This window comes from Chiloscyllium plagiosum, chromosome 10 (genome assembly GCF_004010195.1).
Source record: "Chiloscyllium plagiosum isolate BGI_BamShark_2017 chromosome 10, ASM401019v2, whole genome shotgun sequence".
In the NCBI taxonomy this organism is placed as follows: Eukaryota; Metazoa; Chordata; class Chondrichthyes; order Orectolobiformes; family Hemiscylliidae; genus Chiloscyllium; species Chiloscyllium plagiosum.
The window spans coordinates 88,541,935-88,610,675 of record NC_057719.1 but is presented as its reverse complement, the minus strand read 5'-3'; the positions used below and the strand labels follow the sequence as shown (position 1 = coordinate 88,610,675).

At 43.3% G+C, this 68,741-nt stretch overlaps 2 protein-coding genes across 2 annotated transcripts; one reads left to right on the top strand and one right to left on the bottom strand.

Annotated features, from left to right (window-relative positions):
- The first annotated feature begins 3,203 nt into the window (after positions 1 to 3,203).
- LOC122553881 (endoplasmin-like) lies at positions 3,204 to 5,647 on the top strand. The gene is given in 4 exon segments (XM_043698340.1): positions 3,204 to 3,553; positions 3,555 to 4,613; positions 4,754 to 4,999; positions 5,374 to 5,647. Coding segments are annotated over 4 exon segments (1,794 nt in total). The 5' UTR covers positions 3,204 to 3,205; the 3' UTR covers positions 5,515 to 5,647.
- A 2,362-nt stretch (positions 5,648 to 8,009) lies between these two features.
- On the bottom strand, positions 8,010 to 42,669 carry LOC122553882 (putative transmembrane protein INAFM2). Its single transcript, XM_043698341.1, has 2 exons — positions 41,698 to 42,669; positions 8,010 to 8,868 (listed from the first exon to the last, which is right to left on the bottom strand). Exon 1 carries the CDS (start codon positions 42,329 to 42,331, stop codon positions 41,726 to 41,728), a length of 606 nt encoding a protein of 201 aa, XP_043554276.1. The 5' UTR covers positions 42,332 to 42,669; the 3' UTR covers positions 8,010 to 8,868; positions 41,698 to 41,725.
- Between the last annotated feature and the right edge of the window lie 26,072 nt (positions 42,670 to 68,741).

The following is a 68,741-nucleotide window of genomic DNA, read 5'->3' as shown; positions in this document are numbered from 1 at the left end:
CCTCTGACTATTGGGGGGTCTATAATACAATCCCAGTAAGGTGATCATCCCTTTCATATTTCTCAGTTCCTCCCAAATGACTTCATTGGATGTATTTCCGGGAATATCCTCCCTCAGCACAGCTGTAATGCTATCCCTTATCAAAAATGCCACTCCCCCTCCTCTCTTGCCTCCCTTTCTATCTTTCCTGTAGCATTTGTATCCTGTAACATTAAGCTGCCAATCCTGCCCATCCCTGAGCCAAGTTTCTGTAATTGCGATGATATCCCAGTCCCATGTTCCTAACCATGTCCTGAGTTCATCTGCCTTCCCTGTTAGGCCCCTTGCATTGAAATAAATGCAGTTTAATTTATTAGTCCTATCTTGTCCCTGCCTGCCCTGACTTTGACTCACTTCTGTCCTCAGCTGTACCCGTCTCAGATCGATCTCTTTCCTCACTATCTCCCTGGGTCCCACCCCCCACCCCAGTCCTCAAACATTCCTCATATGTTAAGTTTTTCATTCCTGGGACCATTCTTGGTGTACCTCCTATGAACACGCTCCAGGACCAGTCCATTCGTCCTGAGATATGGGGCCAAAACTGCACACATTACTCCAATGTGGTCTGTTCAGAGACGTATAGAGGCTCAGAAGTACATCCCTGCTTTTATATTCAAGTCCTCTCAAAATAAATGCTATCATTGCATTTGCCTTCCTAACTACTGACTCAACCTGCAAGTTTATTTTGACAGAATCCCAGACTAAAACTCCAAAATCTCTTTGCACTTCAGACTTCTGAATTTTCTCCCCATTCAGAAAATAGTCCGTGCCTCTATTCTATCAAAGCGTATGACCTCATACTTTCCCACGTTATACTCCATGTGCCACTTCCTTGCCCACTCTCCTAACATGTCCAAATTCTTCTGAAGCCTCCCCGCCTCCTCAATACTACCTGTCCCTCAACCTGCCTTTTGTATCATTTGCAAACTTTGCCATAATACCCTCAGTTCCTTCATCTGGATCATTAATGTATTAAGTGAAAAGTTGTGGTCCCAACACTGAGTCTTGCGGAACACCACATCCCCAGCTGCCATCCTGAGAAAGACCCTTTTATCCTCACTCTGCTTTCTTCCAGACAGCCTTGCCTCTAACACCATTGTCCTTGTCTTACTCAGTACCTTCCTGTGCGGCACCTTGTCAAAGGCCTTCTTGAATTCCAGGTAGATAACATCCATTGGCTCTCCTTGGTCTAACTTGCTCATTACTTACTCAAAGAATTCAAACAGATTTGTCAGGCATGACCTCCCATTGATGAAACCATGCTGACATTACCCTATTTTACCATACACTTGCAAATATTCAGAAATCTCATTCTTCACAATGGATTCCAGGATCTTACCCATGCCCAAGGTTAGGCTAAATCGGTCTTTAATTTTCTGTCTTTTACTTTACTCCCTTTTCAAACAGGGGTGTCAGTATAGCGATTTTCTAGTCCTCTGATTCTAGTGATTCCTGAGAGATCACCACTAATACCTCCACTATCTCTTCAGCTATCTCCCTTTGAATTCTGAAGTGTAGTCCATCTGGTTCAGTTTTTCTAGCAAATTTAGCATAGCCTTGGAGAGTGAAAGGAGGGAAGATATTTGATTGGGGAAGAGGAAAGTATGACGCTATCAGACAGGTGTTGGGAAGTACAGACTGGGGATGGAAATGTGTTGCTGGAAAAGCGCAGCAGGTCAGGCAGCATCTAGGGAACAGGAGAATCGACGTTTCGGGCATTAGCCCTTCTTCAGGAATAAGATAATTCCTAAATAATGCCCGAAACGTCGATTCTCCTGTTCCCTAGATGCTGCCTGACCTGCTGCGCTTTTCCAGCAACACATTTCCATCTCTGATCTCCAGCATCTGCAGACCTCACTTTCTCCTCAAAGTACAGACTGGGAACAATTGTTCCACAGAAAGGGCACAGCCGACATGTGGAGACTATTTAAGGAACAGTCGTTGCGAGTGATGCACAAATTTGTTCCTCTGAGACAGGTAAGAAGGGTTAAGATTAAGGGATCTTGGATGACGAGAACAGAGGAACTTCTCATCAAAAGGAACAAGGCAGCTTACATAAGGTGGAGGAAGCAAGCATCTAGCACAGCTTTAAAGGATTACAGGCTTGCTAGAAAGGAGCTCAGAATTGGACTGAGGAGAGCCAGGCGGGGACATGAAAAAGGCTTGGCAATAAGGATTAGGGAGAACCCAAAGGCATTTTACTCATATGTGAGGAATAAGAGAATGATCAGGGAGAAGGTAGGGCTGATCAGGATAGTGTAGGGAACTGGAGTGTGGAGTCTGAGCAGATAGGAGAAGCCCTAAATGAGTTTCTTGCATCAGTTTTCACCAAGGAAAGGGAACTTGGAGGAGCTGGGATACAGTCTTGACCAGATCAAGATTGATGAAGTTGATGTGCTAGAAATTTTGGAAAACATTAAGATTGATAAGTCTCCAGGGCCAGACCAGGTTTATCCTAGCCTGCTCCAGGAAGCAAGAAAGGAGGTCACTAAGCCGCTGGCGAGGATATTTGCCTCCTCACTCTCCACAGGAGTCGTACTGGAGTATTGAAAGGAGGCGAATATTGTTCCTCTTTTCAAGAAGGGTAATAGGGAAATCCCTGGCAATTACAGACCAGTCAGTCTTACGTCTGTGGTCAGCACAGTTGTGGAAAAAATTCTGAGGGATAGGATTTATGACTATTTGGCAAAGCATAGGGTGATTAAAGGCAGTCAGCATGGCTTTGTGAGGGGCAGGTTATGCCTCACAAATCTTATTGAGTTCTTCGAGGCATCAAGACAGGTCGACAATGGTCAAGCCGTGGATGTGGTGTATAGGGATTTCAGCAAGGCATTTGATAGGGTTTCCCATGGTAGGCTCATTCATAAAGTCAAGAAGTATGGGATACAGGGAGATTTGGCTATCTGGATTCAGAATCGGCTGGCTGACAGATGGCAGAGAGCGGTTGTATTAGATTAGATTACTTACAGTGTGGAAACAGGCCCTTCAGCCCAACAAATCCACACTGCCCCGCCGAAGCGCAACCTACCCATACCCCTACATTTACCCCTTACCTAACACTACAGACAATTTAGCATGGCCAATTCACCTGACCTGCAGGTCTTTGGACCGTGGGAGGAAACCGGAGCACCCGGAGGAAACCCACGCAGACACAGGGAGAATGTTTATGTTTCAAGCAGAGGTTAACAGAATGATGAAGCTGATCATTAATTCATTGTATAAAAACAAGGAAATATTTCTCCGTGAACTGATTTCTAATGCTTCTGATGCTCTGGACAAGATCCAGTTGATATCTCTCACAAATGATACTGCACTACATGCCACAGAAGAGATGACCATTAAGATAAAGGCTGACAAAGAGAAGAACATGTTGCATGTCATGGATACAGGCTTTGGAATGACAAAGGATGAGCTGATTAAAAACCTTGGCACAATTGCAAAGTCTGGAACAAGTGAATTCTTAAATAAGCTGACAGAGATGCAAAGTGATGATCAATCTACCTCTGAGTTGATTTGGTCAGTTTGGAGTTGGATTTTACTCCGCTTTCTTGGTGGCAGATAAGGTTATTGTAACATCAAAGCACAACAATGGTACACAGCACATCTGGGAATATGACTCCAATGAGTTCTCTATCATAGAGGATCCACGAGGAAATACCTTAGGACGTGGTACTACTATTTCATTAGTATTAAAGGAAGAGGCATCTGACTACCTTGAACTGGACACCATCAAAAATCTTGTAAAGAAACACTCTCAATTTATCAACTTCCCTATATATATCTGGAGCAGCAAGACAGAAACTGTAGAAGAACCAATGAATGAGGAAGAAACAAAGGAAAAAGAAGAAACTGATGAGGCAGCAGTTGAAGAGGAAGATGAAGAAAAGAAGGCTAAAACTAAGAAAGTTGAGAAAACAGTCTGGGATTGGGAGCTGATGAATGATATCAAACCAATCTGGCAAAGACCAAGTAAAGAAATAGAAGATGAAGAATATACAGCTTTTTACAAGATCTTCTCAAAGGATTCTGATGAACCTATAGCTCATAGCCACTTCACTGCTGAAGGAGAAGTCACATTCAAGTCTATCTTATTTGTGCCTAAAACTGCACCCTGTGGTTTATTTGATGAATACGGATCAAATAAATCAGACTTCATTAAGCTATTTGTTCGCAGAGTGTTCATCACAGATGACTTCCATGACATGATGCCAAAGTATTTGAATTTCATCAAGGGTGTGGTGGATTCTGATGATCTACCTCTGAATGTGTCCCGTGAGACTTTGCAACAGCACAAATTGTTGAAGGTTATTAGAAAGAAGCTTGTACGCAAAACTCTAGATATGATCAAGAAGATTGCAGAGGAGAAGTATGAAGATGAATTCTGGAAGGAATTTGGAACTAATATTAAGCTAGGTGTAATTGAGGATCACTCCAACAGAACACGTTTGGCCAAATTACTACGTTTCCAGTCCTCTAACCATGAAACCAAGCGGACCAGCTTGGAGCAGTACTTGGAAAGGATGAAAGAGAAGCAAGACAAGATATACTTCATGGCTGGATCAAGCCGAAAAGAGGTGCGATTGTTAACATTGAGAAAGTTGTAAATGAACAGGTGTGCTAAAAGTAATACTTGCCATGTGAATAATACTACAGTACTTTGTGCAAAATGGAGTCTTGACTCAAACTGTACAATATAAACAACTTTTTTTAACAGGGTGAATCTTCTCCCTTTGTTGAACGACTACTGAAGAAGGGTTATGAGGTTCTATATCTGACAGAACCGGTTGATGAATACTGCATCCAAGCTTTGCCTGAATTTGATGGAAAGCGATTCCAGAATGTTGCAAAAGAAGGGCTAAAATTTGATGAAAGTGAAAAGGCTAAAGAGAAACATGAAGCAATGGAGAAAGAGTATGAGCCACTCTTAACCTGGCTAAAGGACAAAGCACTAAAAGATAAGGTATGTGACTGAATGACACACTTAAGATAACAAGCTCGTTCACATTTTTACTGGGATGTGAGGATGCTTCAATCTTGTTGCAGCAGCAAAAATAAACTTCAGATATAACACTTAAAGTAATAGGTAAACCTTGTAAATTTCTACTCCATTGTAGAATCTTAGCAAGAAAATGCTATTTCCAAAGAACAGGTTACTTCTAAATGCCAAGTGGTAAATGAAGGCAGAATTTAATTCAAATGGAACCTTATAGTGACAATCAATTAATATATTAAATCACTCAAGTATTTTTTGTATTTTTGGAAGGACACTTATGTCCACTAATATAAAGCTGAAAGGAAATTTTAAACTTTTTTTTTTCTCTTTTTTTTTTAAAGATTGAGAAGGCTGTGCTGTCCCAGCGTCTCACAGATTCTCCTAGTGCACTTGTGGCCAGCCAGTATGGATGGTCAGGTAATATGGAAAGAATAATGAAGGCACAAGCCTACCAGACTGGAAAAGATATTTCAACAAAGTAAGTTTTTTTTTAAATTTTAAACAGTAATGTCCAAAGTTGCTGGTATTGGGTCAGAATATCTAAGAGCCTAAATCTAAATTTAGATTTATGATTTGATGCAGGGCACTTATTAAAATATTTCAATTTGTTGCTTAACAATCCAGTGCACATTATGCACTTTGCTAAATTGCCCGTAGTGTAGGGGTAAATGTCGGGGTATGGGTATGGGTGGGTTGCGCTTCGGCGGGTCGGTGTGGACTTGTTGGGCCGAAGGGCCTGTTTCCACACTGTAATGTAATCTAATCTAATGTGCAAACTCCACACAGTCAGTCGCCTGAGGCAGGAATTGAACCCAGGTCTCTGGCGCTGTGAGGCAGCAGTGCTAACCACTGTGCCACCGTGCCGCCCACTTATATGGGAAGTATTCTGCCTAGAGGTCAGTGTTGAGTGGGGTCCCGCAGGGCTCTGTTTTTGGGCCTCTGCTCTTTGTAGTTTTTATAACTGACTTGGATGACAAGGTTGAGGGGTGGGTTAGTAAATTTGCAGATGACACAAAGGTTGGAGGTGTCGTCGATAGTATAGAGGGTTACTGCATTGCGACAAAGACAGGATGCAGAGCTGGGCTGAGAAATGGCAGATGGAGTTCAACCTGGATAAATGTGAAGTGATGCATTTTGGAAGGTCAAACTCAGATGCTTGGATATAGGATTAAAGACAGGATTCTTGGCAGTGTAGAGGAACAGAGGGATCTGGGTGTGCAAGTAGATAGTTCCCTCAAAGTTGCCACCCAAGTGGATAGGATCGTTAAGAAAACATATGACGTTTTGGCTTTCATTAACAGGGGGATCGAGTTTAAGAGCCACGAGGTTTTGCTGCAGCTCTACAAGTCCCCGGTGAGACCACACTTGGAATAATGTGTCCAGTTCTGGTCGCCCTACTATCGGAAAGATACAGAGGCTTTGGAGAGGGTGCAAAGAAGGTTTACCAGGATGCTGCCTGGACTGGAGAGCTTACCTTATGAAGAAAGGTTGAATAAGCTTGGACTTTTCTCTCTGGGGAGAAGGAAAAAGTGAGGTCTGATCGAGGTGTCCAAAATAATGAGAGGAATAGATAGAATCAATACCCAGAGACTTTTCCCCAGGATTGACTGGTATGAGAAGTCATAGTTTGAAGATATTAGGAGGATGGTATAAAGAAGACGTCAGAGGTAGGTTCTTTACGCAGAGAATTGTGAATGCATGGAATGCGTTGCCAGCTGTGGTGGTGGAAGCAGACTCACTGGGGACATTTAAGTGACTGCTGGACATGCACATGGATAGCAGTGAGTTGAGGGGTGCATAGTTTAGGTTACTATATTTTACATTAGGATTAAATCTCGGCAGAGCATAGTGGGCCAAAGCGCCTGTTCTGTGCTGTACTTTTCTATGTATCTATGTTCTAATATGGGCCAGGAGCAGGCAAGTGGGACTAGTTCAGTATGGACCGGTTGGACCGAAGGGTCTGTTTCAATACTCTATGACTCTGAGAGGTTCAGTGAGTTTAGCATCTACTCACTGAAATTCAGAAGCGACCTTATTGAAACATACAATATTCTGAGGGGACCTGACAGGGTAAATACAGAGAGTTTGTTGCCCCTTGTGGGAGAGTCCAGGAATGGATTGTATTATCTCAGCATAAGGGGCCATCCCAGTTAGGACAGAGATGAGGATTTTCTTCTCCTAAGGTAGAAAATCTGTGGAATGCTTCACTGCAGAGGATTGTAATGTTGTTCAGAAATCAGAATATATCAGAAAGGGAATCAAGGGCTATGGAAAAAGGGCAGGAAAGTTGACTTGATTATCAGATCGGCTAATGATCTAATTGAATGGTCTACCTCAACTCTTTGTGCATTTATGTGCTACTTGGTGCATGGCAGAACACCTAGGAAGATCCCAAGTTCAATCTTTAGGCCGTGGTAAGATGGCTTTCCCTTGGCTGAGAAAAAAAGTTGACTCATATTCCTCCACTGATTACTGTTTCATGTCCTCACCGGAAAAGTTCAAAGTATTGTATATCACGAGAGGGCACAATGAAGCTGACTGACATGAGTCAGTAATGAAGAGAAAATGAGGTCTGCAGATGCTGGAGATCAGAGATGGAAATGTGTTGCTGGAGAAGCATGTGTTGCATGAGTCAGTAATGTCCTTTAAAAAATCCTTAAGGCATGACAAAATAATAGAGTTTTACTTACATTCCTCTCTTGCTTTTACAAATGTATTTTCTCCACATTGGACAGATCAGCCAAGGGGAGGGAGTTTGCACGAAAAAGAAGATGCAAGATCCAACAGAGTCTAAAGTTCTTTACTGCATCAATACACTTATGAAAGCAGGACCTGGAAGAGAAGGTCATCTTATGTTTGAGTGAACCTGATGTTGAGGCTTGCATTATGCAGATAGACAAGAAACCTTGCCATTTGTTTCTGATAATACTCCAGCTGTAGCAGTGACAAAATTAACCTTATTTAGTTAAGTAGACAGTTTACAAGTAAATAAATATTTGTTTTATTTCCACGCACCACATAAGTGTAGCCAACCTCACTGCAGAATGTCACAAAAAGAAAAAGCCCTAAGAAATCAATATCTTTACAAAGGTTCACTTCATTACCTCTATACTTCAGTATAAATATGTATAAATATTTTAATATCCACTGTTTTGGACATATTACGAGGAAATATACTGTAAACTATATTTTATTCCCACGTTGATATAGGATCAGCTATGATGTTTTGATGGGATCAAAGGATCATCCCTGTGTTGATGGTCTAGTTTGGTGGGTAGGGGAGGCTTTGGCTTGCAATCCCTGCAGAATGGCTTTCAGAGAGTTCAAGGACTCTGAATAGCCACATCCTGGAGCTCAAGAGCAGAGGCCTGCTGGTTTTACATGTGTTTACTGAGTAGTTTGACTCGGGAATTGTTCTGAGTTGCTATATGAAGCTGCCATTTCTGAGAACATGGGTGACAAATTCAGATATGTCTGCTATATCCATTCAACTAAATATACACTGCTATACAATATAGTCATGGCACTAGACTGCAGGCTGTGGCATTTTGCAGAGCTGCCTCTAATGTTCCCCAGATACAAGGCTGGAATGTTGGTCAGTGAATCTTAGGTCCATTATGGTAAAGACAGCTGGCATGGTATAGTCCAGAGACAATCCATATGGATGATTGGATGTATTGGTCTTCTTTTCCTCAGCAGCATAGTCGCCTGTGTAGACTTGAATTCTATCACAATTAGAATATTGTCTCTGCTCGTCATCGGAAACCTTTCTAATTGTCCTAAGAAACTGTGATGGCATCATGCAGCAACTCAATCCTGGGATGTCGAGAGTTCATCTGCAGAAAGGCAGAAAGGCAGTTTCATTATCACCTTTCAAATTTACAATAATTGAAGAAGAAAAGTACAACTTTACAATGAACAATGCGATTCTCAACCTATGATATTTTGCTGATAGTTATCAGAACTCATACGAGAAATGTTATAAGCATGGCTGGAATCTTATGGTTCAAGTGACAATCTTTTTTTTTCATAATCTTCCCAGAGTCAGCAGCAGATTCTAGTGTGGTATGTTGTCTCAAGAGTCACAGAGATGTACAGCATAGAAACAGACTCTTCGGTCCAACTCATCCATGACAACCGGATATCCCAACCCAACCTAGTCCCACCTGCCAGCACCTGGCCCATATCCCTCCAAACCCTTCCTAATCATATACCCATCCACATGCCTTTTAAATGTTGCAATTGTACTAGCCTCCAACACCTCCTCTGGCAGTTCATTACACATACCACCCTATGCCCACTAGTTCTGGACTCCCCCACCCCAGGGAAAAGAACTTGCCTATTTATCCTATCCATGCCCCTCATGATTTTATAAACCTCTAGAAGGTCACCCTCAGCCTACAATGCGCCAGGGAAAACAGTCCCAGCCTATTCAACCTCTCCAAATAGTTCAAATTCTCCAACCCTGGCAACATCCTTGTAAATCTTTTCTGAACCCTTTCAAGTTTCACAACATCCTTCCGATAGGAAGGAGACCAGAATTTCTCACAATATTCCAAAAGTAGCCAAACCAATGTCCTGTACAGTTGCAACATGTCCTCCCAATTCCTGTACTCAATACTGTGACCAATAAAGGAAAGCATACCAAACGCCTTCTCACTATCCTATCTACCTGCGACTCTACTTTCAACGAGCTAAGTACCTGCACTCCAAGGTCTCTTTGTTCAGCAACACTCCCTAGGACATTACCATTAAGTGTATAAGTCCTGCCAAGATTTGCTTTCCCAAAATGCAGCACCTTGCATTTATCTAAATTAAACCCCATCTGATCAAGATCCCATTGTAATCCAAGGTAACCTTTTTCGCTGTCCACTACAGCTCCAGTTTTGGTATCATCTGCAAATTTACTAACTAGACCTCTTACGGTTACATCTAAATAATTTATATAAATGATGAAAACTAGTGGACCCAACACCCATCCTTGTGGCACTCCACTAGTCACAGGCCTGGAGTCTGAAAAACAACCCTCCACCACAACCCTCTGTCTTCTACCTTTCAGCCAGCTCTTGGTCCAAATGGCTGTTCTCCCTGTATTCCATGAGCTCAAACCATGCTAACCAGTCTCCCGTGGGGAACCTTGTCAAACGCCTTACTGAAGTCAATATAGATCACGTCTACTGCTCTGCCCTCATCAATCCTCCTTTGTTACTTCTTCAAAAAACTCAATCAAGTTTGTGAGACATGATTTCCCACGCACAAAGCCATGTTGACTATCCCTAATCAGACCTTGCCTTTCCAATTACACGTACATCCTATCCCACAGGATTATTTCTAAACAACTTGCCTACCAATGTCAGGTTCACCAGTCTATAGTTCCCTGTCTTGTCCTTACCACCTTTCTTAAATAGTGGCACCACATTAGCTAAACTCCAGTCCACCTCACCTGTGACTATCGATGATACAAGTATTTCAGCAAGGGGCTATCAATCACTTCTCTAGCTTTCCACAGAGTTCTAGGGTACACCTGATCAGGCCCTGGGGATTTATCCACTTTTATGCATTTCAAGACAATTAAGCAAAGCTCCTTGGGAAAGTGATGTATGTTTATGCAGCTTCTAGCTTTTGAGTGTACTCTTCTGCTCCCATTTTCCCCTAGTGTCTTGAAATTTCACTTAAGTAACCTTATTGTAGTTGTTTTTCACTTTTACAAACATGATCTGTCTTATTTGAATGCATTCTGTAGATAAACTTGCTTAACTTCTTAAGCTATGGAAAATGTTCCCCATCAATTGTTATCATTCTCTGCTACACAAGGTCAAATTGCTGTTTTGATAGAATGATAAACAATTCAAATTTAATGTGTTTAAAAGTGGAGTCAAGTTATAAATTAGACACGGTCGGGTATTATCAGGTTTCCTGCTGGATATCATTTAAGACTTATTTGGTACTGCACTCATTTGGAACAAAAGTTTGTACGGAGGAACCTCATTTATCTGAAGGACAAGTTAATCGAATGCTGGATAACATAGTTTAGCCAAGCATGGGGATCTTGCGATCTTGCCAGATAATCCGAAATTTGGATAATTGAATGCCAGATAATCAATGTTCCTCTGTAGATTCAAATTCAACCCAGACACATGAGCACAAAGCCTAGGGGAACATTTAGAGTGCAGTACTGGGTGTACTGTTGGAGTTATCACGTGTCAATGAGGAGTCAATGAATCAGATCTTTTTTGCACTTTTGTGGCTGTAAACAATCTCACTCAAGGATTTCAAAAAAGAACAAGGGTATTCTCTCTGGTAGTCTGGACAATAGTTCTCCCTCAAACAGATGATTGGTCACTGTCACACTGTTTTGTATGTAAGTTTGCTGTGTGGACTTCCTACATTATGGACATTATGAACATATGAGTTAGGAGCACAAGTAGGCCCACCCAGCATCTCCACCCTACCCCCACCATTTAATAAGACCATGACTGATCTGACTGCAATTTCAAATCCACATTCCCGTCTACACTCAAACTTTCACTTCCTTGCACATGAAGAACTTGTCGCTGTCTTAAAACATTCACAGACTCTGCTTCCTTTTGGGCAAGCTCTTATTTTTAAACAGTGACCCTTTGTTCTAGATTGTTCATCCTTTCCAGATCCATGTCAAGACCCTTTGGGATCTTGTTTTTCAATCAGCTCATCTTTTCTAAACTACAGGCCTAGCCTGTCCAACCACTTCTCATAAGACAACTCATTGCAGGTATTAGTTTGGCAAGTTTTCTCTGAACTGTTCCAACCCATTTATATCCTTGCTCAAATAAGAAGACCAATACTGTACACCGTACTCCAGATTTGATCACAACAATGCTCTGTATTACTGGAGCATAGCCTCCCTACTTTTGTATTCAATTTCCTTTATCGTAAGTGGTAATATACTATTAGACTTTCTACCAACTTGCTGTACCTGAATATCCCCTTTCCTATCCTTTTGCAAATCATGCAGTCGGATGCCAGATCCTTGTACAAATTAGAGCTCTGTGATAACTCTATTTTCATAATATTCTTTATTTCATTTCTCCTGCCAAAACAAACAATTACAAACTTTCCCACATTATAGTCCATTTCCCAAATCTTTACCCATTCACTTAAATGTAACTACAAGTGTTACAGATGGATTATGTCCTCTTCACAACTTACTTTCCTACTTTGGGTTAACATAAAATATAGCAACCCTGCCTTTGGTTCCTTTCAAATGACTTGTAAGAAGTTGAAACCCAGCCCAATCCCTGTGGCACACACATTAAAATCTTTCCAACCAGAAAATTACTGAACAAACTGTTTCCTTCTCCAATTATTTATCTGTGCCACTATATTATGCTCCACACTAAGAGTTTTTTTCACAATAACCTTTGATGTGGTACCTCATCAACTGTCTTCTGGTAATCTAAAAACACTATAGCCAGAGCCCCTTTATCCACAGTACAGTTACTTCTTCAAAGAACACACTTTCCTTTCACAGAACAATATTGACTTTTGTTGAATTTTCTTAAACATTCTTGCCTAACATCTTTGAATAATACCCTCTGATATTTTCCCTATTACAGATGTTAGGCTAATTGGCCTGTTTCCCCCATTTTTATTAAAAGAAGTTACATTCACTATTTTCCAAACCAAAGGAATCCTCCATAATATCTAGAAAGTTTAGCTATTTACTCTTGAGACAAGGGTTTACAGTGCTATGTCAACATATGTTGACCACCCCATTTCTCTTCAGAAGGTAGTGATGATTTGTTTTAGGTAAATTGGTAGGGAGAATGTTGCAGGAATTTGACCCAGTGACAATGAAAGACCAGTGATATATTTGCAAGTCTAGACAGTGAGTTGCTTGGAGGGGAGCTTGCAGATGCTGTTCCGATATATCTGCTGCTATATCCTTTGAGACAGTACTGGTCAATGATTTGGAAGATGCTGTCTAAGGGGCCTTGGTGAGTTGTTACTGTGCATTGTGTAAATGGTACACATTGCTGTTACTGTAATTCATTGGTGGAGATGATGAAAAAACAAGTGGTCCATCTTGTCAATTTAGCAACTGGATAACATTTGACCACACTCCCGGCTCATGCCTCGTAAATGGTAGACAGGCTTTGGGAGTCGGGATGAATTAATCACTGCATAGCGTCTGACTTGCTATTGTGATCACAGTTTATATAGGGATAGTTCAGTTCACTTTATGGTCAATGGTAACCCCTTGGATGTGGGGATTTCAGCAATGGTGATGATAAATTCGAACATGGACTGCTTCAGTATCTGAGAAGTTGTGAATGGTGCTGTACATTGTGCATTCATCAGTGAACATCCCCACTTCTGAACTTATGATGGAGGGAAGTTCATTGATGATGCAGCTTAAGATGGTTGGGCCTATGACACCACTCTATGGAACTCCTGCAGACATGTCCTGGAGCTGAGATGACTGATGTCCAGCAACCACAACCATCTTCCAAGGTGGCAAAAGTGAGTACTGCAGATGCTGGAGATTAGAATCTAGAGTATAGTGATGGAAAAGCACTGCAGATCAGGCGGCATTCGAGGAGCAGGAAAATCGACGTTTCGGGCAAAAGCCCTAGGGCATTTGGATGCTGCCTGACTTGCAGTGCTTTTCCATCTTCCAATGTGCCAGGCATAACTCCAACCAGAAAAGAGTTTGCCTGATCCCCATTCTTATTGGTTTTTTAGGGCTCCTTGACGTCAAGGGCTCTCATCACCACCTTGCCTCTGGCATGCAACTTTTTTTTTGTCCATGTCTGAAAAGAATTGTTGAAATAACATCCAGCAAGCTGGTGGAACCCAAACTGGGTCTCACTGAGGAGATACTGTTTGATAGCACTATTGGTAACACCTTTCAATCACTTTACTGATGATCGAGTGTAGGCTGATGGGCTGTAATTGGCTGGGGTTGGATTTGTCCTGCTTTTAGTATACTGGACATTCCATCACCACCACCTCTTCCTCCAGTGAGTTGATTAATACTCCACCACCGTCCACAACTGGATGTGGCAGTACAGCAGAGCTTAGATCTGATCCGTAGGTTATGGAATTGCTTAGCTCTGTCTATCATTTGTTGTTAATGTTGTCTGGCATATAAATTTAGGGGGATATATAGGCCAAATGCTGGCTACCTATTTGGTTGCTTGACCAGGTCAACACTTCATCTTTAGGTATGTCTGGGGTTAAAGTAGTTAAAGAATAAGATAAGTAATGCAGGCTAGACTTCTATTCCGTTTGAATTTAGAAGATTGGGTTGGGGGGATCTAATTAAGATATTTTGCATGATTGAAGAATCCGATCAAAGAGAAAACTCTTTTGGAACGGGGGGGGGGTGCGGTGCGTATAACTTCAAATTAAGAGCTAGGCCATTCAGGGGTCATGAAGCTTTTCTTCACTCGAGAGAGAAATGTGAGATTCTCTGCCTCATCTCCCAAAAAGCTGCTGAGGCTGTGGGAAATTTGAAAATGCCAAATATGATTGGCTGTGATTTAACTGAATGGCAGAACTAGCTGGAAGAAACAAATGGAATCCTGAACCGAGGTCTCTATTATAGAAATGTTCAAATATGAAGTAGGTGGTTGTGTAACTTCTGCCATGTAATTTTCCTCATGAGTAACTGGATATAATAGCAGTAAAGGTGGCATGGTGGCTAAGTGATTAGGTTGGGGGTTCTATGGTGAAGATGAGGTGTTAGGGGTGGGGAGTCGGAGGTTAATGAGGAGATGGAGCCTTGATGAAAGATTAAGCCTGAAACATCTACTCTTTTGCTCCTCAGATGCTGCCCGACCTGCTGTGCTTTTCCAGCACCACACTCTCGAATCTGATTTCGAACATCTGCAGTCCTCACTTTTACCTAGATGGGCTTTTGTGACAATCAATAATTGCTTCATGGTCATAACTTAACATTTAATTCCAGATTGTATTGAATTCAACTTTATCTGCTATAGTGAGATTTGAACCTGATACCCAGGACATTACCAGCATCTCTGGGTTTAGCAATTTAGTGACAATGCCACGACTCCATTGCCCCTACCTGTCACATGTTCCAGCAGTGACAATGCCTCAAATAGAAAAGGGCTTTATAGCTACAAACTACAAGATAGTGAAGACAGCAGATGCTGGAGAAGCCAGTCAAAGAGCAGTGCTGGAAAAAGCACAGCAGGTCACACAGCATCTGAGGAGAGAGAGTAAACATTTCGGGCTTAACTCTTCATCAGGTCTGGGGGAAAGGTAGAAATGATTGTGATAGGTCAGTGCTATATATCAGCAGCTGAATAGGAGGTATGGTTAGTAAGTTTGCAGAATGCATCAAAATCGGTAGTGTACGTGATAGGATACACGAGTAGGAAGAATTTAGAGGGATATAGGCTAAATGCTGGCAAATGGGACTGGATGAATTTAGAATATCTGGTCGGCATGGACGTGTTGGACCAAAGGGTGTTTCCGTAATGTACCTCGCTATGATCCTAAATCCAAAGATTTAGCAAGATTCTAACCTGCCACTGACGAAACACATGGCAGAAACACTGCCACATTAAAGCTTACAGGCTGCAGACCACATCCTGGATGGAGAAGCAGTCATCAATTTTCCAAAGGGCACCTCTGTAACACTGATAACTGAAGCAGCAAAAGTGGGCAGCACGATGGCACAGTGGTTAGCACTGCTGCCTCACAGCGTCAGAGACCTGCGTTCAATTCCCGCCTTGGGCGTGTCTGTGTGGAGTTTGCACATTCTCCCTGTGTCTGCGTGGGTTTCCTCCGGGTGCTCCGGTTTCCTCCCACAGTCCAAAAATGTGCAAGTTAGGTGAATTGGCCATGCTAAATTGTAGTGTTAGGTGAAGGGGTAAATGTGGGGGAATGGGTCTGGGTGGGTTGCACTTCAGAGAGTCGGTGTGGACTTGTTGGGCCGAAGGCCCTGTTTCCACACTGTAATCTAAAAAAAACACAGCTGGTGCACAAAGCAGGCAAGTGAAAGCAGTAATACTTCACTGCTATAACTTGTGGCAGACACGTGCAGCCTTTTGGAAGACAACGTGCTACCAGTGACTGTCAAACTACCCTGAATTTCCTTCAAGGATCTGCAGGACACGTTTGCAGGCTATGTATTTGTTCCCACTTCATACAGGTAGTTAATCCCATGTTTGCCAGTCTGTCCACTTAACAACCAGTGATGTGATGTGCTGTGCCCAGGCTTGCATTTGTGGCTGACTGCCCATAGTTTGTACTAAATTAATATGAATGTTGTATGCCCTATGGATATGACATGTGTTATTCCAGCATCAGGTACCCTAGAGAGCCCTTCCATCTTCCATGCCCAGGCACAAATTTTGACTGATCTCTGGCATATCATGTTGTTTGCCCCTTCCAAGGGTTATGCATGGTCTTCCCTTGCCAGTGAGGCAAGAAGGGACCTGTTACTGCGTGTAATGGTATGTGTTATACAGACGGATGAACTTTCATCATTGATGGGTACAATGAAAGAGGTGTGAAGTTAGTTTAAGATTAGCGTGGACAGATGGATGTGAACAAGTGTGTGGGCAGCTGCAAGACGAAGTTGGCATTACAGAAATAATATACAGATGGAGGCTTCAAGCAGCTTGAGGGAGGACAGCTTGTATTCACATCTGAATGTAGCTTTTTTTAAAAAATGTCATCATGGGATATTGGAATTACTGGCCTGGCCAGCATTTATTGCCTATCCTAAATTAATCATTGAACTGAGTGGCTTGCTTGGGCCTTTGGGCAGATAAGAATCAACCACACACATTGCTGTGGATCAGAAGTCACACGTACGCCAGCCCAGGAAAGGATGACAGATTTCGAAAGATGTTTTTCGAACCCATATCCCCAAAGCATTAGGATTACTAGTCCAGTGACATCACCAGTACACTTTGAACCTCACCATACTCACCTTTCCTGGCCTGGTTAAGTCACTGAACTACTTTTAGCACTGCGTGCACAAGCCTGATATCAAGCACATCCAGCCATACGTGGGCATGTTTCGTTCCAATCAGCAGAAAAGGATATTTCCCTAGGAGGTATTTTGTAGATCACAACTTAAGTATAGTATGTCATCACAGCCTTGCCACATTGGGACTCTATTAGAACATGTGTTTTGTCTTTTACCTTATTTCAAGAGAAGCCATCAACTATTATCTTTGGGGGGGATTTGTATAATGCAGCTGAAATTGGCTCAAAGCTTTTCCTCAAACCAATCCACCCTAGATCAGAAAAAGCAGATTAATTTATGATATCTGGTCAGCACGGACTGGTTGGACTGAAGGGCCTGCTGTACAACACTACGACACAATGACAGGGAAGAAAGTAAGTCATGAAAGGGTACAGAGTTTGCAAGAGGATTTGGATAGCTTAGTTGAGTAGGCATTAATCTGGCAGATGAAGTATAATGCTGCACGGTATGAACTTATACACTTTGGAAGAAAGAATTAAAAACAAATCAATACATTTAAATCGAGAGCCACCAAAGAATGTTGCAGTGTAGAGTGATCCGGGTACTCATGAATTACAAAAAGGTGACATGTCAGTCTAACAAGTGATCAAGGCAACGGATGAAATGTTGCTGTTCATTGCAAGGGTAGCAGGTTCAAAAGTAGAGAAAAGTTGCTGAACAAGATCTTAATTAGAATGCCTTGAGACTATGGTGCACAATCATCCCCACCCCCATTCATGTATTGCTGTGCTCTTCCAGCACCACTGATCCAGAATCTGGTTTCCAGCATCTGCAGTCATTGTTTTTACCTCTTTTCCAGCACCACTCTGTTCTACAGTTAGGAACAGGTCGACTCAATTCTTGATATCATAAGAGTTCAGAAAACAGTGAGGATGGCAGATGCTGGAGATCAGAGTCAAAATGTGTGATCCTGGAAAAGCACAGCAGGTTAGGCAGCATCCGAGGAGCAGGAGAGTTGACGTTTTGGCCTAAGCCCTTCATCAGGAATAGAATTTAGGTGGTCAGACTTGGACATTAAAATTTTGGAGAATGAGAAGTGATTTTACTGAAACATCGAACTCTAAGGGGTCTTGACAGGATAGATATTGAAAGGATGTTTCCCCTTGAGGGGTCTAGAGCTTAGGACCATAGTTTTAAACTAAGTATTGCACATTTAAGATTGTTATGAGACTTCTTTTTTCTCTCAGTAGTTAGTCTATGGAATTTTCATCTCCAGAGTAGTGAAGACTGGGCCACCGAACATGTTCAAGGCTGAATTGGACTTATTTTTGATTGTAAAAAGGGAGTCGGTTATGGGGACTGACAAGAAAATGGAGCTCAAGTCATGATCTTATCGAGTAGCTGAAGAGGCAAGTGGTCTATTGCTGCTCCCAATTCTGCTGTATTTCTGCTTTGCTTTCCCTCTCTGATGGATATAAAAGGTCCTACCGCATTATTTTGAAGAAAGTCAGCAAATTGTGCCTTCGTATCCTGCTCAATACATATCCCTCAACCAGTATAATTAAAATTGATAATCTAACTGTTATCTAATTGTGTGAATTTGCTGTAAGCAATATAGCTTTCCATATTACAACAGATAACTACAATTCCAAAGTACTTTGTAAATGGACGCATATATTGGAACAGCCTGAGATTGTACAGGTGCTCTACAAATACAAAGTTCATTTTTATTTTAAACACCAGATCTCTGCTACATAGCGGACAAGGAATATCAGTGTCTATGGTTACCATCAGCAGTAACTTTGAACTTTAAATTCCTACACATAACCTGAAGCATCTGCTATACACGCAACTAAAACCTGCATCTTAGTTAAACTATTTAAATTGGATAGATAGCATGTAGGGATGTCAAGTTTGTAAACGATGTTGTTTAGATAGAAGTTGATACTTTTTATATCATTTCAAAATAGTAGGATTTAGTACTGTAATCTGGCAACCTACTTAATATGCTGAATTTGATTAATTTATTTGAACCTATCAGATTGAGGGAAGAAACTGCATCATATAGACAGAAGAGAAAGTGAGGACTGCAGATGCTGGAGATCAGAGCTGAAAATGTGTTGCTGGAAAAGCGCAGCAGGTCAGGCAGCATCCAAGGAACAGGAGAATCGACGTTTCGGACATAAGATCTTCCAGCAACACAGCATCATATAGACAGCTTGGCATGGGAAAATTCGTTGGAGAACAAGAGATATTCCTTGAAAAAAAATCAGGAAATGCTCAGCAGGTTATGCAGAATCTGTGCAGAGTTAATGTTTCAGGTCAGCATCACACATCGGAAGCATTAGCTCTGTTTCTCTCTCCAAAAATACTGCCACATTTTAGTATTTCCAGCATTTTCTGTTTCACTTCAGATTTCTAATATCTGCAGTATCTTGCCTCTGTCCATGAAGTGTAAAGGGAATCATGCAGGGTCACAGCTTCCAGGAGACACTCAGCAAATTTCATTGTTACAAATCATGGTCCACTCTACTGTATGGGTAGATAGTAAAAGGTATTTTCCATTACATTTTGGACCAACTTGCAACTCTGAATCCAACAGACTAATTAGTGCAGACCTGCAAGTTGTAATGACTATATAGCAATCTTTTGATGCGTGGTTACAAAAATGATTAGTCTCTGTGAAATGGTAAGAAGCCAGCAGTTTATATGTGAGAAAGCTTTGGAAGCAGTATTTTGTGACATTTTAATTGGAATATTTAACAACAGACAAATAAAATTCCATCAAGTTACTAGACCAGCCAGCATATATTTTCCAAATTCTGATTCTTCAAAATATCTAAACATTTAAGACTTGATTTTATTTTAAACCATTTATTTTTGTGCTGAGAGATGTAGCAATTGCTGTGACAATAGCTTTGCTCCACAACTGACTGCACAAGAGAGGTAGTTTAATTGGGATTCCCAACATTGAGTTACAGCATTGTCATCAAGCTGTCAAAATAGTCAATTGCAAAGAATTTTAACAAGCCACATCCAGAGAAAGGGACAAATAATCAAATCACTTTCTAAAAAAACTTACATAAGTAAAGATCGAGGTGAAAATAGAAACTGTAACATAAACAAACGATTAATAATTTAACAATCATATAGATTTTAGTATTTTGGGCTTTTTTTTGGTTGTTCAACAGCATTGCCTACTCACATCATCGTTAAAGACCAGTTGTACGTCAAATGAACAAGGCTGAACGATGTGGATTTTTATTTATTATTTTTGTGGATATAACTAGTGAAGATATTATTTGAAGTCCAGGTAAGGACTTGGATATGTAGAATCCTGCTGGCTTTTACTTAAAAGACTGCAATTTTAAACTTTCTAATTAGATTCCACATGTCTTTAATCATAGCACAAGGGAGTGTATGGTGGTAATGTCACTGGACTGGTTAACCAGAGGCCTAAATAAAATATCCTGCTGCTCACTCACTGTGGCAGCTGCTGAAATTTAAATTCAACTAATAGGATTATCATTGATATCTTTTAAAACCCATCTTCCTTAAGGGAAGAAAAATCTGCTTAACCTTATCTGGTATGGCCTGCATGTAACTCCAGACCCATAGCTATGTAGTTGACTCTTAACTGCCCTCTGAAATCACCCAGCAAGCTACTCATTCACAGGCAGTTAGGGATGGGCAACTAATATTGGCCTTTGCCAGTGACACCCACATTCCAAGAACTAATAAAGGAAAACGTATTTGCCACTCTCCAATCCACTGATACATTACAGTAGTATCTAGAGAAGATAGTTAGAATTATGGCAATTCCTTTACACCGTTTCTATCTCAATTTCCTTTCTCTTACCTGGTGGTGCATGCAAAACAACTTATCCAATCTAAGCATCGTCAGTCTTTCTCAAATCTTTACCAACTTTCCTACAATAGTTTGGCAACATCCTTTTCCTTAGGAAATGCCAAAACAAAGTACTTGCCCAGTACATTTAAGCGTATTATCATATTTGTCTCTCATAGGACACATCGTGCCTCTTAATAGCTGCTTATCATTTAGAAGCTGGTAAGGGATTTTTGGCTTTCTTTTCATGTTGTTTACTATCTGTACTTATATTTCCCTCTTTGTCTTATTTTCTTCTTCACTTCCCCACCCCAACTTCTTGTATCAGATCAGTCTGTTAGAATCATAGAATTACAACAGAGCAGAAAGAGGCCATTTGGCCCATCGTGTCTGCATCAACCCTCCAAAGTGCATCCCACCCAGATCCATACCTCCAACCCTATCCCTTTACCTCCACTAACCCACCTAGCCTGCAGATCCCTGGACACTACAGGACAATTTAACATGGCCAATCTACCTTGACTGTTTAAGGAACATTTGTTGCAAGTGATGAATAAATATGTCCCTTTGAGACAGGCAAGAAGTGGTAAGATAAAGGAACCTTGGATGACGAGAGCGGTGGAGCTTCTCGTCAAAAGGAAAAAGGTAGCTTACATAAGGTGGCAGAACGGATTAGGGAGAACACAAAGGCATTTTACACTTATGTGAGGAATAAGAGAATGGTCAAAGAAAGAGTAGGGCTGATCAGGGATAGCATAGGGAATTTGTGTGTGGAGTCTGAGGAGGTAGGGGAAGCACTAAATGAGTTTTTTACTTCTGTCTTTACGAAAGAAATGAACTTTGTAGTGAATGAAACCTTTGAAGAGCAGGTGTGCGCATGCTGAAATGGATAGAGATAGAGGAAGCTGATGTGCTGAAAATTTTGTCAAATAAGATTGACAAGTCGCCAGGCCCGGACCAGATTTGTCCTCGGCTGCTTTGGAAAACGAGAAATGTAATTGCTTCGCCACTTGCGAAGATCTTTTCACCCTCGCTCTCCACTGGAGTCGTACCTGAGGATTGGAGAGAGGCAAATGTAATTCCTCTCTTCAAGAAAGGAAATAGGGAAATCCCCGGCAATTACAGACCAGTTAAGTCTCACGTCTGTCGTCTGCAAGGTGTTAGAAAGGATTCTGAGGGATAGGATTTATGACCATCTGGAAGAGCATGGCTTGATTAAATGCAGTCAACATGGCTTTGTGAGGGGCAGGTCATGCCTCACAAACCTTATCGAGTTCTTTGAGGATGTGACTAGAAAAGTTGATGAGGGTCGAGCTGTGGATGTGGTGTATATGGACTTCAGCAAGGCATTTGATAAGGCTCCCCATGGTAGATTCATTCAGAAGGTCAGGAGGAATGGGATTCAGGGGAACATAGCTGTCTGGATCCAGAATTGGCTGGCCAACAGAAGACAGTGAGTGGTAGTAGAAGGAAATTATTCTGCCTGGAAGTCTGTGGTGAGTGGTGTTCCACAGGGCTCTGTCCTTGGGCCTCTATTGTTTGTAATTTTTATTAATGACTTGGATGAGGGGCTTGAAGGATGGGTCAGCAAGTTTGCAGATGACACAAAGGTTGAAGGTGTCGTTGACAGTATAGAGGGCTGTTGTAGGCTGCAGCGGGACATTGACAGGGTGCAGAGATGGGCTGAGAGGTGGCAGGTGGAGTTCAACCTGGATAAATGCGAGGTGATGCATTTTGGAAGGTCGAATTTGAAAAGCTGAGTTAGGATTAAGGATAGGATTCTTGGCAGTGTGGAGGAACAGAGGGATCTTGGGGTGCAGGTACATAGATCCCTTAAAATGGCCACCCAAGTGAACAGGGTTGTTAAGAAAGCATATGGTGTTTTGGCTTAATAATAGGCATCATTATGCAACAGACTCAACTTTGAGACAGCAGATAGCAAATTCATATTTAGCTTCAAGTAATCAAGGTGTCTCAGTACATTTTATTGAATAAAGCCTGTTAGGTTAACTGTAGTTACGTCAAGCACAAGAAAATGTTTTCATGTATATCATACCATCGCAGAACGTGACTGCAGAGCAACAGGCCATTTCGACTGCCATTGTGTTGCTGGATCTTTGAAAACAGTTCAATTGGCCCTGTGTCGCCTGTTTCTTTTCTTCTGTAACACTAAAGTTCCCAACCTTCAGGTCTGATTCCCTTTCAAATACGGTTTATAGACTCTGCTTCCACCAGCTTTTCATGTACAACATTAGTCTCAATGAAAAAATTCACTCATTCAAAAGCACATGGTGCAGACGCCAAAAGTTACTGTCTGACTCAATTTGTTTCTATATACACACAGACTCACTTATTCACACAAATCTAGGGAATTATTTCCTCACAGTTCTTTTATTCACATACATTCATAGCTAATCTCTCTTGCGAAGTGACTAAGATGTTTCCAAATAAACTAGCCAAGAGGAAAAGGGAAGCGTACATAAGATCTAGGCAGCTAAGAACAGTGGCACAGTGGTTAGCACTGCTGCCTCACAGCGCCAGAGACCTGGGTTCAATTCCCGACTCAGGCGACTGACTGTATGGAGTTTGCACATTCTCCCCGTGTCTGCGTGGGTTTCCTCCAGGTGCTCCGGTTTCCTCCCAGTCACAAAGATGTGCGGGTTAGGTGAATTGGCCATGCTAAATTGCCCGTAGTGTTAGGTTAAAAGGGGTCAATGTAGGGGTTGCGCTTCGGTGGGTCGGTGTGGACTTGTTGGGCCGAAGGGCCTGTTTCCACACTGTAAGTAATCTAAGAAAAAATCTAAAAATCTAGAACGGGCCCTGGAGGAATAGCGGAAGAGTAAGAAAAGTCTTAAACAAGGAATCAAGTGGGCTAAAAGGGGTCATGAAAGAGCTTGAGCAAGCAGAATTAAGGAATATCCCATAGCACTTTATTCTTATGTAAGAAGCAAGCGGGTAACTAGAGAAAGGATTGGTCCACTAAAAAATAATGAAGGAAGGCTGTGTGTCGAACCTGAGAGAATGGGTGAGATTCTGAATGATTATTTTGCATCAGTGTTCACTGAGAGGAACATGATGAGTCTTGAGATTAGGGATACAAGTTTGATTAGTCTTCATCACATTGACATTAGTAGGGAAGATGTGTTGGGTATGCTAGAGGTTAGAGCTGAAAATATGTTGCTGGAAAAGCACAGCAGGCCAGGCCGCATCCAAGGAACAGGAGAATCGATGTTTCTGGTATAAGCCCTTCTTCAGGATTCCTGAAGAAGGGTTTATGCCCGAAACATCGATTCTCCTGTTCCTTGGATGCTGCCTGGCCTGCTGCGCTTTTCCAGCAACACATTTTCAGCTCTGATCTCCAGCATCTGCAGTCCTCACTTCCTCCTATGCTAGAGGTTATTAAGGTGGACAAATCCCTAGGACCAGATGGGACCTATCCCAGGTTGCTGAGGGAGGCAAGAGGGGAAATAGCTGGGGCCCTGACAGATATCTTTGTGGCATCCTTAAATACAGGTGAGGTGCCGGAGGACTGGAGGGTTGCTCATGTTGCCCCCCTGTACAAGAAGGGTAGTAGGGATATTCCAGGTAACTACAGACCAGTGAGCCTGATGTCGGTGGTGGGGAAGTTGCTGAAGAGGGTACTGAGAGATAGGATCCATTTATATTTAGAAAAGAATGAGCTTATCAGTGATAAGCAACATGGTTTTGTGCGGGGGAGATCGTGCCTTACCAACTTAATAAAGTTCTTCAAGGAAGTGACCACGTTGTTAGATGAAGTAAAGGCTGTTGATGTCATATACATGGACTTTAGTAAGGTGTTTGATAAGGTTCCCAATTGTAGACTAATGGAGAAAGTGAAGTCGCATGGTGGGCAGGGTGTTCTAGCTAGGTGAATAAAGAACTGGTTAAGCAACAAGAGACAGAGAGTAGTAGATGAAGGGACTTTCTCGAAATGGAGAAAGGTGACTGGTGGTGTTCCACAGGGGCCAGTGTTGGGGCCGCTGTTGTTTGTGATATACATAAATGATCTAGAAGAGGGCACTGTTGATATGATCAGCAAGTTTGCAGATGGCACAAAGATTGGTGGAGTAGCAGAAAGCATAAGGGGCTGTCAGAGAATACAGGAGGATATAGATAGATTAGAGAGTTGGGTGGAAAAGTGGCAGATGGCTTTCAATCCGGACAAATGTGAGGTGATGCATTTAGGCAAGTCTAATTCTAGAGTGAATTATACAATGAATGGAAGAGCCTTGGGAAAGGTTGATGGGCAGAGAGATCTGGGAATGCAGGTCCATTGTATCCTGAAGGTTGCTGCACAGGTGGATAGAGTGGTCAAGAAGGCATATAGTATGCTTGCCTTCCTTGGAGGGTATTGAGTATAAGAGCTGGCAAGTCATGTTACAATTGTACAAGACATTGGTTCGGGCCGCACTTAGAATACTGTGTACAGTTCTGGTCGCCACATTACCAAAAGGATGTGGACACTTTGGAGAGGGTACAGAGAAGGTTTACGAGGATGTTGCCTGTTATGGAAAGTGCTAGCTATGAAGAGAGATTGAGTAGGTTAGGTTTATTTTCACTAGAAAAAAGGAGATTGAGGGGGGATCTGATTGAGGTTTACAAAATCATGAAGGATATAGACAGGGTGGATAGAGACAAGCTTTTTCCCCAGTGTGAAGGATTCAATAACGAGAGGTCACGCTTTCAAGGTGAGAGATGGAAAGTTTAAGGGAGATGCACGTGGCAAGCACACAGAGGGTGGTGGGCATTTGGAACGCGTTGCCAGCAGTGGTGGTAGAGGCAGGCACGGTAGAGATGCGTCTGGACAGATGTATGAGTAGGTGGGGAGCAGAGGGATACAAATGCTTCAGAATTAACCGATAGGTTTAGACAGTACTTTTGGATCGGCTCAGGATTGAAGAGCCTTCTTTCCTGAAGAAGGGCATGTGCCCGAAACGTCGAATCTTCTGTTCCCTAGATGCTGCCTGACCTGCTGTGCTGTTCCAGCAATAAAGTTTCAGCTTTGATCTCCAGCGTCTGCAGACCTCATTTTCTCCTCAGGATTGAAGAGCCAAAGGGACTTTTCCTGGGCTGTAAATTTTCTTTGTTCTTCCTTGTATCATTTTAAAATGAAAACCTAAAGAACTGCAGGTGGTGAATTAACTTTTTGGGGTCCTTGCTGAGGAAGGGTCACTGGACCCAAACCGTTAACTCTAATTTCTTCCCACAGATGCTGGCAGACCTGCTGAGCTTTTCCAGCAATTTCTGTTTTGCATCATATTTTTTAAAACGTAATATGTTTAAAAAGTGCAACAAATATTTCTCTCCTTCACCAGAAAGACGTTTCAGCAATAGACCTGTCAAAAACTTTCCAGGTCCTTTTACGTCTGTATATTTCTGTTTTTTTGCAAGATGAATGAACATTTGTCTTTAACCTAAATGGGAAGATTGACAGTACAAGTGACTTTATGCTCCATTCTGAGTAATGTACATGTATCACAGAACTATTTATCAGTTTTGTCAACCTGCTCCCTTTCATAAAATGACAATGGTACAATCACCTTCTACTGAAAGACTGTCAGATTTTCAGCATACGCCACAGTTCATTAATTCAATCTGCAGCTGGAGTTGAATTCAGTTGGGAGATTTCTATTTGTGTCAGTATAATCATATTTGTTCCTCAAGTCTGTTTGCAAGGCAAAATACATTGAACAATTGAGGATTCATCATATTCCACTGCTGGATATAAATGGATTACTTTCAGGTTATGACAAGTGATATGCCACAGAGATCACTGGTGTGGCCTCAGTTATTTATAATTTATATCAACGACTTGGTTGAAGGAACTGAATGTACAGTAATCAAATTTGGTGATAATATGAAAGTAGGCAAGGGAGTAAGTTGTGAAGGTCTGCAAAGGGATATAGATAGGGTAATTGAGCAGGTAAACATTTGGCAGATTGAACATAATTGTCAGAAAATATGAACTTGTCCACTTTGGTAGAAAACACCATATTATTTGAATGGAGAAAGATTGAAGAAGTCTGAGTGACAGGGGGTTCTGGGTGTCCTTATATTTGAATCACAAAAAAGCCTTAGTGTGCAATTACAAGAGATGAGGAAGGCAAATACAATGTTGTTGTTTATTTCAAAGGGAGTGGAATATAAAAGTAAGGATGTTTGCTACAGTGGTGTAGAGTGGTGTGAGGCCACATCTGGAACACTGTATACAGTTCTGGGTTTCTTCCTTAAGACAAACATAAATATGTTAGGAGCGATTCAGAGAAGATTAACTTGACTAATACTTGGGATGGAGAGGAGATTATCTGAGAGGGAAAGGTTGAATAGGTTTAGCCTAAACCCATTAGAGTTTAGAAGAATGAAAGGTTGATCTTACTGAAAAATAAAAAAAAGATTCTGATGGGACTTGGCAGGGTGGATGCTAAAAGGAATTTACTCCTTATGGGAGAGAGTAGAACTGGAATAGCTTAAAGGGTACCCTGTTTCAGACCAAGATGTGGAGAATTCTTTTTCAGTCGCAAATCTTTCAAACTTTTAGTAAGGCGTTTGATAAGGTTCCCCATGGTAGACTACTGCAAAAAATATGGAGGTATGGCATTGAGGGTGAGTTGGAGGTTTGGATTAGGAGTTGGCTGGCTGGAAGAAGGCAGAGGGTAGTAGTTGATAGCAAAGGTTCATCTTGGAGTGCCGTCACTAGCGGTGTTCCGCAAGGATCTGTTTTGGGACCATTGCTGTTTGTCATTTTTATAAATGACCTGGAAGAGGGGTTAGAAGGTTAGGTGAGCAAGTTTGCGGATGATACGAAAGTCAGAGGAGTGGTAGACAGTGAGGAAGGATGTGGCAGGTTACAGCAGGATATAGAGAAGCTGCAGAGCTGGGCAGAAAGGTGGCAAATGGAATTCAATGTAGCTAAGTGTGAGGTGATTCACTTTGGGAAGAATAACAAAAAGATGGGGTACTGGGCTAATGGTCGGATACTTGGTAGTGTGGATGAGCAGAGGGATCTTGGTGTCCATGTACACAGATCTCTGAAAGTTGCCACCCAGGTAAATAGTGCGGTGAGGAAGGCATATGGCGTACTGGCTTTTATTGGTAGAGGAATTGAGTTCCGGACTCCTGAGGTCATGATGCAGTTGTATAAGACTCTGGTACGACCGCATCTGGAATATTGTGTGCAGTTTTGGACGCCATACTATAGGAAGGATGTGGAGGCACTGGAACGGGTGCAGAGGAGGTTTACCAGGATGTTGCCTGGTATGGAAGAGATGTTAGGGGTAGGTTCTTTACTCAGTGAGTCGTGAGTTCATGGAATGCCCTGCCAGTAGCAGTGGTGGACTCTCCCTCATTATGGGCATTTAAGCGGGCATTGGATAGGCATATGGAGGATAGTGGGCTAGTGTAGGTTAGGTGGGCTTGGATCGGCGCAACATCGAGGGCCGAAGGGCCTGTACTGCGCTGTATTCTTCTATGTTCTATGTTCTATAAACTCTCTCCCCAATCAGTTGTAGGCAGGAATGAGGAGTTGAGGGTACAATCATAATCTTTTTTGCTTTTATCATTCTCAGCAAGGCAGCATTTATTGCACATACCTAATTGCCCAGAGGGCAGTTAAAATTCAACCACATTGGTGTAGGTCTGGAGTTACATGTAGGCCAGGCAGTTACCTTCCCTAAAAGGTCATTGGTGAGCCAGATAGGTTTGTCTGACAATCGACAATGGATTCAGGGTCATTGTTAGACTGTTAATTCAAATTCCAATTTGAATCCAGGTCCCCAGAACATTAACTGAATCTCTGGATTAACAGTCTAGCGATAATACCATTAGTCCATTGCCTCCCCTGATCTTGCTGAATAGCAGAGTAGGGTAGAGGGTGCTGGCCAGGCTAGCCCTGCTCCTGGTTAGCACATTTTTATGCTGATTACTGCATATTAAAACACGCATTTAGTTTCCCGATAGACGACCATTACAATATCTGAGAGGGTGGCACGAAAAAAAAGGAAATTTTAGAAAGAATTAATCATCAAAGTTAGGAAAACCTCAATCTAAAAAGTTATTATGGTCCTTTTGACAACTGGGATACACGTTACACACAGGTGATGTTGGCTGTTCTCCGACTCTGAACGAGATTAACTGTTCAGTTGCATTTTTACTAAAATATTCCAGCATTACTGAACCCATTTTGAATTTATCTTAGAAGAAGAGTTTTAAAATATAGGGGTGGAATGAAGGCTCAGTGGTTAGCACTACTGCCAAGGGAGCCAGGTTCGATTCCAGCATTGGGCGACTGTCTGTATGGAGTTTGCACATTCTCCCATATCTGCATGGGTTTCCACCAGGTGCTCCGGTTCCCTTCCACAGTCCAAAGATGTGCAGGTTAGGCGTATTGGCCCAGCTAAAGACAGGGTTACAGAGACAGGGTGAGGTGTGCTGGGTCTAAGTGAGAAGTTTTTCGGAGGGTCAGTGCAGATTCAATGGGCTGATTGGCCTCTTTTTGATTCTATGTTATTAGATCAGTTCTCTGAATTACTAGGGCAGTAACCACTACAGTATTGTACTGGCTCACAGTTTTGATAGGCACTTCCTACAGCCAAATAGTCCACTCTGATGTTGGCATTCCTCCAACTCTGTTTTCTTGTGTATCTCCACTCCCTTTATGGTGAAAGAGCCTTGAACCATCCAGTCCCTTAGCTCTGGTTTTCCTCCTTAAATCTTTTCATTGCTTTACTCCCTTAAAGTCACCCCTTTCTCTTTTTGACCAACATTGTCATCAGCTATTCTAATGTCTACTCCTCTGACTTAGTTTCAGTATCTATTGGCAATGTATTTCTGAAACACCTTGGCATTTTCTTGAAGATTCAATATCAATTTGTAGCACCTTTAACATAACAAAACATCGCAACAAAACATGCATCCCAGGAGTATTATGTAACACTAGTTCCATCTTGGTTCAGAAGTCAAATTTCAGAGTGTAACTATTAATTTTAACATTAGATAAATGAGTTTATCCAGTTGAAAAACTGAAACACGTCTTTGATAGAAATAAGACTCAAACAAGCCTGGGTTTATTGTAATTAAAAAGTAATTGTTTTGTTTTCAATAATGTTAGCATTGACATTAGGAACATTTGAACAATGGGTGGTAGTTCCAGAGGATCTCTACTTACTTCATGTATAATTTTAACTTTTTATTGCAGTTCCCAAATGAAAAAATGTTAGTCAATAGTATATCCTGATGAGTCATAAGCTCTATAACAATCAAATTATTCACATCGAATCCCTACATTGCAGAAAGGGGTCATTTGGACCATTGAGTGTGCACTGACTCTCCAAAACGTATCCCACCCAGATCCACCATCTCTACATTTCCCATGGCTAATCCACAACCTGCATACTACAGGGAAATTTAACATGGCGAAAGTACCTAACCTATACATCTTTGGTTTGTGGGAGGAAACCGGAGTACCCAACAGAAACCAACATAGACATGGGGAGAATGTGCAAACACCACAGTCACCCATCCACCAGAGGCTGGAATCGAACCTAGGTACATGGCACTGTAAGGCAGCTGTGTTAACCATCGAGCCACTGCATAGAGTCCTCCAGCATGGAGTCAGGCTCTTTGGCCCAAACTGGTCCATGCCAATTAAAATGTAGCTCAGTGTTTAGAGCACTGGTCTTGTAATCCAGCACTGGTCAGTTCGAGCGTCAATGGAACCTTTCAAGAGTTTTGAATCCTTGCTCCCTTCACAGTGTAAGGCCCAATATTTTGCAAACTTGATTGAATTTTTCAAGGAGGTGAAGAAGGTGGGTAGAGCAGTGGATGTTGTCTACATGGATTTTAGTAAGGCTTTCGACAAGGTCCCTCATAGTGGGCTCATCCAGAAGATGGTTTGCAAACGACACAAACATTGGATGAGATGTGGATAGTGTAGAAGGTTGTCATAGGATACAGCGGGATATAGATCAGTTGCAGACATGTGCCGAGAAATGGCAGATGGAGTTTAATCCAGGTAAGTGCGAGATGCCGCATTTTTGGGAGATCAAATGTTAAGGAAAAGTATACCATTAATAACAGCATTGACGTACAAAGGGATTCTGGGGTTAAAGTCCATAGCTGCCTGAAAGTGGCCATACAAATAGGTCGGATGGAAAACAAGGCATATGGCATGCTTGCCTTTATTGGTCAGGGAATTGAGTACAAGAGTCAGAATTTCATGTTGCAGCTTTATAAGACACTGGTTAGGCCATACTTAGAGTATTGAGTTCAACTCGGGTCGCCACATTACAGGAGGGCTTTGGAGAGAGTGCAGAAGAGGTTTACCAGGATTAGAGAGTATGAGCTATAAGGAGAGGCGAGAAAAACTCAGGTTGTTTTCTCTGGAGTAACGGATGCTGTGGCGAGACTTGATAGAAGACTATAAAATTATGAAATGCATAGATATAGTTGACAGTCAGAAACCGTTTCCTAGAGTTGAAATATCTAATACTAGGGCATGCATTTATTGTGAGAGGAGGAAAGTTCAAAGGAGACATGAGAGGCAAGTATGTTTTTAAACACAGGGTGTGATCGGAGTCTAGAACTGCTAGAGGTGCTGGTGGAGGCAGATACATAGTAGCATTTAAGGGACTTTTAGATAAACATGAATATCCAAGGAATAGAGGGCTATAGACCAAAGGCAGGCTGAAGGGATTAGCTTAATTTGGCGTCATGTTCAGCACAACATGTTCCTGTGCTGTACAGCCGAGCATGTCTATGCTGATTATGATGCTATTCTAAACTAATTCTGTGTGCTTGCACCTGGCACCTGGCCTGATTCCCTCTATTCTCTTTCTGTTCATGTGTCTGTCTAAATGCCTCAAACTTTGCTATCATATCTGCTTCTACCATCTCCCTTGGCAGCTGAACCAGACACTCATCACACACTGTTTAAAAAAAAAACTTACTTGCACAGAGTCGTAGATATGTACAGCATGGAAACAGACCCTTCGGTCTAACCAGTCCATGCCAACCAGATATCCTAAATTAATCTAGTCCATTTGCCAGCATTTGGCATATATCCCTCTAAACCTTTCCGATTCATATACCCATCCAGATGTCTTTTAAATGCTGTAATTGTACCAGTTTCCAGCACTTGCTCTGGTAGCTCATTCCATATATGCATTACCATCTGTGTGAAAAACTTGCCTCTTGTGCGCCTTTTAAATCTTTTAAACCTAAGCTTTCTAGTTCTGGACAACCCCCGCCCAAGAGAAAAGACCTTGTCTATCTACCCTATCCATACCCTTTATGATTTTATAAACCTCTATAAGGTCACCTCCTTTAAACTTTCCCTCTCTCACCTTAAACCCACACTCCCTAGTAGTTGACATTCCTATCCCAGGAAAGAGACTCCAGCTAACCACCCCATCGATGCCTCTCATAATTTTATATACTTCTATCAGGTCACTCCTCGGCCTCTGATGTTCTAGTGAAAACCTCTAGTCTAACCTCTCCTTATAGCTTATACACTCCAGTCGAGGCAACATCCTGTAAACTACGTTTGCATCCTTTCTATTGCCTCCACATTCTTCCTGGTAATGTGGTGACCAGAACTACATACAGTATTCTGAATGTGACCTGACCAAAGTCTTACATAATTGCACCGTGACTTCCCAACTTTTATATTCACTGCCCCAGTTGATGAAGGCAAGCACGCCATATGTCTTCTTTACCACCTTATCCATTTGTGTTGCCAATTTCAGGAAGGGTCATTGAATATTTTTAAGACAGAGCTGGATAGGGTTAGAGGGTAAGTAAGAATGTAGAACTCAGAACACAAGAGATCAGTCACGATCCTATTGAATGGCAAAGTGGGTTTGAGAAGACAAATGGTTTACTTCTATTCATACTTAATATGTTTATATGATTCTTGTAGTAGGGGAATTATTGAAAAACAAATAAGTACTTGAATCGTTTAACTCAACTAAATACAATAAGCTTTGTCAAGAATGTGACATTGTGTTGTAGTTGAGTTGGGGCATTTGAATTCATCCTTAAATGTTAGCATTCTCTAACAGGATCATAAGGAGGCAAGCAAGGACATTTCAAGTAAAGTGGCTACACTCTTGGTCAAAATGGTATGTTTTAAGAAGTGTCTCATTGGAAGAAAGTGAGGTAGATTGGTGCAGGGAGACAGAGAGCTGGGGGCCTACGCAACTCCACGCACAGTCACTATCAGTGGAGGAATTATAACTGAGAACGCGCACAAGGCCAGAATTAGTGGAACACATATCTCAGTTGTAGGGAGGGAGGAGATTCTACGAGAAAACTGAGGGAAGTTCGTAGAGGGATATGAAAACAAGAATGGGAGTTTTACAATTAAGATGGTGCCTGACCAGGAGCCAATGTATTGAATCCGAACGATATGAAGGCAGGCCATTCGGCCCAACAAGTTCACACAGACCCACCAAAGAGCATTCCATCCAGACCCCACCCCCACCCCATCCCCACCCCATCCCAATAACTCTGCATTTCCCATGTCAGTCAGCAAGGTGATAAGAAAACAGGACTTTATGAAAGTTATGGTCAGCACAGTTTTCACAGAATCCCTATTGGGTCTGCACTGCCTGAAGACTATTTCCCGCTCTCCTCCCCGTTCACCCAACCATCCCACTGTGGGGTTTTGGACAACCTCAACTTCGTGGGAGACTAAATGAGCCTGAGGGACAACTTCTTTTACGCAGAGGGTGGTGCGCATATGGAAGCTGCCAGAGGAAGTGGTAGAGGCAGATACAGTTATAAGATTTAAACAATACTTGGACAGATACATGGAAAAGAAGGGTTTAAAAGGGATAACGGGCCAAGGTCAGTGAAACAGGACTGTAGTTCAATTTAGAAAACCTGGTCAGCGTGGACAAGTTGAGCCAAAGGGTCTGTTTCTGTGCTGTATTACTCTGTGACCATTGTGTTCGAGTATAGAGATGAAGAAGGTGAGGAGTGATTCAGTAATAATAAACTGAGACGGGGGAAGTTGAGTGATTTTAAAGATGGATTTGGTGATGAGTTGGAAGCTCAAAGCAAAGACCAGATTGTGAACAGACTGACTCCATTGGAGACTGTTGCCGGGGAAAGGCATTGACTAGGCACCTCGGATGTTGCAGTGTGGACAGAAAACATTGGCTTCAGAATGGCTCAGTGGTTAGCACAGTTGCCTCACAATGCCAGGGACCTAAGTTTGATTCAATCTCAGGCGAAGGTGTGGAGTTTGCACATTCTCACCGTGTCTGCATGGGTATTTCCTCTGGGTGCACCGGTTTTCCTCCCACAGTCCAAAGATGTGCAGGTTAGGCGGACTAGACATGCTAAATTGTTCCATAGTGTTCAGGAATGTATAGGCCAGATGGATTAGCCATGGGAAATGCAGGATTATAGGGATAATTTGGGGGGGGTGGGGGTTGGGTCTAGGTGAGATGCTCTTCAGTGGGTTGGTGTAGACTTGATGGGCTGAATGGCCTCCTTGCACACTGTAGGAATTCTATGATTCAGTTTTCTTGATATTTTGTAAAGGTGACAAAATTATTTGATAGCACAAGAGTCCAGTTTGGCTCAATTGAACCCTTGCAATAGTCTCCTTTCAACAGTTGGGGGGGGAGGGGGGGGGGGGGGTGGCGAGAGATAATTTACAAGAGGGAGAACTCTGGCTAACCTCCCTTTACCATTTCCACCAAAGGTGCTGGACCTTTACTCCTCCCTAGGCAGTGCCTAATCCATCCCCTCTGGGCAGGGCTAAATTCGGAGATTTGCTACAATCCGCTGTAATAAACTGACCTGTCAGGGAAGCTCTGGGGTGAATCATTTCTTATTGAAACAAATTCTGTTCTGAATTAACCAATTTTTTTTATTACAAAGTTGATGAAAAAATAAATCAGATTGTGTATGTTGAATTACTATTGAAGTTTCATTAAAATTAACGCTTGTAAATGAATTACTCATTTCCCACAAACTGCTCTTGGCAGTAACAAGAACTCTAATAGGGAATAAATGGATTCTGGGAATTTCTCCTCCGCTATTCTGGGGATCTATACCATGTGGCATTAACTCCAAAAAATACATTTCCGATACAATATTAACTCTGTATTCCTTACTCTAGGATCAGAAAATGAAAAGCACAAAAGGAAGGCATTCAGCACATTGAAAGAGCAAATTGGTACTGAAAACAACAAATGCTGGAGATTACAGTGGGTCAGGCAGCATCCGTGGAGAGAGAGCAAGTGGGCGGCACGGTGGCACAGTGGCTAGCACTGCTGCTTCACAACGCCAGAGACTGACTGTGTGGAGTTTGCACGTTCTCCCCGTGTCTGCGTGGGTTTCCTCCGGGTGCTCCGGTTTCCTCCCACAGTCCAAAGATGTGCAGGTCAGGTGAATTGGCCATGCTAAATTGCCCGTAGTGTTAGGTAAGGAGAAAATGTAGGGGTATGGGTGGGTTGCGCTTCGGCGGGACGGTGTGGACTTGTTGGGCCGAAGGGCCTGTTTCCACACTGTAAGTAATCTAATCTAATCTATCATTTCAACTCTAGATGACCCTTCATCACTTTACTTCAGCTCTTGTTTTCAATTCAGCCCATTAAGTCTGCATCACCTTTTCGAAAAGTAATGCAATTCCATTCTCCCACTCCTTCCCAATATTTCTGTAAGTAAATACCTGGACATCTTTTCAAAGGATCAGAATATACCAGCCTATTAGATGGCTCATTCCAAATCTCAACTGTTCTTGAGAAACACCCTTCTCTCAATTTCTTAAATCTGTGCTCCCTGACCTTTTAACCACAAAAAAACCTTTTACTTTGTTTACTATTCTAAATCCTTCCAGGAGTTTTTATTTAATTTTTTAAAAACCTCTGTCAAATCTCCCCATACTTTCTCTGCTTTATGGAGAACAGCATCAGCTTCTCCAGTCTAATCTCATATCTCTGCAATCAATTCCAATCAATCTGTTCTGAACCATGTCATCACTGGCTGGGACTACCATGTATTGCCCTTGAGGTGGTGAGCTGCCTTCTTGAACCGCTGCAGTCCACCGCTGCAGTAGGATGACCCACAATACCCTTAGGGAGGGAATTCCTGGTCCTTAAAAATTTGGTGACCAGAATTGGACAATTACTTCAGCTCGAGCCAAACTAATTATTTTTTTAAGGTAAGTTTGTGGCTTTTGCATACTAAACCACTATTTACAAAGCTTAGATGGCAGATGCTTTAACTAACCTGTCCTGCCACTTGCAACTATTTATATAGTGTGTTCCTATTAAAATTGTACCACATAGTTTATACTGGCTCTTTATTCTTCCTGTCAAAATGTCTCACCTCAGGCTTTTCAGCAGCCATGTGTCACCAGCCCAGCTGGGTCTTACTATCTCCTTCAGAGCTAATGACACTTCCCAGTCAAGTGTTATCTGCAAATTGTGAAAACATGCCCACTATGGTCCAAATCATTAATGTATATCAAACACAATAGTGGTCTGCATACTAAGTGAATCTCTATTTTATGATTAGATTAGATTAGATTACTTACAGTGTGGAAACAGGCCCTTCAGCTCAACAAGTCCACACCGACCCTCAGAACAGCAACCCACCCAAACCCATTCTCCTACATTTACCCCTTCACCTAACACTACAGGCAATTTAGCATGGCCAATTCACCTACCCTGCACATTTTTGGACTGTGGGAGGAAACCGAAACACCCGGAGGAAACCCATGCAGACACTGGGAGAATGTGCAAACTCCACACAACCAGTCGTCTGAGGCGGGAATTGAACCCGGGTCTCTGGCGCTGTGAGGAGCAGTGCTAACCACTGTGCCACCGTGCCGCCCACTCCAGTACAGTAATCCTGATTTTTATTACTTAGGCAGTTAGCTGTTTGTCCTATGTGTCTGTATTTCATTAAATAAGCCAATGATGGGTAGTTTTGAAGGTTTAACTACATACTAACTGCTACCTTTATGCTTTAAAGAGAGACATGGATCACAAACACCACAATAAGGACTGAAGAAATACTTGAATCAGAGTCCCAATGAGAAAGAAGCCATTCAGCCCACTGAGTCTGCACCAACCCTCCGAACAGCAAACCACCCAGTTAATTACCCTATACCAGTAATCCTGCATTCATCATGACTAAACCACTAGCCTGTATATCTCTGAGCGCTACACAGCAATTTAACATGGCCAAACCACCCAAACTGCACATCTTTAGACTGTGGGGCAAAACCAGAGCACCCAAAGGAAACCCACACGGACAGGGGGAAATGTACAAACCTCCGCGTCAAGGAGACAAAATTACAAACATATGAAGAGTGAGCAAGGAATGTGTCAAACTGGATTGCTCTTTGGAAGAGCCAGTAAACAGTTACTGGCCGAGTGGCTTCCTCCTGTTCTGTACTGTTCTCTGTTTTGACTTTGAAACTGTACCCTTCTATTTCTATACCCATTTGGTATTCTATTCTTTTAACTTTTTGAGACACCACCATTGCTGGACGTGGGACTCACTTTAACAATGCCTTTAGTAGACATGGACTGACTGAATGTGCACACCCAGCTGTATTTTACTAGAGACCTCAGAACCTCGACAATGGGACAGAATGGGAGTGCTGTGCCCATTTTTTTAAACTGCCCTTCTGTTGGCACAATCTTCCTGGAGGCCGCTCTCGAATTCACCTGCCTGTGTAGTCAGTGGGCTCCCAATGCTACGGGACCGATTGAAGCTCTGAAACCTCACAAGCCCCCACCGAGAGAGCTGGGCACTGTTGAGTCAAGTAGATGACCAGAATAGCATGTGGCGGGGAGTTCAAAGATTGAAAACTATGTGGCCTTCAGCCTCCACAGCACTCACCTGTGCCCGGTAGGATATTTAGATTAGATTACTTACAGTGTGGAAACAGGCCCTTCGGCCCAACAAGTCCACACCGACCCGCCGAAGCGCAACCCACCCATACCCCTACATTTACCCCTTACCTAACACTACGGGCAATTCACCTGACCTGCACATCTTTGGATTGTGGGAGGAAACCGGAGCACCCGGAGGAAACCCACGCAGACACGGGGAGAACGTGCAAACTCCACACAGTCAGTCGCCGGAGGCGGGAATTGAACCCGGATCTCTGGCGCTGTGAGGCAGCAGTGCTAACCACTGTGCCACCGTGCCGCCCATATTGGGGCAAGAAGACACTGGTTTTGATGACACTCTGACTGCTACAGGGAATACCAGGCCCACTACATTCAGTGTTTCCCCCTGCTCTAGCTGGGTGCTGGTGGAAGAATCCTGGAGGCTGCACAACAGACTCTTGTGCGACAATACTGTGTCTTTAAGAGGTCTATTTTGTGTTTTTTCTTTTAAATGAAGGAAGGTGGAGGTCAGGGATGCCAATTCGTCTGCTTCAAAAGCCATAAAGTAAACAACTTGTGTAGCCTTGAGTTTCATTTTTCCTAAGGTTGGAACAATAGAAGCAGCCTGAATGGGTGGGGTCAAGCTCCCACAGAACCAGGATGTTTAGTTTAGTTTAGTTTTTTAGTAGCAGTTGTTGCTGGGGTCTTGATGCTGTGTTTGGAGCTGTAGTACATCTCTCCCTCCTACAAAGTCACTCACAGTTTTCTCTTGACGTTTTTCCTACTGATCTGTAGAATTTTACGCGGGACAGTCTAATTTTCTGAATTTGCCTTTACCAAAGGTGTGTTTATGTGATGTTCTTATATTGAATCAGTTAATTGGTAACAGTTAACATACCCACTGTTTTGTTCAGCATTTCAATAGAATTACAATTAAGCCAATTCTTTTAATTTTATTTTGTCTATTTTTACACTATTAAAATATCAAGTGTGTTTTGTTCAACGTCGAGTAGTTTGACCGACTGAATTGAATCTGCAATACAACACCTTACACCTTTGAAATAAGAAAAAAATTAGAGTCTAGACCAACTCTGTTGAATATATTTTGAGGGTGTTTGGTCTGGTCCATGACACTGTGTGGAACAGTCCACCAGTCCCGACACTGGCCTGTCCCCATGAAACTTGCCTTGCAATGCATTGGGAACAGTTCTGGCAAGACACCCCCCCCCCCCCCCCCCCTCTCCTTGTACCCTCTCCCATCTGCCCCCAGATTTTCCCAAGCCCCTTCAGCCTCCAAACCCAAAGTGCTGCAAAACAAAAATCCAGGCCACAACACACAATGAGCGGGGAGGTTTGAGAAACATATTCATATCTTGGGCTACCTTGACCTCTCCACTCCCACAGGGAAAGGTAATTGTAGTTCTCCAAGAGTGCTCAGGAGCTGCAAGTGCAGATTTTCTTTTGTTTTCTTTCCTATTTGGGAATTATTTATTCTTCCAGAATGTTATCATCAAGAAGGAAACAAAATGGAAAAAGAACCCAACCCTCAAGGCACAACCAGGTCAATCAGAACATAGTACTAATCAGAACATAGTATTTGCATTGGAATTAGATGGTTGTTTTGAATTACAAGATTATTGGTAGGAGACTGGACAATGACACCGAGTGAGCTACCTATTCTGAGAACTGGTGCAGATATTTATCTAAACAATTTGGATGAGAATTTAGGAGGCATCGTTAAGTAAGTTGTGGATGACACCAAAATTGGTGGTGCCGTCGACAGTGAAGAAGGTTATCTAAGATTACAATGGGATCAACTGGGCCAGTGGGCTGAGGAGTGGCAGATGGAGTTTACATGAATTCGAGGTATTGCATTTTGGTGAAACAAACAAGAGCTGAACTTTATGCAGATGTTTAAATATTGCTTACCATTGACAAATAACCACCTTAAAAATACCGCAGCTCTTCCAGACCCACAAAGCCAATAATCTCAATTTCATAATTTCCTTACACAATTAATGGGAGGACCCTGTGGAGTGTTGTCAAACAGAGACACCTAGGGGTTCAGGTACATAGTTCCTTAAATAGTGCATCACACATGGCTTGCCTTCATTGGTCAGTACATTGAGTATAGGAGTTGGGCGCCATGTTGAGGTTATATAGGACGTTGATGAGGCTACTTTTGGAGTACTGCATACAGTTCTGGTCACCCTGCGGTAGGAAGCATATTATTAAACTGGAGAGGGTTCAGAAAATATTTATCAAGAGGTTTCTGGGATTGGAGGGTTCAAGTTAAATAAGGTTAGGTTAGGATTTGGAGATGCCAGTGTTGGACTGGGGTGTACAAAGTTAAAAATCACACACCACCAGGTTATAGTCCAACAGGTTTAATTGGAAGCACACTAGCTTTCGGAGCAATGCTCCTTCATCACTATCACCTGATGAAGGAACGTCGCTCCAAAAGCTAGTGTGCTTCCAATTAAACCTGTTGGACTATAACCTGGTGTTGTGTGATTTTTAACAAGGTTAGGTTAGGACTTTGTTCATTGGAGCGTAGGAGGTTTAGGGGCGATCTTAGAGGTTTATGAAATCATGTAAGGCATAGACAAGATGAATAGTGAAGGTCTTTTCCCTCGAGTAGGGGAGTTCAAAACTAGAGGATATGAGTTTAAGGTGAGGGGGAAAGATTTAAAAGGAGCCTAAGGGGCAACCTTTTCACACAGACAGTGGTGGAATAAACTGCAACAGGGAGTAGATGATGTAGGTACAATTACAAATTTAAAAGACATTTGGATAGGCACACAGGAAAGGTTTAGAGGGATATGGCCCAAACGCAGGCAGTTGGGATTAGTTTAGATTGGGATTATAGGCGGCATGAACTGGTTGGACTGAGGGTCAAGCAGCATCCGAGGAGCAGGAAAATCGATGTTTCGGGCTGGAGCCCTTCATCAGGAATTCGTGAAGGGCTCCGGCCCGAAACATCGATTTTCCTGCTTCTTGGGTGCTGCCTGATCTGCTGTGCTTTTCCAGCAACACATTCTCAACTCTGATCTCCAGTATCTGCAGTCCTCACTGTCTGAGGGGAGACAGAGTAAGGGGTCTGTGTCCATGCTGTGTGATTGTGACTCTTCAAAACAGAGTCACTCAGTTTTAAACAAAAGGGCTTGAGCTCTTTTACTCTAACCCCTACCCAATCCAGACAAACAAAATATGTTCAGGAAAACATTTCATTTTCAAAACATGTTAGCAATTTTATGTCAAAATGTTATTGCTATTCATTTCTAGACAAGAAATGAGCCCTGACTCAGTTCTTAAAATGTTCATTTGGGAGTGAGCATGGTATAACTGCTATTAAGGATCACAAGTTACACCCAGAATCTAATGAATGAGAATACAGTCCTTCACTAATACATTTATCCGAGCTCAACGTAACTAGAGCTAACTCCTTATACCTCTATTAGCCACGTAATAATCCCACCATTCCCAGTGCCAACCAAAACATGTGCAGGCTCTCTGAAGAAGTACTGAAAAATCCATGACCTCAATTTTTAATGCTAACTTGCTCTAAGGAGATCACTGTTCCCCAACCAAACAACGAATGATGTAATCTGTGTTATTGTTTTTAGAAAGTTTGAAAAGAATTAATTAGAAATTGTCTTTTGATGACAAGTACATTTTTTCTCTCGCCGACTTCCCCCAACTCTCTCCCTCTGTGCAACGATGCATTTTTTTTCATCTAAACCCAAAGAACAGGGGTATAGACATGCAGAGAAAAAAAAATGAGAGAATGGGGAGTGAAGTTGTCCCAAGTATGTGAAGGGGAGGGAGGGGGCTGTAATCTTTACTGAAACCACTATAAAAAGTGAAAGTTCGCGGTCAATTTCGAGGGGTTTTGCCCAGAGATCGACCTCCACCCCCTCCCTCCTCCCATTCCCAGATTTGAGGGGGAAACTTCTTTGAAAAGTTCTCGGCGCTATTACAAGAAAGTACTTACAGTCCGGACTCGGAAGATCCGCCTGCTTTCAATGTGTGGTCGTCACCTCCTGGGTCTCATTCTCCGTCTGGGGTGGGGGCGACTGGGAGAAACCTGACTGACCGTCGGTGCTCTCAGAACCGGCTTTGGTGGGGTCCGGCGGGGCTTGGGCGAGCGTGAGCGGCGTGGCTCGGAGGCTCCGCATCGTTAGGCTGCTGCCGCTGCCCGGGAGGTTGTATGAGGTCGGCTGTCTCTCGGGGTCGGGCTGCTGGCCGGACGGGGTTTGGCTGACCTCCGGCCCTTCACGGTGACCGGTGGCTCCCCCCATCTGCTGCACCCCGAGCGCCGGGGTCCGAGGGTCGCCTAGCGGGGCGGTGGGAGGGCCACCACCGCCGGCGTCTGGCAGCAGCATCCTCCCGGTTGGGTTAGCGACGGTGCTGCTGCTGCTGCTGGGCTCGGCAGGTTTGACCGGCTTCCAGATCAGGCTGTAATACACCGCCAGGATGATCGCCGCCAGAGACACCGACAAAACGTACGCCAACACCGTGGCCAGTCTCACCCACTTGGTGTTAGTCTTTGCCGCCATCTTCGCCTTCTTGTCTCCGGTGAAGGTGGCGGGTCTGCCTTTGTCAGGCATGAAATCCTTGTCTTTCATGGTTGCAACCCCTTACCTTCTCTCCAACAATCAGCTCCGCACTGCCCAACCCCAGCCTTTCCCCCTCTCTCTCTCTCTATGTCAGAGCCCAGCCAGCCCCCGGCAGCATTGGACTGAGCTCAGTGCAATCCTCCCTCCACCTTCCACATCACTGCCCTTTGCCTCCCGGAGCCCGGCGGCTGCAGCTGCTGCCAAGGCCAGACAGTGAGAGAGCGAGAGAGAGAAAGCGAATGAAAACAGCTCAGTGCAAAGCCGCTTGTTTACTGCCCCCCTCTCAATGCGCAGCCTCTCCGAGCGGCAGCAGCTGTCACCATCCTGTCAGCAAAAAAAAATAAAACCAAGCGGCGCCTCTTTCAACAAACAACCAGAGGGTGGGCAAGTGAAAAAAAATCTCTTAAAGAGACCACAGCCTGCCATATTGTGTGTGTGTACATCCGTGAACACACAAACATGAAAATCGTATACATAAAATGGGTGTTTTGTGAATCTGTGGGTATACAGTCTGAGTGTGTACACCTGAGGGTATCTAGTGTGTGTATATACCTGTGGATATACAGTCTGTGTGTATTAACCTGTGTATATAAAATCGACGTTTCGGGCAAAAACCCTTAATCAGGAATGAGCCACATTCCTGATGAAAGGCTTTTGCCCAAAACATCTATTTTCCTGCTCCTCAGATGCTGCCTGACCTGCTGTGCTTTTCCATGCCACTCTAAATCTTGACTCTAATCTCCAGCATCTGCAATACTCACTTCTGCCCTATGTGTATATACTTGTGGTGTATAGTGTGTGTGTGCCTGTGGGTGTAAGTGTGGGTGTGCATATCTGTGGATGTACAGAGTGTCTCTGCCCATGGGTACACAGCGTGTGTATATACCGATGGGTGCACTGTGTGTGTGTATTTGTGGGTGTACAATGTGTGTGTGTATATATTTGTGAGTATACAGTATGTGTATAAATCTGTATATACAGTGTGTGTATATATCTGTGAGTATATAAGTGTAATTACCTGAGGGTGTGCAGTGTATGCATATCTGTGTCTGTACATCTGTGGGTGTACAGTGTGTGTGTATCTGTGGGTCTATATCTGTGGGTGTACAGTGTGTGTATATACCTGTGAGTGTACAGTGTCAAAATGTATATTGTAATTTGTAATCATGTTTACTGTTCTTTCCAACACTGGCTGAGGACCACCAGTACATAGATCACATTAGCATAATAGCTGAAAATGTGTTGCTGGAAAAGCGCATCAGGTGAGGCAGCATCCAGGGAACAGGAGAATCTACGTTTCGGGCATAAGCCCTTCTTCAGGATTCCTGAAGAAGGGCTTATGCCCGAAACGTCGATTCTCCTGTTCCCTGGATACTGCCTGACCTGCTGCGCTTTTCCAGCATCACATTTTCAGCTCTGATCTCCAGCATCTGCAGACCTCAATTTCTCCACATTAGCATAATACTTCAATGACCTTGTTTATTCATTGTTGGAAAGTCAGTACTGTATTTTTCATTCCAAATGCATGACCTTACGCTGATAAGATCCATCCAAAACTTTATAAAATGTGAAATGTCTGTGGTTGCATTGATCATTGCAACTTGATGATACTCCTTTTGATAAAATAAAATCTCTAAATATGAATCTGTCATTGTTGTCCCATTGACTTTTCAATAAGCTATACATAAACGTTCTGAGTCATACAGTTTCAGTACCATTACAGTTGGTGAGATCCAGATGTTGGAACTTGGTTCCATCATGTCATTTTCCATCATGAACTTGATCTCTTCTTTCACTTGGAATAAATTCTCTGAGTTGAGTCTGTAAGGATGCTTCTTAGGCTGATCCCCTAAGTTAATTTCATGCGGAGCCAAAGGTAATTTTCCTGACCTGTTTACTCAAATTAATTAATGAGTCTACAGCAGACCTTGATATTTCTCTAGGACATAGCATAATGTACATCTAACTTTTAAACATTTCCAAATGACCTAATCTGGTTAATCAATGTTCAACTTTAGAATGTATGACTTTTGGTTCATTCTCAAATTGTTCTCATTTTTATTTCACACCTTACTTGTTTCACCACTTCTCTCCAGATTAACTCCCTTGCTCCTGGTTTTAAGGAGGGAGCTAAACAATCTATTAAGACCCTACAAAACAGTTCTTCAAGAGCTGCTATCAGAATTCAGGGCGCAGGGTTAATTATGATTTGATAGAGATTTACAAAATCATACATTGGCTGGATAGGGAGAAAGTCATAAAAATAAATGATTGAGGGGGCATAGATTTAAAGTGATGTGCAACTCAAGCAAGGATGATGTGAGAAAAATCTTTTCACACAGCGTGCTGTTAGAGTTTGGAATGCATTGCCTGGAGATGTGGCGTGGGCATTTAAGAAGACACTGAGTGATTATTGAGGTAGAAATCGTGTGCAGGATATAGGGAAAAGGCAGGAGATTGGCACAGATTCATAGAACTGGTGCACATATGATGGGACAAATGGCCTCTTTCTGTGCCCTAGTAATTGTGATTCTGAGAATGGTTCAGTCAACCTTGTGACTGGTTTCAGTTAAATAGTAGAGTGAGTGAAAGGCTGAGGACAGATTCTTGTACCTCTTCCTTAGCCAAGGATGGCATACGGCCTATCAATCTGAAGAGGAAAAGAGGTTACAAATATCACAGAAAGTGGAAGTCATTCGGGAGATTTAAAATCTAAGACTTCTCGAAGGCCACTTCATAATCTGTACCCATGTTTAAAAATTGCTTTTCTTTTCCACTCAGATTGGCAGTTTTCAAATGTTTCTGAACACAGTTGAGAAACTCCCGTTCTAAATACCACAATGCATTCAGGGATAGATGTGAATGTGGAATTCGAAAAGCTGTCAGATGAGCCACAATCTTACAGAATGGCAGAGCAACTTCAAACAAACAATTTTCTCCGTTCTCACCTATTCTTAACACCTATTTTACATGTCTATAACTTCTTTGCCACCTATTAGTACTTCCTTAGTCTTTTGTTCTGGGCACCCTCACAATCTGTTCCACTCGCTCCTCCTCCTCATTTGTCAACAACATAAAAAAAACACCACTTTCCAGTTCCCTTCAGTTCTAAAGCAGAGTCATTGTCAGATTCACAGACTTCATTTCTCTCTCCACAGATGCTGCCAGATCAGTTGAGTTTCTCCAGTACTTACTGTTTTTATTTCAGATTTCCAGACAAACCTTCCAAACACTGGCTAATCTTTAGAGTTTTATAAATGTATTCCTTCATGAGATATTGTCAAGGCCAACATTTGTTATTCAGCCCTTTGCCCTTGAACTGAGTGCCATGCTGGGGCATTTCAGAGGGCAGTTAAATGCCAAACACATTGCTGTAGATCTGGAGTCATATGTAGGTACCATTGTGTAAAGGAGGGCAGATATCCTTCCCTAACGAACATTAATGTACCAGATAGGATTTTATTACAATCCACCCATGGTCACCATGGAGTAATGTACACAGTTTTGGGCCCTGTATCTCAGGAAAGATGTACTGGTTCTGGAGCGTGTTCAGAGGAGATTCACAAGAATGGTCTCAGGAATGTTTGAGGACTCTGGGTTTATATTCGATGGAATGTAGAAGGATGAATGGAGATCTAATTTAAACATACAGAATACTAAATGGCCTGGATAATGTGGATGCTGGGAAGATGTTTCCAATGATAGGAGAGACTAGGACCAGAGGGCATAGCCTTAGATTAAAGAGAAAGCCTATAAGAACAGAGATAAGGAGAAACTTCTTCAGCCAGAGAGTAGTGAATCTATGGAATTCATTGCAACAGAGGCTGTGGAGGCCGGGTGATTGAATATACTTAAGACTGAGATAGATAGGTTCTTGAGTATTAAGGGGATTAAGGTATATGGGGAGAAAGCAGGAGAATGGGGTTGAGAAACTTATCAGCCATGATTGAATGGCAGAGCAGACTTGATGGGCTGAATGGCCTAATTCTGCTCCTATATCTTATGGTCATGTGGTCTTTTACTGACACCAATCAAATTCAAATTTCCTCAGTTGCTGTGGTTGGATTTGGCAATATGATCCCAGAGCTTTAGCCTAGCACACTGTATTAGTCTTTGAATAACATTAACACTTAATCAGCATTAATTAACAAGAACAGTTAGACAGTTCCTGATGGACCACTGTAACAAAACCACAGCTATTGATTAACAGAAACTGATCTTGTCGATCCCTGAAGGTGTGCCAAGGCGAATAATGTTTCCACATTCACTGCATGTCCTACACTACAGACCCAACGGCCTGACTAATATTGAGAAAGTTACTGAGCATTAGGGATGACTTCAGGTTGCATTTTGTCACAGCTATGGTGTGACATAGCCCCTTCAACATAACATAAAGCTACACTATTCAAAGAAGGTCAAGTGCGTTGTCTCTGAAGTTCATTAGTGCCAGACTTCTTTTAACGCTCTGTTCATTTGAAAGGTTTTCCCAGGTTTCTACAAACTGTACATAAATAGTCGCAGTGGGGGTGGCACGATGGCTCAGTGGTTAGCACTGCTGTCTCACAGTGCTAGGGACCCAGGTTCGATTCCAGCCTTGGGTGACTGTCTGTGTGGAGTTTGCACATTCTCCCCATGTCTGCGTGGGTTTCCTCCGGGTGCTCCGGTTTCCTCCCACAATCCAAAGATGTGCAGGTCAGGTGAATTGGCCATGCTAAATTGCCCGTAGTGTTAGGTGCGCTAGTCAGAGGGAAATGGGTCTGGGTGGATTACTCTTTGGAGGGTCAGTGTAGACTTGTTGGGCTGAAGGCTGAAAATGTGTTGCTGGAAAGGCGCAGCAGGTCAGGCAGCATCCAAGGAGCAGGAGAATCGATGTTTCGGGCATGAGCCCTTCTTTTCTGATGCTTCACCTAACACTACAGGCAATTTCCACACTGTAGGTAATCTAAAACATCTAATCCAAGTGCAGGAAGTATATCAATTCAACTCTTGTCCTCCCCCAATATAGCACCATGCAAGAGTGCCTATTCTCTGCATTGCTGCCCCCTTGATTGTACTGAATGTGCTATTTAGGTGCTAGCCAGCATTCAGAGGCACACTGTCACTTCTCAGACAGTGGCTTGTGCATTCCAACTCCACTGCACAGACTATTTAGGGTGATGCTCCAGTGCAACCCTGATTGTGTTTCACTGCTGAGGTACCTGCCTTCCTAGTGAACCGTGAACTGGATCCTCAACAATCCTCTGAGCTGGATCTTAAATCATCATGTGACGCTGTTTTGGAGAGTAGCATGAGTAGTTCCTAGCTCAACAGTAGCTCAACCTACTGTTGTTATTTATGAAGCTACAGTGTAAGCAAGAGCACTGACAAAGGAAATGTAGGGGAATGGGTCTGGGTGGGTTGCGCTTCGGTGTGGACTTGTTGGGCCGAAGGGCCTGTTTCCACACTGTAAGTAATCTAATTGGTCATAAATGCAATGCCATAAAGTTTGTCTTGCACCATTTCTGTCTTGGACCACTTTAGTTCCAGTTCCAATTTGATGAACATCAGTGAAACTTGCTCATTCTGGATAGTTTGACTTTGTAACAAACCCCACCTTCACTGGGACAGCCTATGGACTGTAATGCTCCTGTACATCTCTGTTCAAGATCAGATCTACTTTGACTTCACGTACCTGATCTACCAATCCAGGTTTGGAAAAATAATACATTCAAAACTGACTAATCCACAGGGAAGATGATGCTACTCGTACATGAAAATGACAGATTCTTTATAGAATTCCCTACTGTGTGGAATCAGGCCATTTGGCCCATCAAGTCCACATCAACCAGCATCCCACCCGATTCCCATAAATCTGCATTTTGTATGGCTGATCCACCTAGTCTGTACATTCCTGGACACTTTAGCATGACCAATCCACCTAACCTGCACATCTTTGGACTGTGGGAGGAAACCCACAGACACAGGGAGAATTTGAAAACTCCACACAGATAGTTACCCAAGGCTGGAATTGAACCTGGGTCCCTGATGATGTGAGACAGCAATACTAACCACTGTGCTGACATGCTTGGTGCTTTGCTTTAGATGAGAGGATGTAAATATGTGACATGACTCAACCATCCCTGTAGAAACCACTCTGATCACCCGATACACCCCACATACCAAGCTCAAGGGAGTATACTCTGTCAGAACTGACGTGCACTAATGTAAGCTCCTCCACCTGCTCCAACACAGCTCATTTATATCCCCAGATGCATTGGATTTTATGTCATCCAGCAGTTCCCCCAGCAGGAAGTGTTACCTTTACATCTTCATTAAACTGTACAGTATTTCTACCTTGTTCACGTATACAGGAACGATCCCAAACTTCGCACACTTAAACCCAACATGCCCAGGCATCGGCATGTGTTTTGTTTCAAAAACATTCTCTCCTCACCTTGTCTGTCTGAAGGAAAAATGCAACAAAATTGAATGTGGAGGGAAAAAAGCCTTGTATTACTTTGGTAATCATCAGAGACTGCTCCAATTCTGAAAATGAGACTGGCGTTTGAATACCGATGGAAGGATTGTGCCAGCTCACCACAACAATAACAACGGGCTATGTTTATATATATTTACATTTATATAACATCCTGTGGCACTACCTTATGGGGTGGGATTGAACAATGTTTGACAAGGCTGCCCAACGGTGGGGCAATTAAGTCGGAGAGACTGAAGTGGGGGCAGAGATCCTGGAGAATTGTGGGGCTGGAGAGGTGGGGAGAGACATGCCGCAGATCAGTGTGGAGGAGGATTTCATTGGAGGCAGTTAAGAGAAGGTTCACTAGAATTATTGCTGGTTTGGAGGAAATGTTCTATGAACAGAGGTTGAACAGGTTGGGATTCTACTCACTGGAGTTTAGAAGGACAAGCAGTGATTTCATTGAAGCATATAGGTTTCTTAAGGGGCTTGACAGGATCAATGATGAGAGGATGTTTCCCCTCTTGGGACAGTCTAGGAGGGTGTAGTCTCAGAAAAAAGGGGCACCAGTTTAAGACTAAGATGAGGAAGAGTGAGTCTCTGAAACTCCTTGCCACAGAGAGCTGTGTGTATATTTTGTACATTTGAGGCTGAGATAGATCGATTCTTGATCAGACGGGGAATCAAGGGTTACAGGGAAAGGGCAGGAAAGTGGCCGAGGGCAGTGTCAGATCAGCCATGAATGGCGGAGCAGGCCCAAGGGGCTGAATGGCCTACTGCTGTTCCTATTTCCTCTGGTCTTGTGACAGAGCAACATGTATGTGCTGCATGTAGTCAGTTCAAACTTCAGGTTTGGAGAATTAGATGTTGACTACAGTTTGAGAGACACAAACACTGAAAACATTCTCGTCTGTTTGTCACACAGCCCCTAGAATGGGAGCTGGGTTGACCACCACATCCAGTGCAATCTCCAGTTCCCACACTGTCGGCTTATTTCATCTAATTGTCCCAAAGCTTTGAACAATTTGGAGGAAGGAATGGGAAATAAATTTCAGCTGTCGCTTCCAAATAAATCCTTGCAGATTTTTAAGGCAGAAGTGAATGTTAACAAGAGGGTGAAAGTTATCTGGGTGGGAGTGTGGATTTGAGGTTACAATCAGATCAATCGTGATCTTACTGAATGGTGAGCAAGCTATACACGAGGGCTAGTAAGAGTCATAGAGTCGTAGAGATGTACAGCACAGAAACAGACCCTTCAGTCAAACTTGTCCATGCCGACCAAATATCCCAACCCAATCTAGTCCCACCTGCCAGCACTCAGCCCATATCCCTCCAAACCCTTCCTATTCATATACCCATCGAAATGCCTCTTAAATGTTGCAATTGTACCGACTCCATCACATCCTCTGGCAACTCATTCCACACACGCACGATCCTTTGCGTGGAAAAGTTGTCCTTTAGGTCTCTTTTATATCTTTCCCATCTCAACCTAAACCCACCCCAGGGAAAAGACTTTGTCTATTTATCCGACCCAAGCCCCTTATGATTTTATAAACCTCTATAAGGTCACCCCCCCCCCCATCCCGCCTCAACCTCCAATGCTCCAGGGAAAACAGCCCTAGCCTCTTCAACCTCTTCCTATAGCTCAAATCCTCCAACCCTGGCAACACCCTTGTAAATCTTTTCTGAACCCTTTCAAGTTTCACTACGTTTTTCCGATAGTAAGGAGACCAGAATTGCACACAACATTCCAACAGTGGCCTAACCAATGTCCTGTTCAGCCGCAACATGACCTCCCAACTCCTGTACTCAATACTCTGATCAATAAAGGAAAGCAGACCAAACACCTTCTTCACTATCTTATCTACCTGCGACTCCACTTTCAAGGAGTTATGAACCTGCACTCCAAGGTCTCTTTGTTCAGCAACACTCCCTAGGACCTTACCATTACGTGGATCAACATTGCTGGACCCCCACAAACTCCATTCCCAGTTCCATATGGTCTGAATTTTAAAATTTGATTTGATTTATTACTGGTAATAGTGGTACAGTAGGTACCTAGGTACAGTGAAAAGTTTTTGTTTTGTGTGCATCACAGGCAGATCTTACATTAGGATATAAGTGCATTAGGGTAATAGAGCAGAGTTTGGAATACTATGTTGCAGCTGCAGAAAAGGTGCACAGACCATGAGATCAACACTAAATTTAAAATTTGAGAGGTCCATTCAGAAGTCTAATAGCAGCGGGGAAGAAACTGTTCTTGAATCTGTTGGTTCTTGTGTTTAAGTTTTCGTACATTCTGCCTGACGGAAGAGATTATAACAGGGGCAGGAGGGGTCTTTGATAATGTTGGCTGCCTTCCTGAGACAGGGAGAAGTGTAGATGGAAGGTTGGCTTGTCTGATGGACTGGGCTGTGTTCTCAACTCTCTGTAGCTTCTTACAATCCTGGGCAGAGTAATTACCATGCCAAACTGTGATGCATCTGGATAGAATCCTTTCTATGGCACATCTATAAAAATTGGTAAGAGTTTTCACAGACATGCTAAATTTCCTTAGCATCCTGAGGAAGTAGAGGCATTGTTGTGTTTTCTTGACTGTCACATCAGCGTGGGTGGACCAGGGCAGATTGTTGGTGATCATCACTCCTAGGATCATCATCTTAAACCTGCATCTCCTAGCAATTGACCTCTCTACATGCGGAAAACACGGTCTTGCCTGTCCTCAATATCCAAGCCCCTCATTGTTCTGTTCACCTCAATTGAGTCACCTCTCAGCCTCCTCTGCTGTTCTGAAGAAAGCAACCTTGCCTATCTAAACTTTCTTCTTAGATGCAAGTTTCGAGTCTTGGCAATATTCTTGTAAAACTCCTTTGTATTTAGGGCGGCATGGTGGCTCAATTGTTAGTGCTGCTGCCTCACATCATCTGGCACCCAGGTTTGACTCCATGCTCGGGCGACTGTGTGGAGTTTGCACATTCTCCCTGTGGATGCATGGGTTTCCTCTGGATGCTCTAGTTTCCTCCCACAATCCAAAAGATGCACAGCTCAGATGGATTGACCATGCTAAATTACCCCATAGTGTCCAACGATGTGGGTTAGCCATGGTTAATACAGAGTTATGGGGATAGGATGGAGTGGACTGCGTGTGGATTGGATGCTCTTCAGAGGGTCGGTGTGAGATCAATGGGCCAAGTGGCCTGCTTCCACACTGTAGGGATTCTATGATTCTCTGGAGGAGCTATGTATTTCCTGTGATGACTGGAACTAACAAACACAAAATTCCAGCTGTGACCTTGTGCTGAAATCTCAGAGAATTAGTCTTACTGCCCAGGGAACATATACCTCAGTATAACCGCCACCTACAATACAAAGGAGCAAGGGAGGAAATCAGAGCAGAAAGGATTATTCTTTTGAGAACATATCTGCAGGAAGCACTCCATTGGTAAAGCTTTAGTAATTACTAGATGTGATCTCTGCTTCAAGCTCTCTGGATGATGCCAATGCCTTTTAGTGAATGGATTCGGAATCCTTCTGTGGCCAATTATGTATGACTGGGCTTGATTGATTTCTGTGTTCTGCTAATTGCTCATTCTCACAAATAGCCTCTGACCATTTTCAGCTCTTTTGTTTCTGACAGCAGCATTCTATCACCATCCAGCATTGCTGTCCTCAAGTTACCTGCAGCCATCCCTTTATCAAACTGTGGTGTATAATACTTCTCCAAAATCCTTTCTCCTGTACCCAGTTTTATCATTCTCCTGGGAGATACAACTGATTGTAGCAAAGTTCAGGTCCCGCATCAGAGACTTCAGCTTTTGGCTGTCGAGGCGGTCCGGGTGCTGACTTGTGGCGCAGGGGAGTTTGGGTTCCTGGCAGCATCTGTGTCCAGCGGCAGAGGGGAGTTTGGGCACAGTATGAGACCCGTCGGCAGCAACTGTATTACTGAGGTGGACCCGAAATGGACTTATGGCAATGGTGGAGTCAAGTTTGAACCAGTGTGATACCTGGCGGCATCAGTGGTGCCTGTGCTGGCGAGGTTCAGCAAGGACTCATAGTGATGAGGCCACCAAAGAGCAGCTACTTTCGTTCCAGCAGTGGCACAGCAAAGGGATTCATGCCTGACCACCAAGCCCATAGTCCATAACAGAGCACTTAACCAGAATGACTGCAAAATGAACACATTTTCTTTATTTCTTCATTTTTCTGCCTTCATATTCTATGTTTTGCTTTATTTTTCTGTGTTTAAGACAGTGCCAGAGAGTGACGACACCATACAACACTTTTCACTGCATTTTGTAACAGGATGTACGTGACAATAAATGAATGAAATCAAATCTTTGATTTGTGCAAAGGCTCTTTCACACTGATTTTCCCATTTCCCACCTGGTTTTGAAATAATAAATTGTGGATGGTTGCAAAATTTAGGACAAACCCGCCATACTAACAAGTCAAAAATGATCGTTGTTGATATACATTTTTAGGCACTAGTGCTCAGTTATTTTTGAAAGTGACTTGTATAGTCCCCTAACATCAATGATAAGTCCTAAATATTTCATGATACCAGACAGTGGAAACAATATGTAATACTTTTCGCTTTTTTTTTGCAGCAAGATACACATGACAATAAATAAATCAAGTAAATCAGTTCACACTCAAAGCTGGCTTCTTTGCAAATAAATAAATACTAACCATAAAGTCACGCCACAGTCAAATGTTTGGCATTGTGCCAAAAAAAAAGGTTTTGTCTCATTTCAACATAAGTGTCAGATACTGATTTTAGTGTAAGTGGTTTTCATGTAAGTCCAAAGATGTGCAGGTCATGTGGATTAGCCATGCTAAATTGCTCATAATGTCCAGGGATGGGCAGACCAGATGGATTAGCCATGGGCATTGCAGGGTTACAGGGATAGGGTAGAGGAGTGAGTCTGGGTGGGATGCCTTTTGGAGATTAGTGTGGACTCAATGGGCCAAATGGCCTGCTTCCACACTGTTGATGTTGTGTTAAATATTTGGGTTTCCAGGGCCATGTGATAATGTGGCTCCATTGTAAACCCAGCATTGGCATTCATTTCCAAAGGCTGTTTCAATGAGACCTGTCAAAAGGGTCTCTGTTTTCTGTTTTGAAGAGGGTGTCTTTAAGGTGTAGGTGACTGAGTTTACTGAGTTGTCCTGTTGAGTTACTGGTGGCCAAGGTCTGGGTGGTGATGAAGAATTCAGTAAGAAAGCAATGGTAGAAATCTACTGAATTCTGATCTGCCTGTGTTGAACAAATGGACAGCATTTGTCCACAGGAACATAGGCACAGGAGTTGACCAATCAGCCCAATTAACTTGCCTGCTTGTCCAACTCAGATTGGCATTAACTTGGAGGTGTCTGACCCACTGTTCTGATCACAAACATTCTTCCATTTGGGTCATTTATTTTTAATATTCTTCTGGTAAAAATAACTGGAGTTACATCAGATGAACTGAACTATGTTGCTACCAAGTTGTAATAGAATGAAAAACATTTTTTTGGCAATCAGCTAAGAGAATGACTGGCACAAATGTAGACAGGACGGCGAAGAAAGCATTAAACACTTTTGCCTTCATTGCCTTCATTTGAGGTTAGGAGTTAGTACGTTATGTTGAGGTTGTACAGGATGTTAGTGAGGCCTCTTCTGGAGTACTCTGTCCATTTCTGGTCACCCTGTTATAGGAAGGTCATTATTAAGCTGGAGAGGATTCAGAAATGACTCACCAGGATGTTGCCGGGAATGGAGGGTTTGAAGTTATAAGGAAAGGCTGGATAGGCTGGGTGGGCTGGGAATTTTACCATTGGAGTGTAGGAGGTTTTGGGGTGACCTCATGATTATAAAATCATGAAGGGAATAACTAAAGTAAATAGCAGGTGTCTTTTCCCTAGGTTGGGGGATTTCAGAGCAAGGGTGTATGTTTTTAAGGTGAGAGGAAAGAGATTTAAAAAGGACATGAGGGGTAAATTATTTTACATAGCGAGTGTTTTGTGTGTGGAATGAATTTCCAGAGAAAGTGGGCACAGTTGTATTGTTTAAAAGACATTTAGATAAGTACATGATTAGGACATATTTAGAGGGATATGGGCCAAGTGCAGGCATGTGGGGCTAGTTCAGATTGGGATTATGGTCGGCATGGACTGGTTGGACCAAAAGGTGTGTTTCCGTGCTGTGTGACTCTACAACTCTATATTTGCAATCCATTGCCGTTACCTAATCTGGAATCCCATCAGTTAATTTAGAGTTTAGAAGAGTCAAAGTTGACTTACCTGAAGCATGTAAAATCCTGAGTGGACATGACCAGCTGGGTGTGGAAAGGATGTTTCCTCTTGTGGAAGAATCTCAAACTAGGGTTCATCATTTAAACATAAAGGGTCAGTCATTTAAAACAGAGATGAGGAAATATTTTTTTCTCTTGGGGCTTGTGAACTTTTGGAATTCCCTTCCTCCAAAGGCAGTGGATGCAGAACCTTTGAATATCTTTAAGGCAGAGGTGGATTACCAAGGGGATAAACGATAATCAAGGTGAATGCAGGAATGTCGAATTGAAGTTAAAATCAAATCTGCCCTGATCTTATTGAATGGAGGAACATGTCATTGAGTCCAGAAGGCTGTAACGTTCCAAGTGGAAAATAAAATGCTGTTCTTCCAGCTTGCAATGAGCTTCCCTGGAGAACTGTAGCAAGCCTGAGACAGAGATGTTGACCAGGGAACAGTGTGGTGTGTTGGAGTGGCAGGCAACTGGAAGCTCAGGGCCTTTTTGCAAATAGAACGTAATTGTTTTGCAAAACGGTCACCCAGTCTACGCTTCACTTCCCCAATGTAGAAGAGACCATATTGTGAACAGCAGATGCAGTAGACTAGATCGAGTGAGGTGCAGGCAAAACACTGCTTCATCTGGAAGGTGTGTTTGGGCCCTTTCATCCTGAGGAGAGAGGAAGGTAAAGTGGCAGATGTTACACCTCCTGCAGTTGCAGGGGAGGGTGACATGGGGTTGTGTGGGCGGTGGGGGGGGTGGTGCTGGGTGGTGCCGGAAAGGGTAGCTGTTGGGAGTGAAGGAGTGGAAATGATACCTGCAGAAGGCTGATGGGGAGGGGAGAGGAACGTATGTCTGGTGGTGGCTGGAAATTGTGGCTAATGTTCCTCTGGATATGGATATTGGTGGGATGGTAGGTGAGAACAAGGGGGAGGGAAGAGAGGAGATGAGGGCCGAAGTGCCAGAGATGGGATGGGCCCGGTTGAGGGCCCTGTCAACTGTGATGGTGGGGAGTCTGGGAAGGATCACTGAGGAAGGGTCACTGGATCTAAAATGTTACTCTGATTTCTCTCCACAGATGCTGCCAGACCTGTTCAGCTTTTCCAGCAATTTCTGTTTTTGAATCAGAGCTTCTCGTTCACTGGCGGGAATTCAGGAGTCAAAGATTCTGCTGCTGTAGTTACCGACCAGCTGGATCACTATCCACTTGCTGTCAGCCGCAACCATCACCATTGTCATCCCCCCAAAACCATTCCCAAGCCTAGAATAGTCACACTGGGGCTCAGATTTCCTTGCCAAGAAGTCAAATTCACTGCCAGGTTTACAGAAATATCTGCAGGAGTTCATTGAAAGGTATTGACTAAGGAAATTCACCAAGAATCCTTAGTCAGTACCTTTCAAATCCATGACAGCTTCCATCCAGAAGGACTAGGGCAGTAAATAAATGGAAACACCACCCCTCTGCATGTTCCCCTCTGAGCCATTCACCATCCTGTCATGGAAGTAGATCACCGTTCCTTCATTTTGCTGGGATTCTGAAATTCCCTCCTTAAGGGTATTGTGGGTCTACTTACAGCACATGCTCTGCAGTGGTTCAAGAAGACAGCTCACCACCAGCAGCTCATCCCAGTGAGGACCAGGGGGCTGCTGGGAAGGTAAATTTCCCTCTTAAAAGGATTTACCTCAAGAGTCAGCATCCTCCATTTTCAGCAGCAGCGGGAGAGAGGAGAGTGAGGAGCTGAGTGGGAGGGTCAGTTTAGACTCTGGGAAGGTGAATGAACTGATATATTTGGGCAGAGGCTTTTCTTTCCTTTTTCATTTATCTAAGTTGAAACTAATTTAAGCTTAAAATTAAAAATGGCAGGAGATCTCTTGCTCCTCTTGCTCAATGTGACAGCTCAGGGACATGGCTGATGTCCCTGAGTCCTTCACGTGCAGGAAGTGTGTCCAGCTACAGCTCTTGTTAAACCACATAACGGCTCTGGAGCTGTGGACGGACTCACTTTGGAGCACCCGCAATGCTGAGGGGGTCGTAGATAGCATGTTTAGCAAGTTGATCACACCGCAGAGTGTGATGGCTGAGGAAGAAAGGGAATGGGTTAGCAAAAGGCAAAGAAAGAGTAGGAAAGCAGTGCAGGTGTCCCCTGCAGTCATCTCCCTCCAAAACAGGTATACTGTTTTGGATACTGCTGGGGGAGATGGCTCACTAGGGGGAGGCAGCAGTAGCCAGGTTCATGGCACCGTGGCTGGCTCTGCTGTACAGAAGGGCAGGAAAAAGAGTGGAAGGGCTATGGTCATAGAGGATTCATTTGTAAGGGGAGTAGATAGGCGGTTCTCTGGTCAAAAATGAGACTCCCGAATGGTATGTTGCCTCTCAGGTGCACGGGTCAGGGATGTCTCGGATTGACTGCAGAATATTCTCAAGGGGGAGGGTGAATAGCCAGTTGTCGTGGTGCACATTGGCACCAATGATATAGGTAAAAAATGGGATGGGTCCTACAAGCAGAATTTAGGGAGTTAGGAGCCAAGTTAAAAAGTAGGATCTCAGGAGTAGTAATCTCAGGATTGCTACCAGTGCCATGTGCGAGTCAGAATAGAAATGCAAGTATAGGCAAGATGAATGCATGGCTTGAGAGGTGGTGCAGGAGGGAGGGGTTCAGACTTTTGGGACATTGGGACAGGTTCTGGGGGAGGTGGGACCATTACAAATTGATTGGTCTACACCTGGGCCGAACTGGAACTAATGTCCTTGAAGGTGCTTTTGCTAATGCTGTTGGGGAGGGTTTAAACTAATGTGGCCGGGGGATGAGAACCAAATGAGGAGGTTAGTGAACAGGAAGGAGGTAGTAACTAATGCCTCAAAGGAACCAGATCTTGAAGTCAGCATGACTAAGGGGAAGAGTATGCAGGGAGCAAATGATGAAAGCAAAGGGACTGGTGGTCTGAGGTGCATTTGTTTTACTGCAAGAAGTGTTGTAGATAAGGCAGATGAACTTAGGGCTTGGATTAGTACCTGGGAGTATGATGTTATTGCTATTACTGAGACTTGGTTGAGGGAAGGGCATGATCGGCAACTAAATATCCCAGGATATAGATGCGTCAGGCAGGATAGAGGGGGAGATAATAGGGGTGGAGGAGTTCCATTACTGGTCAGAGAGGATATCACAGCTGTGCTGAAGGAGGGCACTATGGAGGACTCGAGCAGTGAGGCACTATGGGCAGAGCACAGAAATAGGACGAGTGCGGTAACAATGTTGGGGCTGTACTATAGGCCTCCCAACAGCGAGCGTGAGATAGAGGTACAAATATGTAGAGACATCATAGAAAGATGTAGGAGCAACATGGTGGTGGTGATAGGAGATTTTAATTTTCCCAACATTGACTGGGATTCACTTAGTGTTAGAAGTCTAGATGGAGCAGAATTTGTAGGGAGTATCCAGGAGGGTTTTCTAGAGCAGTATGTAAGTAGTCCAACTCAGGAAGGGGCCAAACTGGACCTGGTAGGAAAAGAGTCCGGCCAGGTGGCTGAATTTTCATTGGGGATTACTTTAGGAATAGACTGATCACAATTCCATAAGTTTTAGAATACTCATGGACAAAGACAAGAGTGGTCCTCAAGGAAGAGTTCTAAATTGGGGGAAGGCCAACTATACCAAAATTCGGCGAGCTGGGGAATGTAGATTGGGAGCAGCAGTTTGAAGTTTAATGCACATTTGATATGTGGGAGGCTTTTAAAGAGAGTTTGATTCGAGTGCAGGAGAGATATGATCCTGTGAAAATGTGGGATAGAAATGGCAAGATGAGGGTACCATGGATGATGGGTGAAATTGTGAGACTAGCTAAGAAAAGAACGGAAGCATATACAAGGTCTAGGCGACTGAAGACAGATGAAGCTTTGGAAGGTTATTGAGAATGTAGGACCAATCTGAAATGAGGAGTTAAGAAGGGTCATGAAATATCTTTAGCAAACAGGGTTAAGGAAAATCCCAAAGCCTTTTATTCATACATAAGGAGTAAGAGGGTAATGAGGGAAAGGACAAAGGAGGAAAGATATGCGTGGAGTCAGAGAAAATGGGTGAGATTCTTAACGCATATTTTGCATTGGTATTCACCAAGGAGAGGGACATGGTGGATGTTGAGGTTAGGGATAGATGTTTGATTACTCTCGGTCAAGTTGGCATAAGGAGTGAGGAAGTGTTGGGTATTCTAAAAGGCATTAAGGTGGACAAGTCCCCAGGTCCAGATGGGATCTATCACAGATTCTGAGGGAAGCGAGAGAGGAAATAGCTGAGGCTTTAACAGATATCTTTGCAGCATCCTTGAACACGGGTGAGGTCCCATAGGATCCTTATAGTGTGGAAACAGGCCATTCAGCCCAACAAATCTACACCTACTCTCCAAAGAGTAATCCACCCAGATCCATTCCCTTATTATCCTATATGTACCCCTTACTAATCCACCTAGCTTACACAATCCTGAACACTATGGGCACTTTAGCACGGCCAATTCACCTAACCTGCACATCTTTGGATTGTGGAAGAAACTGGAGCACCCAGAGGAAGCCCACGCAGTAATGGGGAGAATGTTCAAACTCCACACAGGCAATCGCTGGTTTCGAACCCAAGTCCCTGGCACTATGAGGCAACAGTGCTAACCACTGAGCCACCGTGCAGACAGATCTGGGTGGTCAGGTCTGTTATACCCTGAAGGTGGCAATGCAGGTCCATAGAGTGGTCAAGAAGGCATATGGCATGCTTTCCTTCATCGGACGGGGTATTGTGTACAAGAGTTGGCAGGTTATGTTACAGTTGTATAAGACTTCAGTTCAGCCGCATTTGGAATACTGCGTACAGTTCTGGTCGCCACATTATCAAAAGGATGTGAATGTTTTGGAGAGATTGAATAGATTAGGATTATTTTCATTAGAAAGATGGAGGTTGAGGGGGCAACCTGATTGAGGTCTACAAAATCATGAGAGGTATAGACAGGGTGGATAGCAAGGAACTTTTTCCCAGAGTCACTAGGGGTCATGAGTTCAAAATGAGAGGGAAAAGTTTAAAGGAAATGTGCACGGAAAATTCTTTACACAGAGGGTAGTGGGTGCATGGAACCTGTTGCCAGCAGAGGTGGTAGAGATGGGCACGATAGCATTTGAGATGTATCTACATGAATGGCATGAATGGGCAGGGAGCAGAGGGATACAGATCTTTAGAAAATAGACAAAAGCAAATTACTGCGGATGCTGAAATCTGAAACCAAAAGAGAAAATGCTGGAAAATCCCAGCAGGTCTGGCAGCATCTGTAAGGAGAGAAAAGCGCTGACGTTTCAAGTCTAACTGACCCTTTGTCAAAGCTGGTCAAAGAGTCAGTTAGACTCGAAACGTCAGTTCTTTTCTCTCCTTACAAATGCTGCCAGGCCTGCTGAGAGTTTCCAGCATTTTCTCTTTTGGTTTAGAAAATAGACCAAAATGGTTTAAATAGAGGATCTGGATTGGCACAGACTTGGAGGGCCGAAGGGCCTGTTCCTGTGCTGTAATTTTTTTTTGTTCTTTGTTCTTTCACCGGGTGACTGGTGACTGGCAATGAATGCTGTCCCAGAGTGTGTGCCCACATCATATGATTTAATTAAAAGTAGATGATTATTTGTTTGAAACCATAGATAGACAGAGATAATCTTTTCAGGATCCATCCCACACCTGTCACAGGAGCTTCTATCTTGTGATATTGGGCTGGATTATCCTGCTCTCCAGACTATTAATAATCATGAGTGAGGTGGGTTAGTTGGGTGAGGGTTGAAAGTTTGGATTCTTGTTCTCAAGTTGAACTGTCACAAAGAAGTTGTCCATTCCTTAAAAACAAGATCATATTCTGCCTGTGTCTGTGTGTCAGATTAATAGCAAGCAAGGGTACATCAGAGACATGTCAAAACATGTAGTATAAATTGGGACCTCCTATCACAATTTAAAATGTGTACAGTATTCAGAGCTATGGTATCAAGATCTGGGTGTTTCTGATACAGAGCAATGTCATTCAGGTTTTCTTTTCAATTGGGAATGATCCTCGTTTGGGCGATACGTTGGCTGAGCGGTGAGCACCGCTGCCTAACACATCAGGGATTCAGGTTCAATTCCAGCCTCAGTCAATTGTCTGTGTGGAGTTTGCACATTCTCCTTGTGTCTCTGTGAGTTTTCTTGGGGTGCTCTGGTTTTGTCCCACAGTCCAAAGCTGTGCAGGTTAGGTGAATTGGCCATGTGAAATCGCCTAAAGTGTTCAGGGATGTGTAGGTTAGGTGCATTAGTCAGGGGAAATGTAGAGTAATATAGTAGGGGAATGGGTCTGAGTGGGTTATTCTTCAGAGGGGTGGTGTGGATTTGTTGGGCCAAATGGCCTGTTTCCACACTGTAGGGGTTCCATGATCTATATAGACTTAAAATGTCACAATTAACAGCCAAACAGCGAAATATTCTCCTAAAGATACAGACTACATCAGAAAGCCAATTCAGAATCAGATTAAAACACTGGAATTTCTGTTATTTAGACAGGACCCTACAGGGTTAATAGATCACACTGAGTAGATACAGAGGAGAGAACTTATTAGGTAATTTGGCAGATGGGGAACAAGCAAAGAGAATTGTTTATCGTATCCACTTCCTTGGGAACGTTCCGGCAAAGTTTGCATGACAAACTGGAGACTGAGAGCACACATGGATGCAAGTGCGACGAGATTCTCACTGTTGCTAAAAACTCAGCAGTTGACACAATCACTTAAATACTAAAATAGCAAGACACGAGGCGGGTTTAGATTACTTACAGTGTAGAAACAGGCCCTTCGGCCCAACGAGTCCACACTGACCCGCCTAAGCGCAACCCACCCAGACCCATTCCCCTACATTTACCCCTTCACCTAACACTACAGCAATTTAGCATGGCCAATTCACCTAACCTGCACATTTTTGGACTGTGGGAGGAAACCAGAGCACCCAAAGGAAACCCACGCAGGCACGGTAAAAAGTCAGTTGCCTGAGGCGGGAACTGAACCCGTGTCTCTGGCGCTGTGAGGCCAACCACTTTGCCACCGTGCCGCCCTTAAGGTGTGGCCTTCTGCAGGCACCAAGAGCATCACCCATTTTCAATCAATTTTGGACGACATGTAATGGAAAAGGCCATTGGCAGAGGCAGTGTAAAGGCTGATGCAGCTACAAAGAGCCATGCACAAACCAAACAGACCATGCACAGGGAGAACAGAATTTTCAGGTGAGATTAGCCGGAGCAATATAATAAAGGAGGCAATATTGATCAATTACTGCAATTACTTGGAAAGTTATATGAGGACCATATGGGTAGAACTTTAAACAATCAAAAAGGGGGCAATCACTTTGCTGCGAGTATATAACAGGTCCCCAGACAGTAAGGGAGGGATAAAAGGGCTAATATGACTGAGGCAAATGACCGAGATGTATAACAATAGTAGGATAGTAGGGGGCGGCACGGTGGTTCAGTGGTTAGCACTGCTGCCTCACAGCGCTACGGACCCAGGTTCAATTCCCGCCTCGGGCAACTGTCTGTGTGGAGTTTGCACATTCTCCCCATATCTGCGTGGGTTTCCTCCGGGTGCTCCGGTTTCCTCCCACAGTCACAAAGATGTGCAGGTCAGGTGGATTGGCCATGCTAAATTGCTCATAGTGTTAGGTGCATTAGTCAGGGGGGAATGGGTCTGGGTGGGTTGCTCTTCGGAGGGTCGGTGTGGACTTGTTGGGCCGAAGGGTCTATTTCCACACTATAGGGATCTAATCTAATCTAATCTAATCTAATCTAGTAATTGTTTGTGATTTCAATTTCTTCAATAACAATTAGGATACAAAAAGTGTGAAAGGCTGAGAGAGAGGATAGAATTCTTAAAACGCATTCAGGGGATTGTTTAAAGCCAGACAGCAGAAGGTCTGGTGAGAGGGGGCTGTGCTGGACCTAATTTAAGAGAACAAAGTGAGGCAAATGCAAGATGTGACATTAGGGAAGCATTTGAGTGACACTGACCATAATTCAGTAAGATTTAAGGTAATTATGGATAAGGGCAAAATGTTCTGGAAATAAAGATTCTAAATTGGAAGAACAGCAGATTTTAATGAAATACATGCATATGCTGCTACTGAGTGTTGATGGTGGAAGGAATGGATGTAGTGCCAATCAAACAGGATGCTTTGTCCTGGTTGGTGTCAACTCCTTGAGTGCAGGCAAGTGGATAGCATTCCTTCACACGCCAGACTTGTGCTTTGTAAATGGCAGACAGGCCTTGGGGAGTCAGAAGATGAGTTATTCACTGTAGTATTCCCAGCTTCTAACCTGCTGTTGTAACTATTGTGTTGAGGTGGTGAGTCCAGTTGAGTTTCTGGTCAATAGTTGCCCCCAGGATGAAACTAATGGGGGATTAATGCCCTATTTTGACTGATGCTGCATTCTGTTGAAATAACTACACAGAAGTTCTCAAAATCCGGAAGAAGGTGGGTGAACTTGCAGCATGGGTTGGTACTTGGGACTTTGATGTTGTGGCCATTTTGGAGACATGGATAGAGCAGGAACAGGAACAGGGTTCCGAGTTTCCCACTATGGAAAAAGATAGGTATATACCACAGGGCAAGAATTATTGCTGGGGGAAAGGCAATTATGATGCGATTCGGCAAGATTTAGAATGCATAGGATGGGGAAGGAAACTGCAGGGGATCAGGCACAATTGAAATATGGAGGTTATTCAAGGGACAGCTACTGCGGGTCCTTCGCAATTATGTACCTGTCAGGCAGAGTGGAAGTGGTCCAGCAAGGGAGCCATGGTTTACTAAAAAGGTTGAATCAAATAGGAGAAAGTGAGGACTGCAGATGCTGGAGATCAGAGCTGAAAAATGTGTTGCTGGAAAAGCGCAGCAGGTCAGGCAACATCCAAGGAGCAGGAGAATCGACGTTTCAGGCATAAGCCCTCCTGAAGAAGGGCTTGTGCCCAAAACGTCGATTCTCCTGCTCCTTGAATGCTGCCTGACCTGCTGCGCTTTTCCAGCAACACATTTTTCAACTAAAAAAGTTGAATCTATTGTCAAGAGGAAGAAGAAGGCTCATGAGACATGAAGGCTCAATTAGGGCACTTGACAGTTACTAGTTAGTCAGGAAACACCTAAAGAGAGAGCTAAGAAGAACGAGGAGGGGACATGAGAAGTCATTGGCAGATAGGATCAGTGAAAACCCTAAAGCTTCCTCTATCTGGAATATCAGGAATAAAAGAATGACTAGAGTAAGATTAGGGCCAATCAAGGGGAAGTTGTGTGTAGAGTCCGAGGAGATAGGGGAAGTGCTAAATGAATATTTTATGTCAGTATTCACACTGGAAAAAGACAATGTTGTTGAGGAAAATACTGAGATACAAGCTGGATACAGACTAGACAGGGTTGAGCTTCAGAAGGAGGAGGTGTTAGCAATACTGGGACGTGTGAAAATAGGTAGTCACCCGGGCCAGATGGTTACTCTGGGAAGCCAGGGAGGAGATTGCAGAGCCTTTGATCTTTTTTCGTCATTGTCTACAGGAATAGTGCCAGAAGACTGGAGGATAGCAAATGTTGTCCCCTTGTTCAAGAAGGGGAGTAGAGACAACCATGGTAATTACAGACCAGTGAGCCTTACTTCAGCTGTGGGTAAAGTGTTGGAAAAGTTTATAAGAGATAGGATTTATAATCATCTAGAGAGGAATAAGTTGATTAGGGATAGTCAATATGGTTTTGTGAAGGGTAGGTTGTGCCTCACAAACCTTATTGAATTCTTTGAGAAGGTGACCAAACAGCTGGATGAGGGTAAAGCAGTTGATGTGGTGTACATGGATATCAGTAAGGCGTTTGATAAGGTTCCCCACATTAGGCTATTACACAAAATATGGAACCTTGGGATTGAGGGTGATTTAGAGATTTGGATCAGAAATTGGCTAGCTGAAAGAAGACAGAGGGTGGTGGTTGATGGGAAATGTTCGTCCTGGAGTTCATTACTAGTGATGTACCACAAGGATCTGTTTTGGGTCCACTGCTGTTTGTCATTTTTAATAAATGACCTGGATGAGGGCGTAGAAGGATGGGTTAGTAAATTTGTGGATGACACGAAGGTCAGTAGAGTCTTGGAAAGTGCCAAAGGACATTATGGGTTACAGAGGGACATAGATAAGCTGCAGAGCTGAGCTGAAAAGTAGCAAATGGAGTTTAATGCAGAAAAGTGTTATGTGAATCACTTTGGAAGGGGCAACAGGAATAAAGAGTACTGGGTAGCCAGTGACAAGCAGTGCCCTTCTGGGTTTTCTTTGCCTCTCCTGGCTTGTTTTTTAATATTTCCTTTACCCACACACTACCGCCTAACCGTGGTAGTGCTTATATTATCCCCAGCACCCATGTTGTGTGTGTGCAGGTGTGAGACACAGTGAAAGACACAAGGTGTACAAATCTTTATTCAATTTCCACCACCAGGAAGAAAGGAAACACCCGAGTGGCCAGTGACAAGCAGTGCCCTTTCTTCTAGTTAGTTTTCATTGTCTCTCCTGGCTAGTTTGGTCAGCCAGGGCTTTCCTGATTGGCCCAGGCTAACAGCCCAAACCAAGAATCTTGTAGTCAACAAGATCTAGCTGGTTCCAATCACTATACATGCCAAGGAAACCTGCTTGTAAATGCCGTCATTTGGACAAAGTAAAAAAATCACACAACACCAGGTTATAGTCCAACAGGTTTATTTGGAAGCACTAGCTTTTGGAGCGCCGCTCCGTCATCAGGAGCATCACCTGAATCCTCTGGTTCATTAGCAGCAGTGCTGTGGAAAGTCCACTGGCATGTAGCAACTTTCAATGAGAATAATATCAACCATCACAAAACTGTTACACTTTGTTCAGAGGCAAGTACCAGAGGACACAGTACGGGACTGAAGATGGGCCTGGGGAGTAGATTGAAAACAAATCTACAAAAATAAGACTTACAGAAGTTGATAAAATCATGAGGGGCATGGATACGGTGAATAGTCAAGATCTTAAACTAGAGGGGAGTCCACAAATAGAGGGCATAGGTTTAAGGTGAGAGGAAAAAGATATAAAATGGACCTAAAGGCCATCATTTTCATGCAGAAGGTGGTGCGTATGTGAAATGAGCTGCCAGAGGAAGTGGTGGAGGCTGGCACAATTACAACATTTAAAAGACATATGAATGAGTACATGGATGGGAAGGGTTTAGAGGGATATGAGCCAAATGCTGACAAATGAGACTAGACATATTTAGGATATCTGGTCAGCATGGACGAGTTGGACGAGTTGGGTCTGTTTCCATGCTGTATATCTCTATGACTCTATGGGTCAATGTCAGTGAGTAAATTCATGAACCAGAATCACATGGATAAAAGCAGCGAATGTTGATTTATTGATGGGGATTATCCAACAGTTCCATAACACCGTTCTGTAGGGCTGGTAGAATATTCAGGGAGCTCAATGATTTTTTTTCATCTATTTCTTTACCCCCATGATCAGCTTTTCCATTTAATCCTTTCATAGCGATTAACTATTTCTAATAATACAAGCCTCTGCCCAAAACCTGGGAATTTGAAAGAGATAGATGATTGGCTGTTTGGCAGAAAGCAGAGAGTGGGGATAAAAGGCTGCTTCTCAGGTTGGAAGCCAGTGACTAGTGGTGTTCCACAAGACTCAGTGTAGGGACCACAAACTTTCACTTTATACATTAATAATCTGGATGAAGGAACTGAGGGTATTCTTGCTAAATTTGTAGATGATACAAAGATAGGTGGAGGGCAGGTAGTATTGAGGAGGTGGGAGGGGGGCTGCAGAAGGATGCAGACAGTTGGGGAGTGGGCAAAGAAGTGACAGATCAAATATAACATGGGAAAGTGTGAGGTCATGCACTTTAGTAGGAAGAATAGAGGAATGGACTATTTTCTAAATGGAGAGAAAATACAGAAATTGGAAGGACAAAGGGAGTTTAAAGTTCTAGTCCAGGTTTCTCTTAAGATAAGCTTACAAGTTGAGTCGGTAGTTAGGAAGGCAAATACAATGTTGTTATTCATCGCAAGAGGACTACAATATAAAAACATGGATGTACTTCTAAGGCTTTATAAGGCTCTGGTCAGACCACATTTAAAATATTGGGAGCTATTTTGGGTGTCATACCTAGGGAAAGGTGTATTGGCCCTGGAGCAGGTCCAGAGGAGGTTCATGAGAATAATCCCAGGCTTAACGTATGAGGAATGTGTGAAGACTCTGGGATTCTACTCGATGGAGTTTAGAAGGATAAGGGGGGATCTGATTGAAATTTACCGAATACTGAATGAGTTGAAGAGTGTGGTGCTGGAAAAGCACAGGTGGTCAGGCAGCATCCGAGGAGCAGGACTGTCAGGAATGATGAAGGGCATATGCCCAAACGTCGACTCTCTTGTTTCTCAGATGCTGCCGGACCTGCTGTGCTTTTCCAGCACCACACTCTCCTCAGGGGATGGGAGGGTGTGTGTGTGTGTAAGACTGTGTGTGTGTCTATAAATATAAAACTTTACGTCTCCGGAGTCCTTAGCAATGAGTCAACATTCCCTTCAGGAGTCCCAGTGGAGATGGGTCAATTTGCTGCGCCCCTACTGTTTATCACCGGGAAGTCCACTCAAATAAGTTTTGTTTTACTTTAAATCCTGGTGTTTCTCCAGGTTGTTACAGGGTGACAGTTTACTGAGGGGTTTGGGAAGGGTATAAGTGGCAGGCTGATGTTAAAGCACCAGGTAAGGTGGCTGTTCCCCAGGGAACACAGCATCATGCAGCGAAGTTTCTGTGGAAACTCACCCAGGAGGGAAACCTAATACAACCACTTTAACAACACGGTGCAGTTTGTGATATAACAGCATACACAAGCATGGCTGCACATATGATACAGTGACTTTATGTTCCACATCCTGAGTAAAGTACCTCTTTAATTCTACATTTGATAGCATTCAACACAATGGAGGGGCTGGTGTACCAGTGTGTCACTGGGACAAGATTGGCCCTGATACAATTGGCTAAATGAGCAGTGGCAGTGCCACCTTTCATCTGAGCTTTAAGAAGGTGACCCTTTTAATCTACCAATTTGTCAAGTACATTGGAGCGCGCATTTGTTCAAATATCAGGAAAGAGATTCAGCCACAGCCTGGATGCCTTCTTCAGTTCAATAGACCACTAGAATCCACACTCTGTACTTGCCGGCTGGAGTGTAACTATAAGATACATAGAGGGTGGGAGTCACCTACTCCAGCTGTGATGAGGGAGCTATTCCCCTCTCACCTTAAACCCTCTGGTTTTGGATGCCCCCACCCCAGGGAAGAGACCATAGCTATTTAGCCTCTCCAAGCCCCTCATGATCTTATTAACCTCTATAAGGTCACTCCTCAGCCTCTGATGCTCCAGGAAGCAGGAGGTTCCGATACCCCAGCCTATTCATCCTCTCCCTATAGTTCACCTTGTGACCTTCAAAGGAGGACCCTGGAAGGAAGAGAATTATTACCAGAGCCTGGGAAAGAACTGATAGATAAAGCTCTGTCACAGTTGTGACACGAAGGGCTGAATGGCCTTCTTCTATCCTGTATGATTCCTTTAGAGAAAACATTCAAAACCTTGGGGAAATTGGCAGGTGCAAGATTTATGTTGAGTGTCTGAAAGATT

Coding starts and splice junctions, on each gene's coding strand:
- LOC122553882 (XM_043698341.1), bottom strand. CDS start 42,331: ATGAAAGACAAGGATTTCATGCCTGACAAAGGCAGACCCGCCACCTTC.